At 40.8% G+C, this 71,070-nt stretch overlaps 2 protein-coding genes across 3 annotated transcripts; both read left to right on the forward strand.

Annotated features, from left to right (window-relative positions):
* Positions 1 to 3,614: 3,614 nt before the first annotated feature.
* Positions 3,615 to 8,984, forward strand: anxa1 (annexin A1). Of its 2 annotated transcripts, none has more exons than XM_022754162.1 (12): positions 3,615 to 3,721; positions 4,458 to 4,542; positions 5,252 to 5,342; positions 5,641 to 5,735; positions 5,849 to 5,962; positions 6,242 to 6,332; positions 6,524 to 6,603; positions 7,564 to 7,708; positions 7,807 to 7,902; positions 8,014 to 8,072; positions 8,183 to 8,305; positions 8,461 to 8,984. In XM_022754162.1, exons 2-12 carry the CDS (start codon positions 4,483 to 4,485, stop codon positions 8,518 to 8,520), a joined length of 1,014 nt encoding a protein of 337 aa, XP_022609883.1. In that variant the 5' UTR covers positions 3,615 to 3,721; positions 4,458 to 4,482; the 3' UTR covers positions 8,521 to 8,984. The 2 variants fall into 2 exon arrangements, with proteins under 2 accessions (XP_022609883.1, XP_022609884.1); XM_022754163.1 differs by having other exon boundaries at positions 3,672 to 3,721; positions 4,462 to 4,542.
* A 445-nt stretch (positions 8,985 to 9,429) lies between these two features.
* On the forward strand, positions 9,430 to 33,312 carry mfsd3 (major facilitator superfamily domain containing 3). The gene is made up of 6 exons (XM_022758665.1): positions 9,430 to 9,531; positions 10,044 to 10,871; positions 21,060 to 21,207; positions 25,687 to 25,787; positions 28,660 to 28,769; positions 31,346 to 33,312. The coding sequence occupies exons 2-6, from the start codon at positions 10,172 to 10,174 to the stop codon at positions 31,550 to 31,552; spliced, it is 1,266 nt and encodes a 421-aa protein (XP_022614386.1). The 5' UTR covers positions 9,430 to 9,531; positions 10,044 to 10,171; the 3' UTR covers positions 31,553 to 33,312.
* Positions 33,313 to 71,070: the final 37,758 nt, after the last annotated feature.

The raw sequence follows: 71,070 nt of genomic DNA on the forward strand, positions 1-71,070 counted from the left end.
GTAAATCCTCCAGCACCTGTGCTGCCACCGGGACCCGTGCGGGCCGCGAGGACACCAGAGGGTCCTCAGCGCAGCCAGACCTGTCAGTAGTCTCCCAGGCGCCTGATAAAATAAATAAATACATAAAAACTTTCAGATGATGTACATGATTTAAAAAGGAAATTTGAATGTCCAGACAGAAAAATAAATGAAGAACAGGGTATAATCTTTACTCGTTCAAAATAAACTCACTCAAAATAAAAAGGCAAACTATTGCTGCATGGAGATGGACGGGTGTAGATGGAGGCGAGGTGAGGAGAACAGACAGCTGCAGGTAACAGAAACATCTGGATAACATAATGTAGGCATGAAACCAGTCTTCTCCGTACATATCTCACAAGAACCCACAGACCTCTGGATGCAGGCCCCACAGAACACATCTGCATCTATTTCTGCCACAGCTGGAGTCACCACCAGCTAATTCTACTGTCATTTAGGATACGTGTACATACGCCTGTCTATTAGTATGTGTGTGTCTGCATGTGCGGGTGAATCTAAGTCCGGCCCCGGCTGGCCATCATAGCCAGATCTCACACCAGACCCTGCCAGGAACAGTGTGGTATGTTTGTTCTGATACACTGACCGCTCCACTGCTTCACAACGGGGGCAGCCAAGCAGCTGAAATATTTAAGCCTCGTCTAACTTCACCTGTCCGCCTGCTTCACATTCATCACACAGAGCAGCCTCCTCCTCAGCATATAATCTGGTATCTTATACAGAAATGAACACGAGGACGTCATTACCACCCTAAAGATGAACACAGAATTGAGATGAATCGTGTTAGGTGTTGATGTCTTATACACTCACGTTGCTTGCCTGCAGGAGCCACAGAGTGATGTCTCCCTACTCTCTTTCCCAGGAAGGTCAGTGAATAGGATCCATTCTCGGCTCCAGAAGAGTTCACATACATTGTGTATACAAGTGTGTTTTGGCTGTCACTGCTTTTCTTGCGTTGGCTCTGTTGATCCGTCCAAAGTCTGCAGAGAAAAGATAGTTAATATTGTTTTAAAGCCACCGAGATCAGAGACAGATGAAAATTTGTAATTTATATGCAATTGAAAATCCCAAAATATTTCAACCTGCATCATGAACTCTTATTCAACCCTCAAACTATTTGCAGATGTCAAAAAGCTCACACAGCTGATTCACTCAGGGAGTGCAATCCTTTTGTCAGCCTCTCCAAGCTACTATAAGCTATGAGCTTCGCCACAGGAAAAACTGAAAATCCCAAAGTTTAATTTGTGGGTTTATTTTCAGTTTCCTTGATTTCACAGCGCTATATAAGAACAAATCTTACATCTCACTCGGCAGGAACTGGCACAACGCCAGTTCTTTTGATAAACAAAGTGATTTGAATGAACTGAAAAATGAGCCACACTGCCGAACTACACATTGAATGAATTAATCATAAAACACATTCACTTTCAAATAAGCAGAAAACATGATAAAACTGAATAAAAAAAAAAAAAAAAGCTTGAACTACCTGGTCTCGGAGCAGATCAGATCCCTTCAGTGCGTTTCAGGGAGGTTTGGGTGCTGCTGTGCTGACCAGGAGCGCGAGGACACGTCGATCCTGATCTCTAAGGGGAACCAAACTCTCAACAGTCTTTAAATATTAAACCTGCAGAGATGGAGTTTCACCAGGTACTGGCTGAAACCCCACAGAGACTGGTGGTAAAAAGATGCCCCAAACAGTCCTCAGGTTTCCCATGTGTAAGATTTAGATTGTAACTAGAAGCTGCCTCACACAGACTAAGACACACGCGTACACATCGTTCATACACACACTCATTTCACTCAGTCTTGTCTTGTTTTTTCTCAATTGTTTTGGGTGGAGGGAATGAGCCTGAAATAGGTTCACCTACATGCAGGGGAACTGCACTGAAGAGTGTGAGGAAATTATCTTAATGCAGGTTTGTTGTGACGGTACTGTGTTCATAAACCTTTCTAAAGAAGTAATTGTGAAAAAAAGAAAGAAATCAATTTCACGGTCATAAAGGTATTACACTCTCATTCCCTGTTATTCATGGCCAGGCCCTTCTATGAGGATTTCCTTTCTTTTTTAGACCAACAGACTCATTTGGAACATTTGGACCACAGCTTGAGCATCTGTTTAACACACCTCGCTTAAAGATAAATCTAGCCGTGATGCCACTTTAATGAAATTGCAGCTTTGCCCCCGCCTTCCTTTTGCACAATCCAAACCCTGCCCTGACCTGATTCCCCTGTGGATGTATAGTGTCACTTTAGTGTGAAATGTACAACAACTTCAACAAATAATAATAATAAAAAAAAACATTAAACACATATGCACACATGACAGAAGTTTTAATTGACTTCACTGAAGGCCTGTGAAGTCTTGATTGTTTAGATAACTTCTTACAGTGAGATGAATGCGTTAAAATAATGTCGTCATCAGATAAATGTGTCATTACCCTGGCTGTTACAATCTCAGGGGTGTGAAAGTATCTTCCCTCTGTTGAGGCATGCAGCCCGCAGGTAGCGTCAGGCCCCGACTGTGCTGTCATGACAACATGCCACACCTTAAAGACACTCATTACCTCATCACACCGAAGGCAGACTCTTTTTGAGGGATGATAAGGTGGTCTTTGTTCAGTTGTATAGATCAGAGGTTCCACACACAGAGATACAATGGGCTGTGGATTCATTTGAGGAGGCTGATGACATTTTCTGCGAGGGGAGAGATAACAGCAGGAATCTCAAAAAGGGAGAGATACACTACTAATGAAACAGCAGGAACATCAAACCATCTCTTATGCTGTGGACAGTGAACACATTACCTGTGGAACAATTATGTGTGCAAACAGAGCCCTGAACACAACACAAATAAACTCTTGGTTTATATAAGAGTTATGTAAGAGTTACATTCACTTGGGCTTCCACCAAACACATAAATAGAAGCATATGGGCCACAGATACTGAGTGAGGGAGCAATATTTTAACAATTATGCTAAACGTTTTCAGTTAGTAAAATGATCAGTAATCACTTGGCCTGTATTCATTAAAAGACACCATGTACTTTTTCTATATAAACTTTTAAATGTGATAATGAAATGTCTAAATGTTGAGAAAACAACAAAATCACACTGTCCATCCATAAAATAAGAAGCTTGGAAACGTAAAAAAAATAATAGAATTGATAATAATAACGACAGAAAATTAAACATTGATATAAACAAATGCAAAATGGATAGGCCTACTGCATTAAAACCACACAAGAAGTACAGAAAAGCACAGTACAGTGAGTCATCTTAACACCGCTCCCTCAGTCACAGACACTCTGTCGGTGTGTATCAGTGATTTTACACATGAACTCCATTTTTATGAAAGATTACGACCTGGCACTGGGTCACCGCGTGTTTTCAAGTCAGCAACATGACTGTTAGGAATCTGCTGTAGGAGGAGGAAGCTGCTGCTGCTGCTGCTGCTGCTGCTGCTGCTGCTGCTGCTGCTGCTGTGAGTTGTTACGCACGGCGTCGCACTTTGGACGGAGTTCCGCGGGGGCAGGCAGCGGTTCAATCCAATGGCAGCTGTGTGGAGGGTGGGATGGGCTGGACCCGTTACTAGGTGGGGTTTATCATGGGTATAAATAAACTCTCTCTATCCCTACAACGCCCCTGGAAACTCAGTCAAACAAACTTCTTCCCACTAAGGCCTCGCGGTAAGTCATTCTCTTTCCTTAAAAATCTAAAACCACTACTCCAGCTTTAAGTTTGAGACTTTGTTGAAGATAGATCCAATGGCTTTAAGTCTTCTCTTCCGCAAGGTATTGATGCAACCTATGTGGGTGTGGTTGGAGAAAATAGTGGCGACAATTTTCTTTTTGTGGATTTAATCATTTGGCGAAAGTGAAGTGTTGAGCTGGTTTCAGTGTGCAGCAGAGTTGTCTCTCAGTACCAGCACTAACACATTAAGTGAGACTGGACCTGTGAGCTACCCTCCAATGATTATATCCGTCTCAGAGTTTAACGTGGGTGTGGCCAGGCAGCCTCCACACGTTTGGCATTATGGAAAACCACCTAATGTAAACCTACAGTAAATATGCAGAGTTTGCTCTCTAGGAGTGGATGTAGGAAAAACAAACAGTTTCTTTCTTTCTCGTGCTAACTCTTTTAGAACTGATGAGAGATGAGAACATTACTGAAGTAAAATCGATAAAAGAGGGAGAATTTCTTCTCTAAATACCATCTACAGTGTGTCCATTGTGCTTGTTTTATCCTTAGGTCCTCTGTCCTTTCTCACAAAAGACTTGCAGGCTACTTTCTTGACAAAACATCTCATGCTACATTAGGTACTCATGTTTGGATCACATCAGTGCTGACATATTCTCTTCTCTTCTCTTCTCTTCTCTTCTCTTCTCTTCTCTTCTCTTCTCTTCTCTTCTCTTCTCTTTTCAGACAGACAGACTCCAGCAGTCCCACCATGTCTTTCATCCAAGCCTTCTTGCAGCAGACCGTCTATCTGGGCATGCCCGATGACTCAGTACGTAACGCTGTTGTTCTGTTCCAGTTGCTAAGGCCAACCACCCTGTTTTTTCCTTTTTTTTCTTCTCATCCTGTGGTATGCTCGAGTGGAAAAAATGTATCAGGCAGAGTTTAGAGCGAGGGAAGGAGAGAAGTGTACAAGATGTTTGAGGGGGAAAGAATGAATGAGTGGGAAGTTTAAAAGGTAGATAGAGGGAAGGAAAAGGGAGTGGAGCAGGGAGATAAGATGAGAAGTTTTATTAAAGTGAAAGGCTGTCAGGATCATGATGATTTTATTCAAACATGACCATACTAAGTCTTGTGAGTGTGTGACTCATGGAGGCAGGAATTTTCACCCCTCCCTTTTATAAACTCTGCAAACAGAACAAAATGCTACTTCTGCTTTCTTAAAGTGAAGTATGGGAAAGTTGCTTAAGATTTTTATGATTTCAGTCTGTGCCTCCTCTCCTCCTTTATTGTTCACTTCGGTCCAACAGGGGTGTGCACAGGCATTTTAAATGGCACTGTAATGGCCACTGGAGGCTTAGAGGTTGGGGGGCAGAGACAGACAGGGCAGTGCCCACAGACATAATAAAACAAGTATCTTTTTTATGTCTTTGGTATGTTTAAAGATGGAGGATTAATGCAGGCGATGTGTGAGGGGACAAAATTGTGATTTTGAAGGCATCTAAAAGATATAAATTATTACAAAGTATTGTGTCACTCAGGTCCTAAAGAATGAGGGAACAGTGACGGCAGCACCCAATTTCAGCCCCAACGGAGATGCAGCAGTCTTGGATAAGGCCATCAAGACAAAAGGTGAACTTAAAACCCTCACAGAGAAGCTTTGGAGCGTGTGTGAACACGTTCTGGCTTTGCAATGTGTCTTTCCTTCAAATATGAAGGGCTAGCCTTTGTGAGAATAACCTTAACACCCTCTGCTGGCCATCATGCATCATAACTACAAACAGTGCCATTGCCTGTGGTAGAAGGTTACCTCACATCTCTGTGTGGGCCCTCACACTGGAGTACAAATACTGTTAGGGTTAAAATCTCAGCAGGATTGAATATTTGTCTCTGTCGTATGAATGCAGAATGATCATGATTCTCTCTGCAGGTGTGGATGAGAACACCATCATTGAAATTCTGGTGAAAAGGAGCAATGAGCAGAGACAGCAGATCAAAGAGGCTTACCACCAGGCCAGTGGCAAGGTAATGAGATGTTCATAGCAAGAAGATTGTACACACATCCATAGTGCAGTTATGCACATGATCATATGCTCTCAAACACTAAATTTACAACATGGGTTGTTGTTCCCTTGTAGCCTCTGGAATCAGCACTGAAGAGCGCTCTGAAGGGAGATCTGGAGGACGTGGTGCTGGCTCTGCTCAAAACACCTTCCCAGTACGATGCCCAGCTGCTGAAACTGGCTATGAAGGTGCACAATCACACAAATGCAAACTTACAATGAACGTTGATATAAATATAAAAACAACTCAAACCATTTAAACCCGAGGATGTGAACACATCTGGGGCGACTGCTTTGACCTCACCATCATCTGTTATTTTTGGTGCATCGAGATATCCACCCACTTCCACATATTCATGTATCATTTCCTGAACAGTCGGGAACAAGGTGTGTTTTGTTTGAATTATACTGGTGCAGAATAAGTGGTCTTTCTCTGCTTCAATCTGTATCCATGCATCCCTGTCTCAGGGTCTGGGCACAGACGAGAACACCCTGATTGAGATTTTGGCGTCCCGGACCAACAGAGAGATCCTGGATATAAAGAAAACCTACAAAGAGGGTGTGTGCAACAAGCTCCAGTTTCATCAAGCTAGTGTTTGGAAATAGAAGTGATACGACATGTGACAGTGGGAAGTTATAGCCTCGGGGATATGAAAGAAAGTTTACACATCAGAAATGGACTTGCTGAAACACAGTTTTCTCATTTTGAACATTAATTTTATGTCTTCCCACTGTGTTTTCTTTGCTAAGAATACAAGAAGGACCTGGAGGACGACATCAAGTCTGACACCAGCGGAGACTTCAGGGCTGCCCTCCTTGCACTCTGCAAGGTATGTGTGTTTTTCCACATCTGCTTTCTGTCTCATTCTGTGTGTTGCATTCTGTACTTAATACAGGAGTTTTAGGAGACATCTAGCAATGACGAGACAAGACAACAACAAAAATGACGACAATTATTCAGTCATGGCACTAGGATGCCCTCAAACTCTGAGGCAACATACCACTCCCTACTGTAGCTGCTGGAGTAACACGGGTTTATTAAAGATAAACAATCTCACACACACGCACGCACGCACGCACGCACGCACGCACGCACGCACACACACAAATGCATGCTAACGCAGTTGGGCCTTGTGGCTTCATATTTGGAAATGCACAGAACAAACTTGTGCTAAACATAAATTACATTTAAATAAAGTCAGAAGCTGCATTTTGATAAAATGAGTGGAAGTGTGAATGTTGTAGAATATCTGCTTTAATCAGTCTGGCAGGTTATTTAATAATTAATAAGTAATTAATGTCATTCAATCTGATTATCTTTGTGCTTCCTCTGCTTTTTAAAGCTTGTCAACTTTCTACACTGTTTGCGGGACAGATCATTATTTATTAGGGAATATCATATCATTCTTGCCTATACTGCTCTTTCAGTTTTCATGCACAAAAAAAATTTAGTAAAATGTGTGACTGAAGTGTTGAGCATTCCAGAAACCAGCATATAGGTATTTTTAATTATTTTATGTCTCTGAAATAGGGACATGACATCACAGGTCCTAATTGACTTGCACAGCATAAATCTCATTTCATTATCTTGCTCCATTCACACTAAGATGCTGCCAATGACAGTTTGAAAAATAAGCTTTAGTGTCACACAGCAAACTAAAGTACAATAAGTATGATGCCTTGGTCATCACAGACCCTCCCTCCCTATACTTCTCCTGTCTTAAAGAGACACTGGACCCAGTTTAGTTGGGTTCAATACAGTGACATTGCTCTGTCTCTGTGTGTCACAGGCCAGCAGGACTGAAGGAGTCTCTGAGCAGCTGATTGACAGTGATGCCAGGGCTCTGTACGAGGCCGGTGAGGGGAGGAAGGGCAAAGACTGCTCTGCCTTCATTGAAATCCTCACCACCAGGAGTGCCCCTCATCTTCGTAAAGGTTAGATGGCTGACCGCCTCGATAAGTAACATCTGACTTCTTCCTGTTTGTTTGTTCCAGTCAGATTTAACACTCTTCCCCGACGTCTTCACCTTCAGTCTTTGACAGGTACGCAAAATACAGCAAAGTGGACGTGGCCCAAGCTATCGACCTGGAGATGAAAGGAGATATTGAGAGTTGTCTCACTGCAGTAGGTAAAGGCACAACGCTCTACTCTAACTTTATTACCTGACCATTTGTTCAACTAGTCATTTATTCACTGACTTGATTTGAACATGAGCCATTCTTTTTTTAAATAACCACAGTGAAGTGTGCTGGAAGTAGGCCCGCGTTCTTTGCTGAGAAGCTCTACTTGGCCATGAAGGTACAGTGTGTATAGGTCACTACTCACAAAATGAATAAATAAAAAATGCATGCAGGATGCTATGCCTGCTACCCAAGGCCTTTCACGGCTGACTCTTTTCTGTCCATCAGGGTAAAGGTACCCGCAAGAATATCCTGACCCGCATTATGGTGAGCCGCTCTGAAATCGACATGAAACGGATCAAGGATGAGTACAAGAAAAACTACGGCAAAGCGCTCTACCAGGATATTCTGGTGAGCAAACATCTTGCCACAGATAATGACAACAAAGCCATTCTCACTGTTAGAATTGCTCTGCTTTTTTGTTTTGGTGTACATATTATGATTCACAAAACAAGAGAAAAATGGAAACAGTTTATTGATTTACTGACTGTCTTTTTTCCCTTCAGGATGACACTAAAGGAGACTACGAGAAGATTCTGCTGGCTCTGTGTGGGGGTGAAAACTAAGAGCAAATCAATTGCATCAAAGCTCATATGACCAAAGATCCAATACCATGTAGAGCTGTGGAAAATGACCTGTAATGTCTTGACACATATTGTGCCCTATGTTCTTGTGAAGACCTGACAAGACAAGTCTTTTCTCTTTGAGACTGTCATGACATATAGGAGATATTAACAGCAATGAGCTTAACATGGAACGAGCACTGCTTCAGCAGATATTTTCTATCCTTTTCTTGCAGCACTCTTATCCCTGCAGTTTTCTAGTGGACATGTGATCTTTATCCTTACTCTCATTAGATTCTCATATCTGTTGCTTGAAAGGAAGCTATAGTCAGTAATCACCTTGTAGCTCCAAACAGACACTATGCAGTTCATGAAGGACACATACTGCCATGTGCCAATAATGTTAGTTGCAGAAGTAACGCTGAAGGAGCTCGGATATTCTGCAAATAAAAGCTTTTTGTATGAAGGCCTATTTGTGCTGTTTCAGTTTTTCACACCTCACATAACTAAAGTTTTTTTGAAAAATGTTTAGTAAATCTATGAACTTTAGTATTCTCTAATTTTTATGCACAATTAAAATTATTTCGCATAATAAAACACTTCATGGTGACAATCACAGACAATCGCATTTTTTGGTACAATGCACTGTATATCTACACATCCCAGAAGTTATAAATGGACACAATTATATACCCTAAATAACACATCAGCCAGAATGAGTACATGAACATATCCATTTTATACCGTGTGGTAAGGGTGGAGGCTAGTCAAGTTGGGTAATAAATATATTTCCCGGGTGTGTAATGGCATGTAAATTATTGAGAAAGTCTAAGAAATGAAACATGTCGCAATGGGACAGTGAACGGAAATCTGGCGCTCTCTCTGCCTACTTGGTTTGCCATCCGCAGAAGAGGGATTTCTGTCAGTATCTGGCAACCTCATAGCTCAGACCACAACTATAAACAAGCGGAGCCATCAGTTAGCCATCGCTAGGCTAACCAACTTTCTTTCTCAGTATGTGTTATAATTTCTGTCATAACAGATACGGAACATTTTTTTCTCATTGCAATAATTCCTCAGATCATCCTGTGGTTCTGTACAAATGTGTTTTAAAGCTGCTCGCATACTACGTTTAGCATGACAGCTAGCTAGCTAGCTAACGGTAGCTAGTCAGTCAGTTTTGCAACAAACTTAACTATTACATCTGTCAGTACAGGGTCAGGGACGTAAAGTCACATTAGTGTTTTGGTATAAGTTAAATGATGAAATCAGATGTGGTCACCACAATACTGTCATGTTTATTTCCATGTGTCATTTGACTTTGAGGGGGCTAACGTTAGCCAGGTTAACGTTACTGGTAACTGAGCTGGGCAGAGAAGCACTAAAACAGATGTAAAGACAAGTCCTTTTAAGGCTGCCCGCAGGAGCTGTGAGAGTTTTTAGCCACCACGTATCTTCTTCAACATTAATATATGTTCAACATCAATAATCCTTAATAACCATCACACTCTGTCTGTTTATTTCAGGTCAGTCAGTTCATCTGGGTCAGCCACTCCAGTTGCAGTGTCCCCTTTAATCAGAATGATGACAGTGACCTGACCAATGGACCACTGCACTGTCTGCTCAGTGAGAGGGTCACGTTCGGAGGTAGATCATGAATGACAAACTAGTGTTTTTGGGCCTGCTGTACTTTGTCCAGGGCATCCCCTATGGTCTCCAGTCTTCACTGCTTCCAGTCTACCTGCGTGGAGCTGGCCACTCTCTCACCCGCATTGGCTTCACCAAGATCCTCTACTTCCCCTGGGTCCTTAAGGTGCTCTGGGCTCCGTTGGTGGACCGGCTCGGAACCAAGCGTCACTGGCTGGTTGGGACAGTGTCTGGGCTGGCTCTGACATGCCTCTCCAGTGCTGCCTTGGCTCCAGAGGCACATATCTGGGGAGTAGCAGGAACCCTGCTGGCCATGAACACCTTGGCCTCTGTCCAGGATATTGCTGTAGATGGGGCTGCAGTGGGGTTGTTGAAAGGTCGTGGGGAGCTGGGGCTGGGCAACACAGCACAAGTTGTGGGCTACAAAGCTGGGTCAGTGTTCGCTGGAGGCGGGCTGCTGGCGGTGATTGACGTGGCTGGATGGAGCTGGATGTTCATGCTGCTGACGTTTGTGTATGCAGGCGTGGCATTGTTTGTGTGGGGGGGGCCCGTGTTGGATGATGAGACTGTGAGGGGCCAGCAGGCAGATGGCAGCAGGAGAGGAGGGCAGGGAATGGATGCTATGAGGCCATGGAGGGTGTGGAGGAAGCTGCTGGCAGTACCTGGCACACCATGGACAGTCCTGTATGTCCTGACATACAAACTGGGTGAGTGTGATCAAAATGCACGAACAGACTCAAATTAAACAATTACTGAAAACTACAATATGATTAATTTATACTTTTATATCTTAACTAATTAGGCCTAATATTAATACTAATATTTTTGTCTGTCCAAATGAAACAACTTTATTTGTTGAACTTTATTTTTTGGGCTAATGATAATTTTTTATTATTAATTAATTTGTCAATTATTTTCTTAATTAATTCTCTGACTTATTAAATGTCACAAAACAAATGTCTTGTCTTGCTGGATGAACAGTCAAAAACTTAAGTATTTATGTTAACAATGATATAAAATGGTGAAAGGTGGAAAATTCTCACATTGGAGAGGCTAGAAGACCAAAGGATGACTGGGGTTTTTGCTTGATAAATGACCAAAAAGATTTATCAATTATCAAAGTAGTGGTAATTTAAAAGTAATTTTCTCTAGATTGAGTAGTTGATTAATCAACTAACTGTAGCAGGTCTTATCATGTTGAGTTTGAATGGTCATCACAGGAGCCCAGTAAAGGAAGAAAAAGAGGTGAAAGAAAATGCACCGAAAAGAATGAATTAGCAGAGCTCCTGTCCCATCTTTGGGGAAATGGGACACCGACTTATCAGTTTATCAGTTTTTATGTATTTCTGGTCACAAACTAGATGGAAAAAAAATCCTTGAAGCAATGAAAAGTTAAATTTCCGGGAAATGCTCCCCTTTTCCTGCCTTCATGTAATGCCCAGAGATGACTACTAGATGTCTCTGTTGATACATCCATGAGGACTGAACTCATGAATCAGTATGTTGAAGAGGATTGGGAGGGAAATTGTTTCAAGGCAGTTTATCGTGTCTGAACAGGTCCTGAATGCACATTGGAAAATACAGCCCTGCTTGGATAAAACAGTTGTTTTTGTGAGTTACACATGTATAAACTCAAGGCATTTTAACAAGAATACAATGTTAGCTTGATTGCAGACTATGTAACTTATGAAAGAATTAAGAACACATTTTTTTCCTCTTGCAAATTAAAACTTGAATTCATAAGCAATAAAACTACCCTTACTCATTTCAATGCACTCAGGGTTTTTGCTGCTACAGCCTTACTTGGTCTGGTATGCCCAGTAGCATATAGTGGCTAATATTAGTTAATGTTTGCAAACTTAAGATTTTGTTGGATACCGAGTCAATTTGCTGACTTTCTGTCTCTTTTCTATTTGTGCTACTGTTTTAATATTTACCACTATGCAGCAGTTGCCACTTGGGGCCACAGTGGCCGCTGCTCAGCAAAAGTTTCATAGTCTGCCTTCAAATTCATGCAGACAGTTTTTTATGTGAATGAGTTAGTGCCAGTAAGAAAGTAAGATATGAAAAGTAGTTTTGAAACAGTCAGGCTTGTGTGTGTGGGAGAGAGAGTTGATATGACCAGAGTTTGGTGTTTGGTAGCAGAAGGGGATTATGTAAGGATTAGAGTGTCTTTGTGTCTGTGGCGTTCAGAAACTGAAATGGAAGACGACGCATCACGCTGATGTGTGTTTATGTGTACGTGGGTGGTGGGGATATAATTGTCTCCTCACATTTGCATAGTCTTTACTTGTGGATGTTCATGAATGTATATGCCTTTGTTTTTAAATTGTGTGTGTGCGTGCATGCATGCGTGTGCGTGCGTGCGTATGTGTTTTTTAAAAGAGTGTTAAGGGTGGCTCAGTAATCGGATGAGCCCCAGCAGACGACACTACTAGACAAAATATGAAGGTTGGCTGGACCCCCTAATCTGTCTAGGGTGCAGCCCCCAACACTCTCCCTGTCACACACACACACACACACACACACACACACACACACACACACACACACACACACACACACACACACACACTATCGGCTGATGTTCATGATTACAACAATAATTACTCTTTGGGTTTTCTGTGCCGTGATTGAGCTCTGTAGATACATTAACAGCATTGTCACTTGTTAGCATTTCCTCTTGTAATAGTCTAAATACTTTCCACCTTTGCAGCAAAGGATTGTGTAATATTTTAGATTAGGCCTGGATGTGCCAGCGTAATTGCCTATGTGAGACAGTATTGTTTTTGTTCAAGGGGTGTGTGGATATGTTTGTGTGAGACTGGTGATCTGCTTGTCTGAACCCCCACCCCCCCTTTCACACACACACACACACACACACACACACACACACACACACACACACACACACACACACACACATGCACAGACCCCTCTCCCTCATCTATCCCTAATGAACTCTGAGTTTGTCCTGCGTCCAGCACTGTGGCCAATCACTGAGAGCCTCATGTCTAAACTGTGACCCCTGCACCATCTGAGGCCACATACAAGATGGGAGAACTGTCTGGGTAGATTCGTAGAGATGGACGGAGGGCGTGAAGGGGAGGCAAGAAGGCACTAGTGAGAGAGAGAATATAAGGGAATAACTCTAGAAAAGAGGCATGAAAGGGGAAGACTTGTGAATATGAGCTCAAATGTTTGATAGAAACATTTTAATGTCCTGTTGTTGTCATATGTGAAGAAACAAGCCCTGTTTACTTCTATGCTCGCATGTGAAGTTGCTAAAACACTGAGCAATTATATCTAAAATGGAAGTCTTTATTATCTTTAGATATTGCACACTCAAGTGTTAATTACTATAATTTGAAAATTTGAGGAACTTAATTATTTTACTGCTCTTTTGTCATCTATCTCAACATCTTGAGTTCTTCAAATTAACATGTTTTTCATTGGCAAATCTCATTTACTTTAATATTGTTATTTCCAATTAACTACACATCACTAGTGTGAGTCATGCTGCAGTGCTGCACACATCAGTGCTTGTGCTTTTTAAAGGCATGGAGTCAGTAGCCGTGTATGTTTGACAAGAGATGTAAATGATGGTGAGAGGAGTTGGTGGCTTTCTATGGGAATTGACCAGGTGGACGACGGGATGGATGGATGAACAGAAAAAGAGAAGCTTTGTTCAAATACTCCCCTTTAACCTTTCCCTCTGAAACGACAGCTGTAAGAATTAATGACAAAAATACACAGCGCTGTCGGCACATTAGGTAAGGGTAGTTAGGTATTAGGTAAATCTCCTTGATATAAATGTGGCAAGCAAGTTATTAGAAACATCTCTCAGTATGAGACAATACAACCCAATCACCACCATCAGCTACAACCTCCATAATAATACCCTTTAATCTTTATGAATGGAAGGTTTCTGTAGGACTGTTTTAGTTATGTAGGCCTAATATGCATATTGACTAGAATGGGTGGAAAATATTCCCGTTTATTAGAAGAGGACAGTGGAATGGAAACTACATTTAAAATCATTAACTGCATATTGAAAATGTTTGCGTTAAACTCAAATAAATATGCACAGACTCACGCACAACAGCTCTCTGTTGACTTGAGACCTGTCGTCCAGTCTGCAGAAACACTCCATAGATGTTACCAGGAGCGGATGATGATGGGATTGGGGAGGTGATGGAGTTCTTAGAGCTGAAGGGAGGTGGAAGAGTGGGAATGAGACAAGAGGGAAACTTGAGGAGGGAGTGGGGGGTATTTTCCAGAGGGAAAAAGAGGGACCGCGAGGAGGGAGGCTGAAGGAGGGGATGAATTAATGAACAACCACCACATGGTGCCCTGAGAGAGACGGGGAGCAAAATGGCAATAGAAAAAAACACATTTGTCCATGCTTTGACGCATAGGTACAAGATCTGCCCTATTAAAAAAAAAAAAAAAAGTATATTCTCACCCTGTTTTTTTTCCACATAAATCTCAGTTAATAAGCTTACTCCAAATGTAAGTTGCTATGTCTGGTTTAATGATCAGAAAATCAGCAGTATTTGTTTTCTCCAATAGATAATAATTGATAACATGGGCCTGTTTGTGTACTCAAATTAAATAACCGATTTAAAAACATTTCTAATAACACACACTAGTAAGTTTTATGTGTGAACACCATCTCTGTCCATTTCAGACTTATAGTAAGTCCCAATCCTATAATTTTTGTAGTCTGGCAACTGTTTTATTCATATTTAGATGGGATTGTGCCTTTTTAAGATCTTTTTGCACACTGTGCTGTGTCATACATTTAATTGTAAATGGATAAAATTGCCATTTCTGCCCATCAGTCTACACTCAAAGACCCATACTGAGAAAGTGGAAATAATATTTGTAGAACTTTTTTCCTCAAATTAAAAAAAACTGCATATTCCTCCATATTGTGGTCTGGTGCATCCTCTTTGCTTCAGTTATCCTTGAGATGTGTCTAAGGTTATTGAGTGTAGATTGGTGGGAAAAAATGGGAATTTTATCATAAGTCACTGTTTGTATTATAGGAAAAGCCTCTGTAGTTCTGAAGTAGCTGCAAATCATTGAAAATGATGGGAACAGTGTATTTGCTCTAAGACCCAGAATTAATATTAATTTTGCCTAATCTCAGAACCTAAAACACAGGCAAAAAACAGTCAACCCAGTAATCTAGCAGGTTTGGGATGGGTGGAGAAATAGGGGTTGATTTGCTTCTACCTTGTTATAGAGTGCATTTTCCCATGTTCATGAGCCCCAAAGGCCACAGAGAGCTTCTTGACATCTGCATTGATCTGCAGGGACCCTTAGTGTGTGTGTGAGTTATTCCATAGACTAATATGCATAGGACATTGTGAAAGTGTGTATGGACAAGGCTCTGTTTACTGTTTTGTCCTCAGGCAGCCTAAAGCACTGAAAGGTGTGTGTTCATGTGTGTGCACATAGGCCTTTATATATGTGTGTGTTGTGCTAAAACATGTAGTATGTATAAACCTGTCTCTGTTTACCAGGCTCTCGGCAGGGAGTGATAATGTCGTTCTGCAGGGTGAGTGGGTGTCCTCAGTGATCTCTCCTGCTTTGCTGGCTCTTTTGTCTAAGCTGCAGCATGGAGGTTAGGATTTGACCCCAGTGTCCTTGTCGACCTCTCACCCTCATCTCACTCTTATCCCACTCTGATTCCTCTCTATACTTCCACCCAACCCCCTTCTATAACACACACACACACACACACACACACACACACGTGTATATATATATATATATATATATATATATGTACAGTGGCATAAAAATGTTTGGGCACTGGTCTAAATTTCTGTGACTGTGAATTAGGTGACTAGAAGATGCACAGATCTCCAAAAGGTGTAAAGTTAAAGGAGCTATTTGTAAGTTCAGCAGTTCATAAACTGCTGTTAACTTACCAGAAGAAAGAAACATTGCAAGGTGTGTGTCAAACAAAGAGCTGTCTCCAGTAATCTACCCTACTTTTTTTTTTTTTTTACCACATAAGAGATGGTGGAAAGAAACCCTCTTGTTTTCCTTCTATTTCTATCACTTTTCTTTTCCATCTTGCCCTGGTTTTGTCGGCCTGTCTTGTCACTTTTCGATACCAAGTCAATGTAGCGTCCAGTCTGCCCTGAAGAAGTAGCATTGCTTAGAGGGCTTATTATAACTTCTTGTCCTGCAAACGCAACAATGGCTGAAGCTCTTGGCAAGAAAATAAACAGCTGTCAGTGCTAATGTTGGCTATATAGCAGTAGCAAAACTAACATATAGCTTGTGTGAGAGAGTGAAAAAAGGAAAGGAGCACCTTGCAAAGGTTTGGGCACCCCAAGACATTTGAGCTCTTAGTTAACTTTTACCAAAACCTCAATTAGCTTGCTAGGGCAATGGTTTGTTGAAAGTCATTGTTAGGAAAGGCAAGGTGATGTAAATTTCAAAGTTTTATATCAAGCCTCAACAATTGGCAGCTATGGGCACCTCTAAGCAGCAGCGTAGCGCTCTGAAAATTGAAATATTTGATGGAGAAAGAGAAGATAGCAAAGCATTTCAAGTAGCCATTTCGTCCGTTTGTAATGTAATTAAGAAATAGCAGTTGATGGGAACAGTGGAGGTGAAGTTGAGGTCTGGAAGACTTTCCAAGAGAACTGCTTACTCCAAAAGACCTTCAGGAAGATTTCACTGACTCTGGAGTGGTGGTGCTCTGTTACTGTGCAGCGACACCAGCACAATTATAACCTTTATGGAAGAGTCATCAGAAGATAATCTTTCCTGCCTCCTCACCACAAAGTTCAGCATCAGACGTTTGCAAAGGAATATCTAAACAAGTCTGATGCATTTTGGAAACAAGGCCTGTGGACTGATGAAGTTAGAATAGATCTTATTGGCCTCAATGAGCAAAAGTATGTTTGGAGAAAAAAAGGGTGCAGGATTTCATTGAAATGAACACCTTTCCAACTGTTACAGTGTGTACAGGGGTGGATCGATCAGGCTTACAGCCAGTGGCACTGGGAACATTTCACTGGAAGAGGGAAGAATGGATTCAATTAAATAACAGTAAATTCTGGAAGCAAACATCACACTGTCTGTAAAACAGCTGAAGATGAAAAGAGGATAGCTTCTACAAGAAAAATTATCCTAAACACCCACAGACGCAAACACAAGACAGTCCAGAATCTTACACAAATGAGGTGTTACTAAGTACCTAACATGCAGGGTTGCCAAATTTTTTGCTTCGTGCCCTTTTCTTTTTTTGTTATTTTGAAACAGTAAAAGATGGAAACAAACGTAGTTTTGCTTAAAGTATTAAAAAAATTTGTCATCTTTAACTTTATGACTTTTGGAAATCATCTTTCCCAGTAACTGAAATTTTGACCAGGGGTGCCCAAACTTTAGCATGTTCCTGAATATATAAAACTAATTGTGGTGACTTGGAATGACTGCCCTTAAACCAGTGAGACCGGCCAAGATGGGAGAAACTCTGTGTCAAACTGTTAGTACTGTTTTATAGAAAATTAGAAACAGTTGTCTCATAAAGATGGTGCTACATTTGCTAAGTGTCTTATGCTTTGCTGAAAATGACAAACATGTTGAAACAGTTTTTTCACTCAGTGTTTTACTCATTGTCCCTTTTTGGGTTTTGAAAAACTGTAGCTTTAGCTCTGTTTGCACTGCTGCCTCAATGACCTCTGACCTCTTTCTGTTTTGTGCCATCAAACCTACCAAACATGCTGCGAAGATAACAGCAGATTTCTAGTGAAATCCATGTTACCAACCCTATACTAATATATTAGTAAGAGTTTAACAGTCAAAACTCAGGTAATCTGACTCACCAGGTGTGCGTAGAGAAAAAGCTGATCAAGAAAAAAGGTTTATGGGGCCTTTAATACTAAATTGGTTTATTTCTCTCCTCTCTATATCTTTGTGTCAGTGGGCTTGGACCCTGCCATACTTGCTTGCAAGTCTAGTCAATCTGGTCTGATTGATGTTGTCATGAAGCACCTTTAAATAACTGGGATAAATAAAATAACTTTGCCTCCCCTCTGTCTGTCACTTTCTCTCCTCATGTTGGATTGTTTTGTCTTTCTGAGCCAAATGTAAACATAAACAGAGAGTTTTCTTTGAGCCTGCCATCTCTCCTCTGTTTCCTCTTCACTAACCTCCTAACAATGTCTCTGTTCATCTGCCCCCCTCCTCTTCCTCTGTCTTTAGCTGTCTCCATCCCTGGCTGCTCTCCTATCTCTCCAGTCATGTTTAACTCGCATCTTCTTATTTTTTTAAATAAATGCATTATGATTGTCATTTCCTGCATTACATCTCATTGTGTACTTCTCTTTTTTCCTCCTTTTTACCTTCTGCCCTTTCTCTCTGCCTTTTCTTTATTCATTTTTTTCTCGCTATCACTTACTTTCTCTTAGTCCTCCACTTTTCCATCTTTCTCCTTGCTCTATCACATTTACCCCCCCCCCCCCCAACCCCACCCTTTCACTCTTGTTCCCCCCTTTCCGCCTTCCCCTCCACTCTGCTTGTTTAATCTTTGCGGATGTCTAATGAAATCCCTGCTGAAATGGACAATTGTTGCTTTGAGAATATTTATAGAAAGGAATAATCAGCGTGGTTGTGTTTGTCTGCACGCCCTCCCCCAACCCCCCTCTTTAAAGAAATAATTAGTTGAAGGCAGGACTGTGAAAGCTCGGAGCTTTGAGCTAAACAACAGGCAGACAGGCACGGGAGCACAGAACCATGGGTAAACAACCCAGGCATCATGGGTACTGCTGCTGCCAATGTTTACTTTATTATGACTAATATGGTTACTGCACAGTTGATGCAACTCAGAACAGTTCAGTACAGAGGATGACAGATTATAATGTGAATAATGCACAGAGAGTGTGTAAGTGTATCAGTGCAGCTCCCACTGGGTGCGTGGAGTGATGGTAATGTCATGTCTAATATTACGAAGAGCTACTAATAAAAATTTTGTTAATTAATGTTAAATTTACTTGCATTGCTGTCAAAATATTTTTTTTCTATAATTGCATTATGCGTCATATTCACCAGAAGGATCTTATTTAACTGTTTATTTGCGCAACCTTTCATCTGATCAATACAAACAGCTTCCTATTTCCTCTGAGGGCTCAGTTCCAAGGATTAACTATCGCTCGATCTGCACGTAATATTCTAGTCCTTTCCTCAGAGGTGAAGTAAGGTTAATCAGTGCCAAATCTAACTATTGGTGCATCGTCAGAATCTTTTCTTATGCCAGTGTTTTCAGTATTTTAGGGCTCAACAGGAAGATCTAATTATTTTCGTCATTGACAAATCTGCTGATTTTTTTTTTCTATGAATGAATGAATGAATTAATTAATCACTTTGACTATAAAATGTCAAAAAAATGCCCATTATAATTCCCCCAAGCCAAACATGACCTGTACAAATTGCTTGTTTAATCTGAGCACCAGTCCAAAACCCAAAGATATTCTGTTCGCTATCATGCATGAGCAAGAAAAGCTTCAGATTCTCACATTTGTGAAGCAGGAACCATGTTTGCAGTGAATTAACGTGGATGAGTAAGAGAGTCATAATATTGGTAAAGTGATAAATGTGGTTTATTGCCCAGCCGAAGCGCAGGCAATATACTGTTCAGTATATTTACTGTGATGTGAGGGAGCTCTGTAGACTGGCAGTGGTGGTGGTTCTTTGTCTCCTCATTTATCTTTCACTCTCTTCTCTCTCGTTTATCACCTTACTTCATCTGAAAGAGAAACGAAACATGTCTGTCTGTCAGGTAGTTATGTTCAGTAAAAGTCGCTCCAAGCCTATGTGATTGGCTAATTTAACTTTCATGCCCAGCTTGAACGCAGTCATCCCTGTCTGTTTTAACTGTTGTAAATTGGCAACGGTGAAACATGCGTGACAGAAGTGAGAGGCAAGTGATTCCTACACAGAGAATCCACAGTTTTGGGTTTTCACACCACTGTTACAGCGGTGACACTCGCTCTCTGTCGCTACACTCCCTATCACTGGGAGCTTCTCAGCTTTCTCTTATTATTATTTTTTTTATTCCAGTCTGTTTCATCTGTCTTTTTTTCCCCTCTTTCTCTATTTTTGTTTGTCTCCTGGCTGACTGAGTGAGTGAGTCGTCAGTTGTGTTGCGTCGTCTTTGACAGCAGTCTGGGAGCCAAGCTGTCACTCACGCAGCTCCTTGGTCCCACTGTCTTTCTGAAGTCAGTCTCCATTAATATAATAATGGCGTATAGTCGGTGCCACTGAATATTTTACTGTAATGTTCAGCAGAACATTACCCCCACACTCAACGCCACACAGAGAAAGTCTTACTGTCTGACAGAAACTTTTTATTTTGACTGAAAGGTCTTTGTGAGGTCTGTTTCATCTGTGGAAGTTTTTCTGTTTTTGTTGTGTTTTCCTTTTTGTGCCTTATGAAAAGTGCTAGGCCCCCGTTTGATAAAGTGACTGAGGGTATTCTTTTTCTTGTCAGGCATCTATTATTGACACTTTCCAGGAATAGGCCTAGGTGCGCTGCGTGTCAGTGTGCTGTATTTGATTCTGCAGTCGTCATCTCAGGAAAACCATGTTGTTCAGTCTTGCAGGCTAAACAGTTTGGTTCAACATCCTCATTGTATTTGAGTGTGATTGGAGTAGGCGTGTGTACTCAGGAGATGTCTCACATATTTACTGTATGTAAAAAATAGTAGTGCTTAGTCAGAAACATACAGTACATATCACATGGTGTACTGATTGTATGTTTTACACCAAATTCTGTCATCTGTGTATTTGGCCGGATAACTCATTCCAGCCTCTGTCTTCTCGTCTTTCTGTCTCTCACCCTCCTTTTCCTCCTGTCGCTGTGTACGCAGGTGAGCAGGGTGCGGTGACCATGTTTCCTCTTTTCCTGTTGGATCACCACATGACCGCCAGGGAGCTCGGCTTCTGGAATGGCGTTATCGCCATGGGCTTCTCCATCTGCGGGTCGTCCCTGGGAGGACTGCTGCTCGCTCAGTTCAGGTTGTCTTCATCAACACCGTCATTCTCACCACCTTTTTGGTTATCACTGACATCACCATGGCTGTTTTTGTATGGCAGCAATATTTTGTTACTCTGGAGGCTTTTCAGTGGTGGTTCAGTGTGAAAGTACACATCAACAAATCCACATCTTCCACAAGTTGTCCAGTATTCACTTGGGTTTGCAACAGTTAATTTAATCATGGATTAATCTGCCTGTTATTTCCTCAATAAATCAGCAAATCTTTTGTTATATGAACAGGTCAAAAAAAAAGGAAAAGAAAACTGAAATATGCCCATAATAGTTTCACAGAATCCAAGGTGATGTCTTTAGATTTTTTTTTCATGCAAATATTAAATTAAATATTGATATTCACACATGAATGTGACAGCTGACTGGGAACAAGGGACCCCCCCAAATCACAGGGGATATGTGATATCTCTAGATCTTTATTCAACTTAATTCAGAGTGTGGAAAACAAAACAGTTTTTATAAGAAACAAGCCAGTTTTAGTCAGTACAAAAATGTTGGCATCATGCTTCCATCAGGAAAATAAAATTTCACTGGTCCTGTCCTTCCAGTATTGGGACAGAAATGGGAGAAGATTGATAAGGCAGGGTCACCTGCTCCACATGAACAGATTATCATCTTATCAGATGTTACCATCATCTTCATCCTCCTCCTCCTCCTCTTCATTCTGCTCCTCTTCAGCTTCCTCTACTGACTCCTACTTTATTGAAGCTTTCTTCCTCCTCCTTTATACCTCCACCTCATCATTCTGTGCCTGTTCTTCCATTTTTTATATTACTCTTCATACGCTCTTGTGTGTGTGTGTGTGTGTGTGGGTGGGTTGTGCTTGTGTGTGTGTGGATTAGTGTGTTGTGGTGTGTGGTGAATAGAATTTGTGATGTGTGTGTGTCTGTCTGTGTCTGTCTGTCTGTTTGTGTCTGTCTGTCTGCGCAGTAATTTAAGTAAACATAGCTTTGTTTGAGAGCTCAGGGACCCCCTGTGTCTGGAGTGTGGTGTGAGAACAGCATGAGCAGCAAATCCATCACACACACTCGTGCGCAGAGACAACGTGCTACTCTGGTTGAATTTAATTCTCAGGTTTACAGACAGATGCTAAGATGTAAGACTTAATAAGACTTTCTGATTAATATATATAAACGCCTGTATTACAGTATATTAGATAACATCTATTATGGTGATTAGATGTAATAACTGGGTTGAAACACTAGTATTCTCTTTAAATGGTATATTTTTACACAGGTGTACAGTGTTAAAAAGCCAGCTGATACAAAATTACATTTAGAGAAATTTCTATAGGAAGTTGGTTTCATCCAGTTTTGGATAAACAAATTCTGTTTTAATAGTATGATTGTATTTAACCTTTACATGTTTTCCCCCTCAGCACATTGACTATGTGCCATTTGTGCCTGACCTTCGTTGCATAAGGTTTTACGTCTGCTTATACTAGGATCACATTATAGCACAGCCCTGCCTATGGCCAGTGTGATGTAATGGGAACTATAAATAACAATGCCTTTATGAAAGATAATGTGTTAGTTTCCACATCATGTATTACTGGACTCTTCCAACATCCAACTGTAATTCCTTCCTTCCATCCACATATAGAAAATCTATTTAGCTAAAACCCTTTGCCCTTATACAGGATTATTAGGGACACAGTGAGTCAATTAATGGAGAGGTGAAGTTGTGTCTTTTGCTTTGGAATGTGTGTTTGTACTGTATGTGTTTGTGTGCTTGCTTGATTTGTTTGACATGTATCAGTTGCTCTGTGCTCTGTCTGATGTCAGTCTTTTTGTCTTTGTGTCGAGTTTTCAGCTGGCTCCCAGGTTTTTTTTTTCTCCTCTTGTAAAGTGACACTAGCAAACACAGAGCATGTCTCCAAAGGCAACATTTTTGTTGAAGAGAGAGCACTTTCAAAAGATGTCATTGTCATATTTTGGCTTTTGATCTTTCACTCTTTCTCTCCATCTCACTTGTAAAGGACTCGTAACTTTTACAGGCAGTAAAATGTTCATAGACTGACAAAGACAGAAGTACGTCGTCTAAACATCTTATTTTATTGAAGAAAGACAGAAATTATGTGGGAATCACAGGTTTAACTTTACCCCTAAGAAGCCATTTGATAGTCCAAACATATTAAAAAATGATAAAAACGTCTTTTGTGATTCACTGATCCAAAGCACTGGATCAGTATCCTTTCCGATAGATCAGTCTTACAAAAATGATCCAGTGAGGTTAAAAAAATTTACACAAAAAAGGAAGCACTGGTTTTGGATTGGTTGTCAACATAGAGGTCGTGTGTCTGTTTCTGTAGTGAGAGAGAATTCCTCATTTTAAAACCAAGGTAATAGTCAACTATTTAAACCCACTATTGTTGTGGTAATCTGGAAAATTATATTTCACCCTCCTTGACCTGAAGCACTTTTGTTACGGTATGTGTATTATTACAGCTGATGAAATTAGAGTGTGGGGATAATCATTTAATAATTTTTTTCAGCCTCTGATAAAATACAGTTTGATTGATGAAAATTTGGTTGTATTCACTGGGAAGGGAAAATGGAAACTGCAACTACTATAAATAAGAAAGTTTGTATCACCCTGTTGATGTTTTTGAGATTACATAGCCTAAATTGTTAGAAAAGTTAGAAAAGAGACACAAATTTATGTGCTGATGGCTACAAAGAGTTTTACATGTAAATTACATGTAAAATTTATGACTCAGTTGTTGATTAAAATTATGTTGAAATTGATATTTTGGTTGTATGTACCTTCCAGTGTAAGATGAATACTTCTCCCTTATTTCTTCCTATCACACACACATTCTCACACACATATATATATATATATATATACATATATATACACACACACACAGTAAGAGCTGTGCGGTAGGCTGTGGTCCCACCTCTAAAAGCTCAGTTGGAAGGTTTATCCTCCCCACCATCAGAAACGGCTGAGTGGTCAGTGAGTGACCCCCTTTACAACCGCCACTGGCAACCTGAGAACATGGCTATTCTTATCCGGGCCTGGCCCATGTGAGGTGGCAGCCAGACAGGTTCTCTCTCTCTCTCTCTCTCTCTCTCTCTCTCTCTCTCTCCCTCTCTCTCTCACCCACACCCACACACACACACACACACACACACCCCTCAGCATCTCTTGAGAGTGCATGATATGAAAGGCTGTCATTGAGAAGGGAGGTAAAGGAGAAGCAGAGAGAAGAATGTCTTTAGCATGTGAATGATGCAGGATTGTTTTTCCAGTAGAGGTAAGGAAAGTCTAGGTGGAGAGGGAGAGATGGTGAGGGGGGTGGGGGTGTCTTGTACACAAAAAAAGTGAAATAAATAGAAATCAGTTGATTTAAGGTCTGTATGACTGAATATTTGTGGGCTGCAATGATTAGTTGATCAATTAGTGTTGACTATTTTAATAATTGATAATAATAATAATAATAATAATTGTCATTTTTTCAAGACACATATTTGATAGTTGCAGCCTCTTGAGGATTTGCTGCTTTTCGTCATTTTAACATTATATGAATATCTTCAGGTTTTGGATTATTAATCGGACTTTACATTGGGCTCTGAGAAATTGGTGGTGGCCACTTTTCATTGATCCATAGATTTCTTTTGATAGGTCAAAAGATTAATCAAGAAAATAATCTGCTGATTATTTGATTAACCAAATAATCACAACGTACCTTTTTTTCGAGTGCGGTCAGGGAGCTTGCTGCAAGTCAGCAGTCCCCCTCCTGGGCAGACATGTTTAAAGACTATGTAGCAAAACAGTGAGCACGGTCACCCAGGGCGCACTGGGTGTCATCACTTGTGTGACTTTAAATCTCGATGATGGAATGAAAACGTTAATGGTTTTTACTTTCTTAGTGCACTCATCCAATTAAATCAGTTATCCTGCTTTGTGTGACTTCTTCCTCACAGCCTTTCTTTTTTACACATAAATAATTACATGCAAAAAAAAAAAAACATAAACACACATTCAGTCCCTTGAGTGGCAGGCATCCTCTGAGTGATTGGCATTATTAATCCCTGATGTCACACAACAGTGCGAGCTCTTTTGTGTGTGTGTTTTGTGTGTGTGTATGTTAACAATGTTTAATTATCTTCCTCATGCTGGGGATCTCCTTAGGTTATTGATTACGTCACGAACCAAACCCACAGGGGGATGATTTTCTTGCACTTACAGGGAATCAATTAGCGTCTGGGGACTTGTTTACTTACGCACGTGCACGCATGTTTCTGTGTGTGTGCGCGTGTGTGTGTGTGTGTGTGTGTAATTGTGTGTGATATGAAGAGAAACACAGAATGTCTCTAAATTTAATGATACTAGCCTGGAGTCACTGTCACCACATGTCATGCCGCTCAACAATAACACACGTACCTGAAAGTTGGTGAATATCTCTCTGATTCTCGGCTTGTTTGCTGCTCTTTCCTCAGCATCGGGGCTCTGATGCGACGAGTGTTTGTATTGCGAACCGTCAGCATGGTCTTCCAGAGCTCTCTACTCACCGTGCTGGAACCATCGCCACTAATGAAAGGTGAGAAACAGACTGAAACAAATACAGTCATTGACAAGGTGGCAGGAACCAATTGAACTGGAACCCAATTTCACCACATATTACTAATTACCGCGATCCTACACTATACAGTCCAGTTTGTCAGTTTGTCTGTGGTGTGGTTTGTCAGTGGTGCTCTGGTGTAAAACTGATGGAATGACAAGAAGAATATAAAACCTCAATACAAGTTTAAACACTGATACAAGGTGTTTGTTAGTCTTTCATTCTGTGTCTGTGAATAGTGTATTAGAGCACCACATGTTGTTTATTGAGTTCTGTAGATTTACATATTTAGACTTTCCAGATCCTGATCCCATACACATATTGTCCTCATTTGAAACTCTAGTTCCTTGAATAAAGACTCACTCATTAACATGCAAGCAAGTGTAAATAAACTGACTGAAGTCATAGATGTATAATGTGAGTTTATGTGGATAAACACATTATCTCAGTAAAACACAAGCACAGTCACACTGACTGCACTCTATTCAATGAAGTTACTTAACTTAATGAAGTTAGATTATCTTGAGGATAAGAACTACTTCAGTTGCTGTTTTGACACCATTATTCAGTTATAAACACTACAGAATTTTGTAATGTAGAGAATAAAAACAGGTTAAAAGATCACGATGCTCTTCACTAACCACAGCAAAACTGATTAGCAAAGAGAAACAATGCAGCAACAACAACAACTAAACGATGCAAAAAAATACAACAAACTGCTCAGAAATCAGCACTGAGTTGAGTCAACACGTGTCACTCAACAATACCAGCGTCGTGACATTCACCGAATTTACTGCAGCTCTATTGTATTTGTGTTGTTCTTTCGTTGTGTTCAGCCCCTGGGTACTTGTAGCATAAGGTGTGTGTTGTGCATTCTTTCTAATGTTAAAGAAGAAATTGTTAGCTGATTTCTGTCAGTGTGGCTGGCAGCTTAGTAATTTGATATAAAGGTTAAGTAACATCCATACAGTAGGACTTTACAATAGACATCCACCTTCTCCGTGAAAGCTGTAAATCCTTTTGTAGAATTATTGACTCATTTCCGTGTCTGATTTGTGTTTGACCTGCAGCCACAAAACCAGTGGTCAAACAAGACCAAGTCTACATACCCCAGCTAAATTTTAAAATTCAGTTTTTGTGAAAAAACAACCAGCCAACTACAAAAAAGAAGTGAAGAAGAAACAGCACACCATTTGCATTTCTGTAGCCGCTTCCTGCTGTTTTGAATGCATTCTTTATTGCAAACAGATTACAACAAGAGAAGACGGCCGAGAGGTCACATTCAGTGACTCAAATTAACTGAGGTGACGCAGAGCAGTCACCAATCAGCTAGTCAACTGTGATGGCACCCACCTGTCACTCAAAGCTGCCATTCCCTCAATTATGCATAACTTAAAGCCTTAATAAGATTTTAATGAGTGAGTTATATATAAATTCACACCCCGTATAGTTTTCATGAATGGGGACATTAGCTCTAGAGACTAAAACTGTTTTTTGTACCAGGCTGTAAACATCATTTCTGCTGTAAAGTATAGTTGCGCATAAGTTAACATGTGAGTCTATGAGGATTGACTCACTTTTAGAGCCAGCCTCAAGTGGTCATTGGAGGAACTGCAGTTTCTGGCACTTTGTTGTTGGCTTTATTTTTCAGCCCCGAAACTTGCCGCTTGTCTAAAACTTGAACTCCATCAGTTCAAGTTGCAAGACAAGTTGTGGGATAGGGAAATGAAAAAAATGACATGTGTCTTAGAATAAAATGATGTATTTTTTTTTCTTTTTTTTTCGCTTGAGTTTGCTTTTGTCTTTTGAAAACTTCTACCTCTTCAGGCCTCTGAAAATGAGGTAAATTTAACAGTCATAGAATCTGAAAGCATTCTTTGGTACAGCTCACAGTACAATAGCTTGTCATCATGAAGAGGGGAAAGACATAATAATTGTTTAGATGGGGATGATGGTACACACTCAAACTTTAAAAGTATTTACTGATGCCTTAAGGCATTCTTATCTAATAAAGGTTGCAAACCACTGGCCTGCAGTACAAGCTTTTGATGTTCAGTATTAATACAGCACAAGAACACATGATGCAGAGGACGTTGATAGACAGATGCTGTCTCTCTCCCGAGAGCCATTTAGTTGTTAATGTCTGAATGACACATCTGATTCTGTTGCACAGCCAGTCCCAAAGCATTTGGGATTCAAATCCGCACCATTCATCTCTGCCAGAGATGTCTGTTCCCCTATCAAACCTCTCAGACTGAAAGTTGGGGCCTCTCCCTCCTCCACTTTCAACCCAGAACAAAGATCTCAGGAAAACTCAACTGAAAAAAAAAAAAAAAAAAGAAAGAGAAAAACATTCAATTTCAGATTTTTCAATATTACATGATAACCCTCCGCTTCCCATTCTTCTAGTCTGATCAGTCAGTGTATCTGTGTGAGTCTTGTGTCGCTGAGTGTAGAGTCTTATTCTGCAAAAACTCTGGCGGCTTGAGTGAATAATTCAGTGTTAGCGGGAGCAGAGACAGATAGGCTCTGTGGTTCCTCTGTGTTTCCCCACTAACACTGCTCTGCCACTTCCCCTCAGAGGATAGACTACATGTGTTTTGGGGACAAGGGGGAGTGGAGGTGGTGGTGGGAGAAAGGAGAGGAGGCACTTCAGCAGCTTACCGTTTACAACTGCTTTGCCTCCCTACTTTGACTTCTACATAGAATAATATAGGAGAAGTGTAGCAGAGCAGACAACAGCGTGAAATTGATAGTTTTCTGCTTTTTTCACTAAAACTTCCTGTAGATTTTCTCAGACGTGTTGTGCCTGTTTTTGATTGATATTTCCGGCGTGTGTTCGTTCCCTCAGGTATGGCTGTCCTGAGCATGAGCGTTCAGCACTTCCTGGGTGGTCTCATCACCACGCTCACCTTCACTACCATGATGCATTGCACTCAGAGGGCAGAGGAAAGCATTCAGGTAAAAATGGACTTAACTCATACCTGCCTCATCTGGAGCCCCAGGCTGCTGTTATGTAATAATTCTGCTCTGTTGTCACTATCTCTTCAGCGTTAATTGTCTCGTTATGTGATGTTAGATCATCTCCTTTGGCCTAACAAACACACAACACAATCTTTCTTTTCTTTTCTCCCTCCTTCCTTCCCTTTTTCCTCTCGTTTGTCTCAGTTTAATTGTGCTACTTTGTAATGTTAGGTCATTTCCTTTGGTTGTCTGTGGGGGCCGGAGATGGAAATCATCAGCATACAGTACCACACCTGTTGTCACCTACCTGTCACTTCTCTTCAGCTGTTTCCACCTGGAGCATCTCTAAAGTCTAAGCAGACCCAGTTTCTATTCATCGCTTCTTTTCTTTTTGCCCCCCTCCCACCTGCCCCTCCACTGGCATTGTCTCTCCTACCACCTCACTCTATTTCTTTGTGATTCTGTAGTCCTTTAAATGCTCTCTTTTCCACTCTGACTTTTTCCTCTCCTCTCTCGTTTTCTCCTCTTTGACATAACTCCTTTTGTCCCCGTCGTAACTGGGCCATCGTTGCCTGGAGGTGATCGTTGTTCACACAGCCGTTCAGACATCACTCAGTCAATCTCTGAAGGTGACAAATTATCATTTAAATTGCTGTCACTCTTAAAGTGGAGAAGGATGATTGAAAAAAAAAAAAAAATCACATCTGCAGCACAGATATCAGGATCCGGTTACACATAAAATAAAAAACAGGAGAGAACCAATCACAACATGTGACGATGAGAACCAGGGATCATTTGAGAGGTTCTCATGACACATATACTGTTTGCTTTTTAGTGTGTCTGTGTGTGAATCTGTGTGTGTACGTGCATGCGGATGGGGAGAGCATTAGCTCACCTGTGCTCGTTGTGTGTGTGTGTGTGTGTGTGTGTGTGTGTGTGTGTGTGTGTGTGTGTGTGTGTGCCTGTGTGTGTGTGTGTGTGTGTGTGTGTCAGTGTGTGTGTGTCATTGAAGGTAGTGCTATCCAGTGACAGAAAACTGATAGTGTGAGTGCTTGTTAACGATCCCCAGGAGACAGAAACCGAATCTGTTAAACAAGTTGCTCAGAATAAAGGCACTCCACTTAGCTGTGGTCACACAGGCTCTCAAAGCTCTCTACCTCGGCCTACAGACCACAGCTACAGCTCAGATATGGTCCGAACTCAGCACCACATCACTTCATTTTCAGTCTTTGTTTTCAAGTGAGAAGTGTCCTTTAAGGATTGTCATCAGTGTAGTCCTAGATGACAGGAGAAATGGTACAAAGTTGGCTGTCGTAGAAACCTGTCATGGATGAAAACATTTCAGCATGATAAAATTTATATGATTGAAGAATGTACTGCTGCAGATCATAATCTGTTGTCATTATTAATTTTTGATGAACTGATTAATTAATTAGACAACAAAATGTCAGAAAATAATGAAAAGACCAAATATCTTGTTCGATCCAACCAACTGTTCAAAACCAAAAGATATTCAGTTAGCAATCAATGAAAGATATAAAAGCAGTAAATCCTCAGATTGGAAAAGCTGGAGCTACTGCAGAGAAGAAAAAAAACTTCCATTCAGTTTTTTTTTTTTTTTTTGGCAATCTATTAATCGATTAATCGACAAATTGTTGCTGCTCAGAATTTTTTATTCTTTGTCCTGTAAGAGCAGCCGAAGGTATTTGTAGTTTGTGGACATAGTGAAGGATTACCTTGTTTACCTGGTGTGTTTAAAACAAATTTTAATCCATATTTATATGATGGAAAGATTAAAAGTATTTGTTAAGCCCGAGAGACGAATGAGCCTAATGAATTAATTTGTTCAGTTAATGGTCTAGGTGTCACTAGAGTCCTTCTGTTTTGTTGGACTCACCTGCTGAATGCGGTGCTCTCGGACCGAGCGAGGAGGCTCAGAGAGATTAGGTAATCTCTGCCCCTCTCCCTCTCTCCCTCTCTCTCTCTCTCTCTCTCTCTCTCTCTCTCTCTCTCTCTCCCTCTCCCTCTCCCTCTCTCTCTCTCTCTCTCTCCCTCCCTCCCTCTCTCTCTGTGTTGAAAGCCTTGAGGCTGGGATCAGATACTCTTCTTCGTTTGGCCTCCTTCCATCGTCTCAGGCCATGATCTCACGCTTTCTCTTTCAGGCATCCAGTCTCTTTTTTTCTTGAATTTATTTTTCTCATGTATTGTTTTCCTTTTGCACTTTGGGGCTTTTACTTTTCAAAATCGCACCTTTCCCTCATTGCTCTGCCTGTTTGTGGCTAACTGTTCTGTATTAAAGGTTTGAGAGCAATCAGCTGATAAGTTGTGGAACAGGTTTGAATGAAGTGTCACCTTCTCCACCCATGTTACCCTCTCTACTTTCCCATTCACTACACTCTCCTTTTACTCACAATGTCTGTCTTTCTTTCCCAAACCCTCTCTTTTCCTCTTGTCCTTTTTCTCCTCTCACTTTCCTCTTCTTTCCCTCCTCCTTTTAATCTCTTTTCTCATCATTCCTCCTCCTCCTGCTCTTTTCCCATCATCCTACTTCTCGGCTGCCGTTCCCCCTTTAGGCGACCCACTACAGTTTCCTGGCGACTCTGGAGGTGCTGGGGAAGCTGACGTTCAGCGCTCTGGCCGGAGGCGTGGTGGATTGGTTTGGTTTCCAAGTTGCCTTCCTCTTCTTCCTCACCCTCTCTGCTGGGACGGCCCTGCATGTGTGGACGGCTACCTTCACTGGTGCTCTCAGGGAACACCAGCTCAAAGAACAGCCCAAATGAGATCACAATCAGGGCGAACGGTCCTGATACGGAGGAGTCTGCAGGTGCTGAAATAGTGTTAAAATATTTTGAGCTTGACTACCAGTATACAGACACCTCAGAAGTCCCTGAATCCCACAAAATGTAACGCTCATGATTTCAGCAAATCATTTCATTATAGAAGGTCTTGAATAAGTTGACTTTCTTGTTCTGCCATTTTTAAGGAGAAATCAGCCATGTGGTTAAGTGCTCTATTTCAGAGTGTATTTTTTTTATTTTAATTACATTTTTTTCAAATATCACTTGCAAAACCGGCCTTATGTTTTATTTATGTTGCATTTAGACTGTCTTGAGAAGTCTTAATATTTACGGTAGCTTGATGAAACAGATACTGATGTAGGTAAGGATTAGTAGTTTTTTGGACAGGATGAGACTGGTTCATCCAGTGAGTGTGATGAACTGATGGGGTTTAGTGATGTACAGTTATACTGTACTGAGAGCTGAAAAGTACTTTGGGGGAATATAATCCAAGCTGTTTTTCTCATCTGAGCCATTTTAATGTTTTAAAAAGCCAGCAATAAGAGCTGTAGCCAAAAGCAATATCGCTACTTTGTAATGCTTGTTCTATTACACTGTACTGTATATGAATATGTTAGTCATTCTCCTGAGTTGTATGGTTTACTGTTCTAAATAAATGCATCTCTACTACCTCGTATCAGCATTGTATGGTACGATGCACCAGTAATGCACCAAGTAGAGTATCCACTCATTCACAATGAATAGTTTCAGCACATACACTCTGTTACCTAAGCTACAACAGTTAGCCAATGTAGGTTTTCAGTTACTGGGGCTGTTTCACTTTCGAACGGGAAGTTCAGCTGTTGAATGAGGAGCATTTATTCTGTTTGATTAACCACTGATTTTTAGAGTAAAATCCCAGGAACGCTTTATTTTATGGGCCCCATATTTTCTAGCTAATATCCTTGAAATTTGTTATTTAGCTGTAAATAACAAGGATATTTCCAAGAAAAGGCCAACACAATTTGGTACGAACTGTAAGGGAAATGGAGAAAGTGTTTGTGGTATAGTATTCAGCTCAGGAAAATATGGGACCTGTAAAATAGAGCTTTACTATCATCTTTACTATCCCTTTGCAATTGAATAGGTTTATCCTGACAGTCAGCTTACTTCCATAAGGAAACCTCAGCCTCACAAACTGCATGGTGCCATCTCGTCTGTTTTTCATTGTTCTTTAATGAACTCTGAAAAAAACTCTCCTCTCAATGAAACTTGAAAGACCAATGCCACTGGTAAATTGCAGTTGCTGATAAAATTGTATGACCTTTGTGTTTTATGTAAAAACAAAAATGTCTAAAATATGTACTATATGATATACTGTAACTCTCCATGGTACTGTACACTATAGAAGAAAACTTTCTCAATACTTAAAATATGAATGAAATAGCAGCGCAGAATGTGTTTTTTTTTTTTTTTTTTTTCGTCAGGCTGTGGAAGAATAAAATAAAAACCCTTCATACAGGTGAATGTATCAATAGAAACGAAGTCTTAAAATTGATAATCGTGCGGAGACAGGCAGGTAGGTTTAAATAAAGGCAGCAATCTCAGCAAACAAAATAAAACAGCTGGTCACCTGCTTTCACCCACATATTAAATAAAGGGATGCCATAACACATCATGACTGGTTTATCCACTTGTTGCAAAGCACATCTCTTGTCTCTCAGCTACTGCGCTGCCTGTGATTTGCACAAAAATAAAACTGCTGAGTGAAACCTGGAGTCTGTGATTTTGTGTCTCCTCCTCCTTTGTGTTTGTCAAAAACATTTTATCACATTTTCTACCCCCAGGAGAGAGGTCCTGTGTGGTCTGTGAGGGCGCTTCACCTTTGAAAATCCACCGTGGCTTGCAACTGCTCTGAACACTGTCTCTCTGCAGCGCACTGGCTGAGGGCTACAGGAGTGAATAGGGCCCGTGTCACAGGATCCACAAGCCATACAGCTCTAATGACACAACAAATGCTGTGAAGGAGGATTAGGCCAGCTTACATGGCCCCTCAATACACCTCCACTTTACACTTTCTCACCCGGCCTCATTATGTGGGCGTGCTGTTTGTGTAGTGGGATCGGCGATGCAGGGATAGAGAGGGAGGGTCTGAGGAGAGAGGCTTATGTTTTATCCACTCGCCATTCTCAGAAAAGAGCGCGCGTCGAAAGCGATAGGTCTGTTTAGTTTGGTGTCTTTTGAAAAGTCACATGAAACCACAAGCCCATTTAAAGCTTTGAGTGTCGTATGTAAGAGAGGAGGGTTTATTTTTCTTTACAGCTTTCTCAGCAGTATGAGATCCTGTAAATCATCAAAAAAAAAAAAAAGACCACTAACCATCCAGAATTACATTAGCCTGTGCACAACCAGCAAGGTCATCTGCCTCTCGTCAGGAAGGAGCTTTTATTCATCTGCTTGGAAACCTGTAACTACTGCAAAAAGCTTGCTTACATGAATACTGTGAGACCCTGAGTTTATTATTTGTGATGTGAATATGTGGTACGAGTGAAAAGGGACACCACAAGGTCGCTTAAGTAGTTGTTCTGGAGCTTTTGATTGTATCACACAATCTTCCTCAGTAAGATGGAAGTGGTCATGGAATTGTACATGTTCAAATTTCCTTTTTTTTTTGAGTACTTCTCATCCACAATAACTTAAAACAGATTGAAAGTTTGAATTGAACTTTCAACTGGGCAAACAAAGAAGACCATGTAATACAATAAAAAGCTCCAGAAAAGCTGCTAAAATGAACCTTGTGTTGAGATTATGTTTTGTCCACTACTGTTTCACATCTCTTCATAAACAGTCTCCTGATCACTGTGGACCATCCACATGGCTGACTGTAAACGGTTTCCACTGGGACTGTTTTCTTCCGTAGAAAGTAGTTCCAGTAAAAACATACGATATTAAATGAGAAATGTGTTAACTGCAGGCAGATGATTTTGGAGCCTGCAGTTTTAAAGCCTGTGCAGACAAAAGAGTGAGGAAAGGTAGGTGGTAGGTGGTCTGGATCCTACAGTGCTGATGAGAGTGAGACCTCCTACTGTGGTTGCCAGATTGGCAGAGACCCCCTGTGGAGATATTGCGTGTCTGAGGACCACCATCCATGCCACTGTTACCATTCGAGCAATATAATGCTGGATTTGATGTACATGTTGCCTCACATGTTAGCTGTCAACTTTGTTAGAATAATAGTAGTCATGGGAATTACATATGATTTGTTGCCAAGTGTGAAAGAAGCTGGGTCATTTTTATCAGGCATGTGTTTTGCACATAAAGTGTACCTTAGACTTAAAAGTGTTATCACAGTACCTGGATCAGGCAATTATTTGGTGGATACTTTACTTTGAAATAGCCTGGCACATGGCACTCATGTTTGTCCATGTGTGAATTCCTGAGCTGTTATCATCAGAGTCAGATTCCCCATATGGAAGGATAAGGCCGGGTATTCTTTTATGTCAACAGCTATTCAGTTTCAGTCAATAACAATCAGGCCGGGGCACAAGTCTGGTCACATCACCAACTTTATACCTGTATCACACAAGAGGCACAGCAAAAGGATAGGCCTGCTCATTCAGCCCGTGCCAAGACAGATCTGCTAATCACAGCGTCACAAGATGCACCAACAATGACACCCAAACAATAGGAAACACCGCAATAATAAGGAAGATTTTATGAGCTACTAAGAATGGAGAGAGTTCACTGACAGTTACATCTCTCGCCTGGTAGAGTTACCCCTGGGGAGAGAGGGATAGAGATGTTTTAATCTCAGCAAACAAAGGTGTTGTATCGCTTTTTTTTTTTTCTCTTTTGTCTCTGAGCACCCCGGGGGGAGAGAGGTGTTGGCTTTTTGCGCTGCTTTTGTCCTGTGGCCGGCAGAATGGCCTTCTGGGAAACATGAGTGGGCAGGCGGAGGAGCGATCAGCAGCGTCAAGTGTCACAGTGTTTCCTCCACTGGTGTTTACTTTTTGTTTATTTGCAGAATGAGAGACATGGACACCTCTCTGTCCAGCTCCTCTCTCCCAAGCCCAACTCATCTCCTTCTTCCCACCGCTTTTTGTCCTTTGCCTTTGTTTTCCACCTCTGCTTTCTCAGCTAACTTCCTCATCCACTCACATGAAGGCTCAATAAGTTTGTTTTTTGTTGTTATATGCTCTAGGACACTTTTTGTGTTAGAAAAAACACAAATATTTGAGACTTCATCGTCATTTCTCTATGAGATTGTATCTAAATAAAATTCATGTATCTGATGTGATTAAAAAAGAACAGGGTAATAATATAGTGATTTTTATAGTACAATCAATATGTGAAGATATTAGCCTATAATTGAAATCTTATATCATAATGTAATATTTCTGTGCAATAACACTGGATTTTTTCTGTCACTGGTGTGATCCACAGAAATGATAAGGATGATAATGATAAAGGCCATGATGTAAATGTACATCCTAATGTTTACATCATCACCAAGGCAAGCAATTTTGTTACTCTTATGGATTCATTTTCATTTATAAGATGACTCCATGTGCCATTGTTATGATGCTGAAAATATCTTTGAGCAAATAATTGTAGCTCAAAATTCACTTTGGACTGCATCTCGTTCTTCGGTGGATGGCGGGTGAGTAGCGTGGAGACACAGTGATATAGTTTTCTTGATGATGGTTACTTTTAGATTGGAGGTAAGAGTTGTAATTTTCACAGATATTGGATATCATTCAATTTATTTGCATTTTATTACTGTCATTTGTTCTTTGTGGAAAAGATGATGATACAAAACTGAGCCTGGATTGAAAAAAACATTTTCAAATGCCAGCCGTTACACCTGCTGTTGAGTGGTGGGAAAACTCTAGACTACACCTTTAAAGAAGAAGCTGTTCACATAAAACATTTCTGTTCAAACCATTAAATATAACATGCAGAGGAAATTGCAGGTTTACAGACAGCAGTTACAACATGACCATATACTGTGGCCATATAATGTAACTATATATGGTCCAGCCACAGTAATAATATTCACACTATTCACACAGGTGAGAGGCAAAGGACCAAAAATATAAAGTAGGGCAGAGAGAGAGAGAGAGAGAGAGAGTAATTGAAATCAGATACCCGATGAGAGAATATGTGACAAATCATTTCTGATAATGCTGGAAAGATCTCAGTATCATCTTATCTGAAAACACACATATAGTACAGATTTTTATTAAATGATGAATGATCAGCACTCACTGTTTGATCGTTCTAATGAAAGCTTTTATTTTGCTGTTGCACTCACATTCAGGCCGAAAAGGTGGATATCATCAGTGTTAATTTAAGTGTGTAGTTCAGATGTGCAGCTGCTGCACAGATGGGCCATGTAGACAGTACATGTAAGGAATGATAACAGTCATGTGCGTGAATATCATAATCTGAGCATCATGTGTGTTCATGTTCCCTCCACAGGACGAACTTGAAGAGGAAGAGGAAATGAAACCAGAGCCATGGAGGAAGCATAGGAGAGAGGCGGCTTTAATGCAGGGCGGACAGAGGAGCGCTGAGGGTTCAGTTTGCTCTTGGCTAAGACACAAGGACCAAGCTGTAACTCTAGCCCGCGGAGAGAGCTACGCTGGTGTATTTTCTTTCACTGCAGGCAGGCAGATATCTTTACCTGGTGCCAACACACACCTGAGTGTAGATCACATGACCTGATCACCACAGTGCAGTGGGAACAGGCAGCGGGGTGTAGGACAGCAGAGGAAGAAATCAGGGGGGAAAAAGTTGTCAGACAGCTAACTGAGCTGAATGATTAGTTCATATTTTCAGAGAAAATTACACATTAAGACTATTTCTGTGCATTTATTTTGCTCTATCTGGAGATAGATGTCTTTTATGTCAGACGTGCTACTAAAAATTTACCGTAAAATATTCATTTAAACAGTATTTGCCTGTTTTGTGTTTTAAAATTTGACACACACACACATACACGCATACACGCGCACATGCACACGCGCACACGCGCACACACACACACACACACACACACACACACACACACACACACCAAATCTGCAAAATAAATCCAGCACATGACCATTTATCCTGTTCTGTTATTTCAGGGTGTCTGATAATCGTGTTTTTGAGAATTTTCTTTTTGGGAATTACAAGTACTTGAATACAGTTAATTTAAAAAATCACACACATAATCCCCTGCACTTAATTTAGAAACAGCCATTTTCCATTTTGATGAGAGCCTGGGTAAAAATTTCAATTAGTTTCTGCTGAAAATGCCATGAGTTCACCTTATAACAGCCTCTGAGCAATAGCTACAAGCCTGACCCCACTGAATAACTTAACATAAGAATAAATTGTATGTTCTGTACTCATTTCATTAATAATACACAACTAATTTTCATACAGGATCTCTGCTCCCTGCCAACATAATCATAGTTGTCTATTTTTAGGTACAGGGATTTAATTGGCATGAATATTCCAATGAGAGACAAAGAAGTGCGTGTTGAAGATGGCAGCGTAAACAGTGTGTGATTCTCCCAGAAAAAGACAGAAAGAGTCAGAGAGAGAGAGAGAGAGAGAGAGTATTTTATATACAGTACAGTAAACAAACACGTGTGCGTAGAGATGAGTTCATCTTCATCATCATCACTGTAGTTTGGCTTAGTTTTGGCCATCCTATCAGGTTGATTGGTTGATTGTCTTACTCATGTGTTTTTTCATCATGTCCACTGAGATCAGAGAAATCCCTGCCGTGTTTACAGCCTTGTATTCTATTTCTAAGTACTACTCAGAGGTTGATATGTGTAGCTGCTCCAGTTACATTTGCACATTATCAGAAAATCCAATATGACATCAAACTAGTTAAAATAACTGCAATAATATCTGATACTGCAATCTATGCAACTTTCAGGTGATGGATAATTGAGAGATAAGTCGCAATCAGGTGTTTGCGTTGCAAAAGACATGTTCCTTTTTTTTTCTTTATATGGGTATTTATGTAGATGATGCTATGTCTTTTCATCAATTGTCTCGGGTTAAAATGAAAAAAAAAGAGAATATTTAGAAAACGAGGATATAGTGTTCATTTTGGGCAAGCAACTAAAAGACCAGATCAAATTAAAAAGTGACACAGTAAAATTCATCTGTGCATCTTTGCAAAGAAGGTGCCGCTAGAGGCTTAGTGACCTAGTGACTACTCACAGAGCTAGCTCAAATATGCTAGCGAGTCAGGAACATGCTAGAAATACAACATTTTTCAAAAGATGTACACTATCTACTCACATCTGACACAAATAACCTACAATGGCTTCTTCCATTTTGGACTCTGTCTCTCATTTCCTTCAAAGCACAGCATTGTCAGGATGACTGAGTTTATATAACACACTTCACCAAAGTTTCACTTGACATTAAAAATGTGCACAGACTTATTGAATCTACTGATCGCAGCCATTCCATTGAAATACATTAGATTCAATTTTAAGTTTTTAAATGCTGGTGTGACGGTGCCTTTATGGAAATTTCTATAAAAGAAAATGAAATTATCTAAACCACATGTGTGTGTGCGTTTGAAGTGCAGTTGAAGCTGCTGTGGTGAAACAGGCTCTGCTATCTGGTCCCTCAGTGATGGGCTGGGATGTGACAAGCTGCCAGCTCATATGGTGTTGAGCCTGAGTCACTTAGCTCTGGTCTGCCTCAGTCTCCAGGCCCAGACCCCTTCAGCCCAACCCTCTCACATCCCCACTCTCTCTCTCTCTCCCTCTGTCACCACACACACCCCCATCCTCTCCTCCAGCCTCATTTGGACCATTAGGGCCAAGACAGGAGAAGCCTCATTCTTCTGCACACACCCCACTTCTTCTCTTTCATTTTCTGTCATCTATTTCCCGACGCCTTCCCTCCATTCCTCCATCTCGCTGCCTTCACATGCAGACGACCCGTCGGGACTAGTTGTTGACGGGGGAGTTAACAGCGCATTGTGATGGTGTTTAAAGGGTTCCAGCTCTATATGGCTGTCCGTCTAACTGAGTGACTCCATGCCTCCGGGCTTCCTTTATAGGTTATCTATCTATCTATCTATCTATCTATCTATCTATCTATCTATCTATCTATCTATCTATCTATCTTTGCTCATTCATAACAGCTGAGGGAAGCTCTTTAAACTGTTCATTGAGGAGTTGTTGTTGGCAGACTCGATCATATCGTATTCCAGGCCTATATTATTTTCAGTATCTCTCAGGGAAATCATTCTTTGGCAGAGTTTGGCTGAGAACAAACTCCATTGTTTCTTAGAGTGCAGTCACACAAGAAAGACTCAAGTTTCTCTTAATCCCATATCAGAATGTCTGTGGTATGAAACTGAGGCTATGAAGAAATGGGAAATGTCAAATTTGTCATGCTGATATCATTTACAAGAGTTTTTGATATTGTGCTATGTTGAACTGAAACACAAAGGTGCAGGTCTCCAAACAGTTTCCATTCACACTCATATGCAACAGTAATGTGCAGTTTCCACATTTGTGTGAGTTTGGCACTGACTAAAAGACTCACAAGGTTACATTAGCAATTAATTAAAATTCTTTGATTGGAAGTCTCTTTTTGTTCCTATAATTAGTACCAAACTTCTTTTCATGAAGTTATTAGAAAACTATTGGGAAATTAGAGAACTGTATCAGCTTCAAAAACTTTGGATTAAGGTTTTTATACATGTTATTTGGAGCTTTTTGAGAAAGTATAAAACACAACCAAGAAACAGTTGCTGAGATACACTCTAGTGTCCAAAGCTGCCATAATATAAACGTAAGTGTAAGCATCTTGAATTGTCCTACACACTCTGCTGAGGTTACATGTCCTTATTTTATTTCAGCCATTTCTTCATAGCAGGTTACTTTGTGATATTCGAGAGATCAGGAGCAAAACGTTTCTCATGTATAGAGAAAACTGGTCTGTTGATGTATGGTATAAACAAAAATTTGTAATTTATTGCCTCATTAAGAAAAGCTGCAGTGTAAAAGACAAAGATCTTTATGTGCACAGTTACATTCAGGAACACTACCATTAGAGACCAGTAGGTTTGATGAAACTCCAAATGAGGACAGGCTGTGTTTGTTGTGTGACCTTGGTGAAATTAAGAATGAGGTTCATTTTTACTTTTTATTTTGCTGTCCTGCCTGCAAGGACGTACTGGGTGTAATTTTTAGTAAAATGTCCTCTATTTATATTAATTTCTTCTTGCTGGATTATAATCATTGAAAACTTGTGCTATGGGAGGGGAACTTTTTGTTGTAACGGATTTTATTGGACAAGTTTGGCAAATAAAAAGCAGAATATTTAGTTTAAGAAATATCCTGCCTTTTTGAAATGAAATGATATTTTTCACCATTGCAACTGTACTTTTGGTGTCTTGTAAACCCATGAGGATCGGACACTATGTGTGCATGAAAGACATATACACACATACAATGCCAATGTGTGAACTTTAGAAAAGGGAACTTAAGGATCTCACGTAAAACACAAATCAACATGCTCCACTAAGTTGCAGTTAATTTTGATGTGATCAGTGAGGGGACCCCATGTCTCATAAATTACCAGTAAGAGTAAGATGAGTTGTGCCTATACATCTCTAAATAAGCAGGAAACAGGAAACCATTGAATTATGTCTTAAAACAAAGAGGGGAAGATGATTTCCATTCTCACAAAATGGTTTAGCCATACAACACATTAAAACCAATCCTGAGGAGATTTCTCTGACTGTATGTTCAGCTTTATTGATATTGATAAAATAAGAGCAGAGGTTTGGTTTGTGTGGGAATATCTGAAAATATCACAACGTCCAAATATCTGCCATTTTCCAGAATTGGTGTACGTATGATGGGTGTGTTGATGTGGAGAAAACATGAAGCGACGAGGTGATGGAGCGGAGAGGAAAAGAAAGGGTGGGGATCTGTGGAGGAAGGGAAGTAGAGGATGGAAGGACCAAAGGACAGAGGGGGGAGATACAGGACCATTACTACACTGTTAGACATCATCAGTGATTCAGCCCCAGGCCAGAGCCACTAATGGGGGTCTCTCTGCCTTTCTCTCCTGCTTCCTCTATCACACACACACACACACACACACACACACACACACACACACACACACACACACACACACACACACACAACAATCACATTCAAAATGGACACTACATGTACAGATATGAATTCATGCATGCTTCAGCGCTTAGAGCTATACAAGCAGACATGTGAATACACATGTACACAACTGTGCACACAGACACACACAGCTGAGCCTCCATGTCCAATCCAATAAGGTTTTTCATGCAGAGTTTAAAATAACAAATAGCTGAATCTACACCTCCTTTTTTTGGTACCTCAAACTGTTTCTGTCTTAATTTTGTTGCAAATCTGTACTGTACATATTGTTTTGATGCATTGAAATCGCTTCAGTGATACATACATTCATACAGCACGGTCCTATACATCTATTTTCCTGCTGCTTCACGGGGAAACTAATCTTGTATTATGATTCACGTAAGTGTTGATGTGTCATCCGTGAGACAAAAGAGGAACAGTTTAGCCCCTCTATCTCACCCTGTACCTTGAAAGCCACGCCACTTGTGCATCTCCGTAGTCTTTGAGGGAAAAAGGCTTACAATGCCACGCTGCCGAGAAAAGCCAACTCATCCCCACCAGCATTTGTTGTGCTCTGCTTAATCTAATTCAACTGCTAAAACCCCTGTGACAGCAGCTCCTATGCTTCAAGCACTAAATTATAGTCTTACAGGGAAACGGCAGCAAAAATAAAGATGAGAGGGAGAATGAGCAGAGCGGAGACAGGGAAGGTAATGCATACCGATAAAAAGGAGATGGATGAGGGATAGAGGGAAAGTGAGAGGCAGAGATACAGCAGAGCAGTGGTGTATCTGGTGGGACCATCACAGAGGCAGTGTGTTGACTGATGTAGACAGCTGGACATGGATTTTTTAATCTGTCTAAATAGGATCTGCCCAATGCAAGCTTTTTCTCCCGAACAGCAGGCCCAACACTGGGGTTGTGACAGCCAGACGACAGCATGGGACCACAGCACTGCAGAGATGACACCGCTGCTGTGTGTGTGTGTGTGTGTATGTGTGTGTGTGTGTGTGTGTGTGTGTGTGTGTGTGTGTGTGTGTGTGTGTGTGTGTGAAGGAGAAAAGGGTGAGAGTCCAACAATAAGACAGGCAGTCAAAATGTCTGCAAGTCTCGCTGACACGAGTGTCAGATAAACTTTGCGGATTTCGTTTCAGATTTCCGTCTGATGCCAAACATTTAGCTGTGATGCAGTTTGTTGTGGACAGGCTACGTTCAGGTAGCAGCTGTGATGTAATGCAGACACAATGGTCTGGTTTCTGTCCAAATGTGGCTCAAAGTTCAACCGAATCTACAGAAAAACATCAAAAGAAAATGGGAATTAATGTACTGTTCTTTGTACTGTTAGGACACATTGAGATAAACAGTTTGTGGCATTAATTCTCCAGTTGGATGCTATTAAACCACTGAAAAACATGAGGGGACAATGTGTGATCAAAAGATCACCAGTCAAACCTCAAATGATGGAAAACAATGTAGAAGAACTGATGGAAAGTTTGTTTCATGTATTAATTTGATGAAGGTAATAATCACTCCACACAGATGTTTTCGCCTGCCGCTATTTTTTTGTCTCTTCGGTGCAACCAACATTGAAAATGCATATAAAAGAGGTCGAAGTAAAATGCATTTAATGACAGGTATCATGTGCAAAATCAATGCAGGTAATGAGACTCCATTGGGAACATTAATAGTGAGGTTGTATGGGGTGTGAAATGGTTTTTGTGTGTGTGTGTGATCCCTCCTTCTGGGAAACTGTACTCTTATCTGTAACATATGTATCTGCATTATGTGAAAAAGGAGAAAAAATATCTTTGGATTATTTGCCTGCTCTTCTGTGCAAACTGATGGTGGACTGCATCAGTTGGTGCAGTCCTCAGTAGCTACATGCATCACCTGTTAAACTGTGATTTGAATACGATTTTTTCCAGTTCCACATCATATTCTTAAAGGTTTTTGTACATTGACAATTGGCAAACTTTTAACTAAAGACTGTTTACTGTCCATCTTTCAGATGCTTCCTGGGCTGAATTGTTATTATTAGAGAAAAGAGATGCTGGTTGTGCAGTAGACTGATATGCCAGACAATGAGTTGCATGCCTAAGATCTAGTTCTAATCATTTTATATCTTCCAAATAATTTCTTGTCTTTATTTAATTCATATAAATAATTTCTACTGGTGTCATAAGACTTTAGTATGAAATAAAAGTTTTTGAAAAACATATTAACATGGAGATTTCCTTCACGGTATGTATACTGTATATACATGTGGTTTGTGTGTATGTGTGTGTGTACAGTGTAATGCATGTAGTTGAGTGGGTGTGTCAGCCTGGCCTATTGTCAACTCCTTCAGACAGGCTAACAGGCTCTCGGGTCCCCCGGACCCAGAGATGGTGATGGGAACACTGTTTAATTGGGGTAATCGGTGCGCTTTTAGGGACCTGCTTATTAAGAGAAACCCCTCACACACACACACACACACACACATACACACACACACACACACACACACACACACACACACACACACACACACACACACACACACAGAAACACACACACTCCCGCCTCAACACGGACAGACAGACAAGGCAAAGTGACAGCTCTGCCTCTCGCCACCCAATGCCTTCGCCCGAATCCCTGCGTCCAAGATCCCGAATCAGGAGGAAGGGATGCAGAGTATGATCATGAATGTGTGTGTGTGTGTGTGTGTGTGTGTGTGTGTGTGTGTATAACAATGACATCTCCGTAACACTAACAATGTTTAACAATACTTAAATGTGTCAGTGATGCCATGCCTATGCTGGAGATGGAGATGTGGTGATGAGAAACACTGAGCTCTGGACATTTTTCACCATTTTTTTCCATATTCAAAAATTGATTAATAAAAAAACATGTTATTTTGAAATTGATCTATAGTTAACAGATTTTCAGATATTCTTTCAGACACAGACTAAAAGAATATCTGATTGATCGTTTATAACTAGTTAACCCTGTTTTAAAACATGTTACAGTAAATAAATAAGTATGGCATTGTATATCTGATTTCCAGTGAGTGGTGCGCCGCAGCATAACATTACCACTTAAAAAAAAATAAAAAACTCTGTGAGCATGCTCAGTGAGATCTAACATCGCTTGAAATAACAAACAGCAGTTAATTCATTGTCTGAGGCAACAATGACTGAGATTGTTTTATCTTGTCTCATCCTGCTTTATTGTTGTTGTAAGAGAGAGGGAATTGAGGATTAGACACTGTCTGACTCTGCCTAACCCCCAACTGCACGCACGCACGCACACACACACAAACACACACACACACACACACACACACACACACAAACACACAACCCCACAGAACATAAGCAAACTTTCCCCAACCCCCACACATACCATTTTTCCCTCACGTGTGATTTGCTGCTATGCTGTGATCAAATCATTTTGCTGCTGTTTGACTGGCCAACAGGTAACGAATATGGAATAAAATTACACTAAGATATAAATATGATACTACTTGCTTTTACATCACCTAAAAGCACAGTCTTCTGAGACCTGTGAAAAATTGACAGAGACTGTCCTCTAAACATGTTTTGGTCTACTTCAACTTCCTCTCTGAAATATCTTCAGCTCAGTTTTTCATTAATTTCCCCACAGTCACCTCTTTCAGTCCTTCCGGTTTCATCCCTCCCTCCTCTCCTCCCATTATCCATGCATTCTTAACTTCATGAAACTCCACATTACAGCCCTTTGAGAGGCGAGGAGATGGGAATTCAGCTTTCCTGATTCCTGCTTCCCCTCCTCGCTCACTCATCCTAAGACAAAAGGTCTTTTATGTTTTGTCGTGTTTTCTGCTGGTCTTACATGTGGAGATGTTGCCCCGGTCTGACTGAGGGTCAATACATATTGTTTATGAAAAACAAAAGGATGACGACGTGATGTCATGTCTAGACTCCATGCAAATGAACAAGGTTAATAAAAACCTATCGCAAGCGCGCGTACAGTATTTTCAAAGCCACGTGACGATGCACACACAAACACACGCACATTCAATAAACCACACACACACACACACACAGTGGCAGACAAAGTGGGAATGATTATGGTAATGATAATAATCATGGCTGTCATCACCGTCTCCTCCACCATGTTAAAAATTAATCTGAGTTAACGGTAATCCACGTCTCTTCATTAGATTACTGGTGTGGGGAGGGGAGACTCACAGGCCATCTGTACATCATTAACAGAGTCTCAGTGACAGCCCACTCCTCCACCATCAACTTCCTCCATCCCTCCATCCCTCCATCCCTCTGCCCTGTCATACATCCCTCCATCTTTGTCTGCATCCATGTTTATCCTGTACCACTGTCGCTTGGTCTCCTCTTCCTCTCTGGCTTCGCTCTCATTTATTCAGTGTGTCAGTTTAGATGTGCGTCACATTTACAAACCAAACCCGGTGACAGAGAGGATTTGAAAATCACGCTGATGTGAGATTCTTTCCTTCTCCCAGGAGTGTCATTATCAGCCGGCGTCATTGTCAGTCCATTATTATTATTATCACATCTCATTTCTGTTATGTCATTGGACATTGTTGCCTCTGATGCTCCTTTAGTTCCTCCTACAAAAGAGCACTGTTGAAATACGTCTGACCAAAAGGTTTCATTTCTGCAGGATAATTTGCTTTTTACAGCAAAGGTCAAAGGTCAGGGTCAGAGCTACAGTACAGCAGAACTGCCTGGAGCTGGACAGGGATTCATTGTCTCGCTCAAGGACGGTGGAGCAGTGGCTTGAATCTACAGCAAAGGAGTAATCTTTTTACATAACCGAGAGGCTCCTCAGCTGCCAAGCAAAAATGAAAAAAGAAAAAAAAAACAAACAGACAGAATAAACCTTGACACATTCATCATCGAATCATGTTGCTCATGTCACTGGAACAAGCACAGACAGGCAAAAAACAAGAGAAATAGAGGAAGATGCTGAGGGCTATGTACAAAAACTGACAATGAAAGGCATCGAAGATATAGGCAGGCAAATAAATCAACAGTTTAAGGACTAGTTCAACATTTGTGGAAATACAATTATTTGCTTTCTTGCTGAGTGTTAGATGAGGAGATTGATGCCACTCTCATGAATGTACGAAAAATATGAAGCTAGAGTCAGCAGCTGGTTAGCTTAGTTTAAAGTAAAGACATGGAAACAGGGGGAAGCAGCTAGCCTGTCTCTATCCACAGACAACTAAATCTGCATCAACCAGCATTTGTAAAGGTGCAGATAGGCAGAAAAAGAGAAATACAACTCTGGAGTATCTCTATGATTTCTCCAGGGAGTTGCTGCATCAGGCCAAGAATATAGCCACATATAACCGCCACGCAACCTTTCCTTATTTTACATTTTTTGTGAGGATTAACAAGATAAACCATGTTAATTAGTGAACTTTTGAGGTGCTGATTGGTGGATTTGTTACCTTTAAATAGATGTTTCCCCTTGTTTCTAGTCTGTATGCTAAGCTAAGCTAACAGGCTGCTGACAGTACTTTCATTTTTACCGTACAAATACAAGATTGGTTAATCTTCTCATCCAGCATGGCTGGCTGTGATTTCTCCCTCTGAGTATTAGTAAGCTTTAATAATTTTCTCTGCTAGAGTGATTATTTTTTGTGATTTTTACACTGTTGAATTTCATATAGGCTGTAATAAAGAGTGATATTGATTAATTGTCAGTTACTGTCAGTTAGGCTAGTGTTCTAGTTATCTTTTAAACTAGCTAGTGCCTGGCCGCTTTCAGGTTTAAATTTGCTGATTTAAATCTAAAACATTAAATAACTTCTGCAGAATTAGAGCCAGGGTGAACAGGTGAACCTGTTTGCTGGCGCACAGAGCAGGTTAGGACTTCTTCATTGGGAAACACTAAATGTCACGTCCAGTTATGAATCAGTGTAAATGAAAAATGTCGAACTATTCCTTTAACAGGACAGAGTGACTGCAGCCTAGACAGATTTGTAATTAAGCAAGAGAAGGCGGCGATGAGCATAGACAGTAAATGACTCCAAGGCCTGTGATAATTGATAGCATCTGTGCCTTTATTTCAGTGTGGGGAGAGCCTGCTGTGGGCAAACACCTTCCACAGTCTGCAGCACCTATTTACAATCAGACACACTTACTACAATGTAACAGTGAAGCACACCAGTGAACTGTGTTTTCTATGAGGGCTCAGCGGAAGTCACTACCCAGTCATTTTCCGCCTCGGCTTTTCAACTGTCAAGACTCCCAAATCAAAGTGTTATCTCACACAGCACCACAACGTGAAGTCGACAGTGGAGTCCTCAAGTCTCAGGTGTGGCTTCACATCGCTTTAACCTCAGCCAGCACTCCAGCTATCTCATCTCAACAGACGTGCGGGACGAGAGAAGCTCGTCAACTTTTACTGTGACATCTGCCGGAGAGGAAAGTGAGGAAACAAACAGAAAAGTTCAGCTGCTCCTCCTCCCAGGCCTTTTGTCTGTGTCAGAACTCCATTGATTTTCCTGCTGACTTTATAGACAGCTTTGAATATTGTTAGGTGGTGGAGCTCACAGCCTTTCGGGTGTGCATGCATGAGTGTGTGTGTGTGTGTGTGTGTATTGACAGATGGTTGTCATTGTATGAGAACTCGTTTGCACATTCATGTAATGGAGGCAAAGAAACATAGGAAACATATGTAGTGGACAGCAGGACTCGCTGACTGGAACTAAATGATGCACGTTCACAACACATGCCAAACACACTTTGACTGCATCAATTCCATATATGCTCAGTAGTATATGAACTGTACGTCAGTGTGGTGTGACGCAGGTTGTGTGACACATGTGTTGTGTAATAGAAGCTGAATCTTTAATGTAAAGATTTTGTTTGGCAGGAATTTTGTGACATGTTTCTGAAAATGCATTGTTCAGATGAAATTAATTATCCTCATGTCAGCACAGGAGCTAACAGACTGAGGGGGATTTAGTGTCTGAGACAGCATCAGGAAAAGACTGACACATGACGTAGTGAATGTCTGAAGGCGACAGGAAGAGGCAGATGTGAAAACAGAACTGAGAAAAACTTAAAAACCATGAGAGGAGCTGAACAGACAGTCCAGCTCTCATGATGAGAGTTGGAGACTCGTGCTCACTTATTACTTTGTGTGTGTGTGTGCGTATGTGTGTGTGTGGTGTGTGAAGGCCCCCGCCCCTCTGCTGGCCCCGCCTCTCTATGCGCAGCAGCCTAACTGTTCCTGACAGCCAGTGGCTCATTAGAGCTGCTGTTCTATGTTCCTACCTCCATCCGCCCGCTCCTAGTTTCCTGGACCCAGCCCCCCCCAAAACAATATGTGTGTGTGTGTGTGTGTGTGTGTGTCAGCTGGCTGCACTCAGGCCTGAGCCGGGACAGGCACGGGGGTCAGTGGGGAAGAGAGAGAGGAGGGAGTCAAGGCCTATTCACCGGCACAAAGACATAATTAACCAAATTGGCAAATGGTTTGAGAAACCGCCTCTTGAACATTGTGTGCTAGCCTTTGGTTGCTATAGCAACTCTAAATTTGTGTCTACATTTTTATGTGTGTGTGTGTGTGTTTGTGTGTGTGAGAGATGTGTCCAATGTCCATAATAAAAGTCACAACATCCAAGCCACACACACATACGCATGCATGTCTTTTATACAGATTAATTCTGGCGTTTTCAGTTTTTCTCTTGCTGTGTCATCCTTCACTCCGTCACTCACTTCATCATCCAAACAGGCAAAGACTTTTGCTGATATTTGACAAATGTCAACCTCACTGCATGTTATTTTATATGGTCTTTCAATATAATAAATACAACATGTGCTGTAGGAAAGAAGCGCCTGTGCTCATGTCTGCCTGTCTGTTTCTTTTCTGAGGTAAGAATAATTACAGAGAAGGTGATGACAGTCACACTCATAGAGCATCACACATTTTAATCATCACAGAGGTGTGTGTGTGTGTGTGTGTGTGTGTGTGTGTGTGTGTGTGTGTGTGAGTGAGTGTCTGTGTGGTCTAGGCATTACTCATGTTGTGGGGACCTAAATATCTGTGTACATGGTCACATCATGGGGACTTTGTTATGGGGACAAAATTAATTTTAAGATTTAAGATTGGACTTAGGGAATGCATTAAGTCAACGACAGGTCCCTACGGATATAGTAAAATAAGGGTGTGTGTGTGTGTGTGTGTGACAGCTGACTCTTCCCCCTGTGAGTCAATGAGACATTGATTACAGTGACAATGGGACAGACATCAAGGACAAAGTGCTTGTAGATCAATAGCTGCACAACTGAACTCTGTGTATGTGTGTCTGTGTGTGCGTGAAGCTTGTATTGCTTTCCTGCTATAGAAAAAAATGTTTCATACGAAATCCTCAGCTGCATAAGACATCAACTTATTTATCAAATATAGATTTCACTGCAATCCAAAAGTTGAAGTCGAGTTGATTTGTACTTCTGAGCGGCACTAAGTTTAGTCCATAGAAAGTTGCTCCCTTTCAGAGTTACAGTAAGGTTGCGAGGTTTGTTTGTTTGTTTCTGTAAAGTTGTCTTCCTCCCGCCAACTCCAGCCCCGTTTTGAGGTTAGTTTCTGTAAAGTTGTGCCTTTTGGCACCAAGCAGCATTGTGGTTTGGGAGCTCGAAGCTTGGTTAAAGATAAACTTCAGGTCTGACTGAAGAGTTCACTCTTTCCCGCTCTCTTCCCCTCCCTCTGTCTCTCTCTCTGTTTCTTCCCCTCCCATCCCTCGTTCGGCCCCCAGAGTCACAACAAGAAGCAGCAAACAGCTTGTGCATCCCTCGTACCAGGAGAAAATGCCCCATTTTCATCTGTTTGAATCTGACATTTTTGGCACATTAAATATTGGACATTAATAAATTAAACGTAATGAACTGACATGAAAGAAGAAAAAAGTCCAGTGGTACAATGCAAGAAAGTATAAAAGGCAAGAGTGCGAAAGAAAGAAGCACAACAACAACAAAAAAGAAGGCTCAAACTTTTTTCTTTAATTCCAATTAACTATTGCCTTCTGTAGCCATTGGAGATTATTTTTCATGTTCATTTATTCAAACAAATATTGAATAATTTATAGTAGAGGGAATAACAACACGGGAAATCACAAGCACTTGGTGCCAATGGAGGGAAAGAGGTCTGTCTGTGAGGAGAGTGGTTGAGGAGCACTCTTAATAAGTGTGACTTATTGGTCATTTAATCTAATTAGACCTCCGCTGGGTGTTTTGTAACATTGAAATAATCATAACTGCTTGAAGGGAGCTGATGCAGCTGATCTGTGACCAGTAACAGCACTAATTTACTCGTTGATTAGATAAATTCCAAATTATCAGCTGCTCGGTTTGGTTCGGTCACCGCAGATAATGAAGTTTCCTTAATATATTTGTTGATATAATGGCTATAATGTTCTGTACTGCAAGGCATTATGTGCAGCACCAGCCATGCATTTTTAACACCTGTACCTTCTTTGTGTACATGCTTGAGTCTATCTGTGTCAGTGAGTGTATGTGTGTCAGCGGCCTGTATGCAGTATGTAGGTCGGTGTAAGCAACACCAGAGGTCACACCCTATGATTATGTTGCATAACACATTGACTTCCGCAGATCCCAAAGCACTCTTCCCTCCGCCCTCTTCATCAGTCCACCTACTATGTTTGGGGTTCCTTCAAAACATAAATTCAGGTAAATACATTGATATTGGATCATTCTGCAAAATCTTGAATAACATTCATTGTCAACAATTTATTTTTTTTCTTACATCCAATGACAACATTTTTAAATTCTCACTTTCTATCATATCAGCCAACAAATCCTCCGAATTAAACAACAAAATAAATTGTCCATGCCCATGGAATGAGACATGGAAGTGTTTTTTGATTAGATACCAATATTGGCAGGACAATATTGTTCATTTGTGCCTTCCGGGGTTAGGGTTAGGCCTTCCAAAAGGCCAGTTACAAATCACTGTTGAAAAATGAATATGTTTTAAATGTGGCAACACTATAGTTAATGCTTGGTTATGGGACAGACACTAATCATTTCGGTTCAGGAAAAGTTTGTGGTTTGGGTTAAAATCCTTACTTTGTTAAATGATTGTTGTCAAGCTTTAAAAAAAACAACAACAGTGACTATTGGTTAGAAACATGAAGCTAGCAGCAATCTCCTGTGTTAAAGGATAATGTAAGTTTTCTCTGCGGCTGAATGTGGTTACTTGACAAGAGCTTTGTTTCATTTACAAGACAAGAGGTTATGTTATGCCCTCTGAACAGCGCTACGCCTTCAGGGCAGATTGGAGACTACCGTGAGTCGCTATCGGAAAGTGACGAGACGGGCCAGGGCGGAACTTGTAACCTTTTTTCTAGAATCTTAGTGAACAGCTGTTAATTCTAAAGCTGGCTAAGCAAGAGCAAAACTTACAAATAGCTCCTGCAAAGTCTGATGTTCTGACCAATCCATCCATCTTGCCCCCTTCCATACATGTCTTTTGGGGCTTTATAATAACGCTGCCTGAATTCCTCTTTTGCTCCCCTCATCAATTACTACAGCCACTAAAGACTTTGTCACTTTAATGTTAACATACGTTTCGGAGCATTTGTTGAAACGACTGATGCTTTCATTCTTCTTGTGAGGACACTCTCTGTCTGCCCATGAAAATGACTGCATTGATAAAATTAGCATAATTAGATCGGGTGTGGCATTAGTACCGGCAGATAAGACGTTGGTTAAGGTGTAGTGTGGGTTAGGGTACGGTAAAGATTAGGTAATTAAAACACTTGGTCATAGCCTGGGAAATATCATGAAATGTACAAAGGAATCTTTCACATTGAATCTTGAAGCTGAAGTGACTATAATGAATCTCCGTTGCCACTAAATAAATCTTTTAGTCGTGGTGCTCCCCTCACTGGTGACTGAAAGCAGCCATCACAGTGATAACTTTGTTGCAAATAGGTGACTGCTGAGCTATTAACTTTTTAACAGTGCTTTAGTTTTATACTTACCTGAAACAGGCTGTTGTACTTATTGAAGTGCGTCTGAAAAAAAGTGATCAAACTACATTGTTGGTAGCTGTCAGTCTTTGAACTGAACTGAGTCAAATGATTCAAATCAGTAACACAAGTCATGATTTCTACTTCTCTCTGCTTTGGCACTGAACGCTGGCATCATCTGTAAATCATGTGGTACGAAATCGTCCAGCGTGGAAGTAATTCCTGGGGACACTGGGCTGCTTATTTTCGCGCTCAGGTGCTGTTGTTCATTGTTCATTCTCCGGTGTAAAGGCACCCACTCACAACTTGAGTAAGCTTGGCAGCAGCACTGTAGGTCTAATATGTTTCCAGTTCCAGAAGAGATGAAGAGCACACCATTTGTTACCAGAACACATTGTCATTTATCAATGAATGAAAACAACAAGTCTATGGTATTTTGCATCTGTTTCTATGGCTGCTCTCCCTGTTGAGCACAGACCGCTGTGATTTATAACACCTTGTTAAAGTGAAGGGGTGTGAGATCTCCTGGTAAATTGCAAATTGAGCATAGCAGCGACTGTGTGCCTGTGTAGCACCTCAGGACCAATTATCTGTTCCTCTCATCCTCCTCTCTAAGCAAAGAGCCCCATTAGTGGTCCATAAAGATATCACAGATAGACCAGAGACCAATTAGGTGTCCCTAAACTAATAACAGCAGGTAGACACAGTGACAACACAGGCGTCCAATCTACATCTCCCTCTCACAGCAGCATGTGTCACAGTAGTAAGTTGTGGCTAACAAAGCCCCAAGGCCCAGCCTGCACTGTTGCACTTAACAAAACTGGAGACAACCACATCTCTACAGACAGCCTGACTGATACCAGTTTATGCACACTTATTAGCAATAAAATAACATTTTACAAACATGAAAAAGTTGATAATGTTTTCTGCAAATTTTTGTCTAAAAATATCATGATATCGTTTCCTCTTGATGTTCTTTTGACGCTATACTTTCAAAGTATTACTGCGATGAAATCCATCACATTCCCAGAGCCCGCTGTGAGTGATTTTTAAAAAAAAAATTTTCTTCAGCACTCCTGACTTCACTTCACTGGGAAAGCTTGGCTCCAGCTCATATCCAACTGAGATGCCAAAAAGTGGCACCAGAACCCCAAAACAACCCCCACTCCCACCCCCCACCCAACCATAAGCTCCACCCAAACCTCTCAGTCACCCTCCTCTGGATCGGGCATCTGGAGAGGGTTACACCAGGTCGACTGCGTGGCGATGAAAGAACCAAGAGACGCACGTCCAACGACCAAACCAGAGGGGAGGAGAGAGGAGAGAGATGAATGGCAGCGGTGGAGAGGAGGAGATAGAGGGGGGAAACGGACTTCAAAAACAACAACAACGGCAAGAAAACAAACAACAGGGAAAAAAACAAGCGAGAGAAAAGAGAGAGGAGCAGAAGAAGCTCAGAGGCACCCAAGGTCCTCGAACTAATTAAGATGATTTGCATTTATTTATGAGGTTTAATGAGCAGCTTTTCAATAGTTTGTTTTCCCCTAATATGAATATTTCCTTTTCATTATGTTACATAGATGGAAAAGCTCATTCTTTCCAATAATCACATCCTTTCTTTTCTATTTCTCCAGATACAGTAGCTGTTAATGTGTGTTTGTGTGTGTGTGTGTGTGTTGTGTGTGTGTGTGTGTGTGTGTGTGTGTGTGTGTGTGTGTGTGTGTGTGCGTTTTCCAGTTTGTTTGTTTGCTGCTGATGAACTTCCAAGACTTTACACATGTCCATACAGAGCAACAGTGTATTTGTTTCCTTCTTAACATTTCTCTTCAGATTTACAAAGAAAACAGAGCTAACAGTGTCCCAGCAAAGACCTGCAGTGTGATGGTCTAACATTCGAATTTCATTTCACATCGGTATGAAGCCGTTATCAAGATGTGAGTATCAGCACAATGAGCTTCTCGGACACCTGCAAGATCACAGCAAAGTGCAGGGGAACCGAGAGGTATCATCTCTAAAGAGAGTTCCTTGATAGAGACCAAATGAACTGAGTAAACAGCAGAAATGATTCACTGGGTAGAAGGTGGGTGTAAGGGAGTTCAAGGAATTACTCATGAATTATATTTAAATGCCAGTGCCAGTAATTCTGCATGTTTACCACATTTCCTATACAAATGGATGTTGTGTAACAATGTTACAGTGTTGTGTGTGATTCTCAGCCATTATCAGCATGACTCAAGATAGCAATGTCAGTCTGTTGGTCAGTCCACAACTATGGGATGGATTGCAAGAATATTTTGTACAGACATTCGTGTTTTCCAGAAGATGAATCCCAGTGACTGGCAATAGCACAACTTTTGATCTAGTGCCACCAGCAGCTCAAAGTTTTCACCTGTCCTGATGTGAAATGTATCAACATGGTTGAGATGGACTGTTACAAAGTTTTGTATGGACACACAGAGTCTCCAGAGGGTGTATTGTACTGATTGTGGCGATCCTTTTGATCTGGTGCCAACATGTGGTTATATTTATGGTTTTGAATTAAATGTCTCAGCAACTACTGGATGGATTGCATTGAAATGTGACACATATCCATGTCCCCTCTGATGAACTGTAATCACTCTGTTGATCTTAATTTATCATCTCGTGCCATAACCAGGTCAAAATTGAATTTGCTCACTTCCCATCAGCCCCAGCTGTACTTTGTGTTTAGGGCTAATTAGCGAATGTTAGCATGTCCTTAGATTAAACTAAGATGGTGAACATGGTAAATATTATACCTATGCTGAACATCAGCATGTTAGCATGACGACGCTCTGCTGCGCCTAATTGTAGCCTAATGGAGCTGCTAGCATGGTTGTAGACTTCAAAATCATGTAACTGCTGTCAGGTAATGCAATGAAGGAGTTTCCAAACAATTAAGACATACAGTACATTGCATTACCATGTAACAATATGGAAACCAGTTGCTGCCTGAAAAGTAAGAAAAGTCTGAAAATGTACAAATCTACATGTGGTAGAAAATGGTCATATCATATAAAGTCATATAAAATACATATGATTTGTAGTTAAACTTAGCTAAAGCTTGCAAAAACACATCTCCTCTAAATCCCATGCTTTACAATATTCTGTCTTCACATCTGGGACACAAGGTCCACAAATGTGTCTGACTCTTTACGTCAGCGCAGGACGGATTGATTGTTTCCAGCAACATTATAATCACCACCAAAACAGGAGACAAAATCAATGAGTAATTCCCAGCAGATGTTAATCAGAATCCTGTTTACCTCCTGCTGTTGTATAGAGGCACAATTTTCTGATCATCATTAACGAAAGCCATATTATCCAGCCATACTGGCCTGTACGCCGGATTTCACTGGCAGGCCCTGTGGCTGCACACAGGAATATGAATCAATGAATGAGAGAATGAATCACTATTGAATGTTTATTCTGCAGAGTGTGTGTGTGTGTGTGTGTGTGTGCGTGCGTGCGTGCGTGCGTGCGTGCGTGCGTGTGTGCGTGTGTTCTCCTCAAAGCTGAACCCTGCTGGCCTGGCCAACAGTCCCCATGGCCATATGGCTGAGTGTAATTATACATAATGTACTTCTCTGTCAGGTTGGGGTTCATCTGGAAACTCTATGTTGGTGAGTGTGTGTCTGAAACTGTCAGTGTGTGCAGTATGTTCATATATATATACATATATATATATATGTCTTTTCCTCTTTATATATATGTGTGTGTGTGGGCATGCATGTACGTCCTGCCAGTAGTTAATATATAGCCAGATGGAGATTACAGTGTTTACACAATTACAGAAAAATATATTAAATTAGTTCTGTGGTGGCTTATTTGCTTTGAATGTCATGTTTCAAATCAAATATATTAGAGTTCAATAACTGTCTATACTATCTGCAGGGCTTAATTACAGGGACAGTTTTAGCGTTATCTTAACTGTTGTCAGTAACATCAATACACAGAGTAGCAGAATGATGGTGCTGTATGAGAATTAGAAGTTTTGCATCGCACACGTCAGTACAGTTTAGCATTTGTAGTTACTTGCCCCCCCCCCCACATTTTTTTCCTGCAAAATTCTGTTCACAAAAAAATGTAATGTAATGGAAAAAAAACTAACAAACTGATCTTTTTTTACAAACTGTATTTTATTGTCAGTTGTACTATGAGTGATTATAACAAACATTTCTGGTGAGATCAACTTCAGTTTCACCTCCAATAAATTTTTACCACTTCTTCTGAAAGTCTGGCTGCATGTGTTGGTTGCCTTTACTGGACTCTAAAGCCCTTTACCAATAGCTACTACAGCCAAAATTATGAAAATAAAATTCATTGTATAAAAAAAAAAAAAGCCCACACATCTTACCCTTAAAAACACACACATTGCAGGTGCCTCAGTGGCTCACCTGGTGGAGTGTGTACTGCATGGGCTTAATCCTTACCGCAGCGGCCATGGGGTCGAGTCCGACCCACGGCCCTTTGCTGCATGTCATACAAAAATTATAGTGATCTCATATTAGGATGTTAGTTTGTGTGCGTGTGCTTTGAAGGATAATCCCAGTTCATTGCAAATGACGTCTTTCATTTTCATTTATGTTTCATACTGATAGCATCATGCACACCAAAATAATCAATCAGCGGTCAGAGAATCAGACAGGTTGTAAACATTACCCAGATTATCTAAAGCTGTGACAAAACTATAGGAATAGGATTTGATATGTCATAAATCAGAAATATCCTCCTTGTTGACTGTCATGGGACATGTGGACTGTCACTGCCATTATTTGAAAGGTTTTCCTTGATGCCAGTAATCAGGTCTGTCTCAAACTGTTTTTGTAATCACTGCTGACACTTCATAGGGTCTGTCAGCAGTCCACGTCGTCCAGCATTTACCTGGGCTGGACAGCAGCTACCTGACAGAGGGGCAGGAGGGTGACGAGGGCAGACAAAGAGGACTACTGGGTGGTGGAAATTAATTTGACAACCACTCTGCCTCCCAAAACACACCCCATACCCCACCCCAGACCCCCGCTGTTGGACTCCTACAACACCCCTGTGTGTTTTATCAACATGTTTGCACATAACCATGTAAGGATGTTTCTGAATTAGTGCATATATTTTAAGACTCTGTGTATGTCCATAATGTTTATATGGCTTTGATGTGATTTATTCTGTAGCCTCTTCTCTTTCTCTCAGTGCGTGTGTGTGTGTGTATGTGTGTGTGTGTGTGTGTGTGTGTGAGGGTGATGAGTTGTGACAGGTGTTGTGGCCGCTAGTGCTGTTGGAGAAGGCGGAGGAGGAAGAGGGGGAGGAAGAGGGGGAGGAAGAGGGGAGGGAGTAAACGAGAGCAACACAGATGATTATTTAATTACTGTCTAATACTGTGCCCCCCACCCACCCATCCTCCCTCCCTCTCTCTCTTTCCCTTCTCTTTCTCTCCCACTCTCCTTGCCCCCCTCCCTACACACACACACACACACACACACACACACACACACCCCTCCACCTCACTCCCCCTTTTTCATCCTTTCTTTATTAATGAACAATCCGGGCCTTTCTACAAATCCGCCAGGGCTTACTGTACCCCCCAGACACTGTGTGTGTGTGTGTGTGTGTGTGTGTGTGTGTGTGTGTGTGTGTGTGTGTGTGTGTGTATGTGTGTGTGTGTGTGTGTGTGTGTGCATGTGCGTGTGCGCGCAGTAACACACACAAATATACAACACACATGCACACACACATTTCCAGACTAATCAGTGTACTCATTCTTTCTTACTCTGTCTTGTATTTATGTATGCATGCGTGTGTGTGTGTGTGTGTGTGTGTGTGTGTGTTTGTTTAGGGGATCAACATATGCATACATATCTAGAAAGAAGTAATCTACATGTACAGTATAGTTGTGTGTGTGTACAGTATATACAGTCTGTGCATACGCCTCTGCTTGACACTATATCAAATGGACAAGTTACGCAGCAGTGTGTGTGTGTGTGTGTGTGTGTGTGTGTGTGCGCGTGTGTGCGTGTGCGCGTGTGTTTCTGTACATACTCAGGTAACTGTCGCTGTGTAATGATGTCGCTGACACTGACTGAGTGTGTTGCATCACTCCAACCCAATTATGTCCTTATCGCAACACACAGGGGTAGAGTATTGTCTGGTGAGTGTGTGACGTGGCACCAGGTCCTGCCAGTCTCCCACAGTAACAATAGAGATGTGATCAGTCTGAGACTGTGCAGCGAAGGACAGTGGGTCATTGAAGAGAAGAGTATCACCTTTCAGTGGCATCTATACACTGTGCTACAATATGGAAACAGAATAAACATGGGCAAGCATGTAGACACACTGACTGTAACACATCATGCAAACAATGACTTGAATTTTCTAAATATATTGAAAAATCTAATCTTTAAGCGAACAAATAAAACCCACTTTTAAAATTGTTTTTCTATTGCTAAAGGAGCCCTCCACTGACTTTACACATGGAGGTCTATTTACCCATCATGAGAAGCACTGCTCGGCCTGTTTTTGGTGGAGTCTGAGAAAATAACCCTGATGATGTCATCAGGGTTATTCTTGATATCAAATATTTAACATTAAAAACTGTGTTAACAGAGCTTTTATTAGGATAGTCTGATGAAAGATGCTGTATGATGCCATTATGGGAAATGTCAAATCCAGGGTGTTAAGCATGTGCCTCATAGTGGAGCTAAAAGTCAGAATATATTATCTTCTGCTACTATTAGTTAACTTTCTTCCAAATTTCAACAGGAAATACATGAAGAAGCCAAAGGTCTCACACAAAGCACCTTTGAGTGTGGAAGATCTTCATATTACCATTTTTTAGGCCTTTTACTCTCGTATCTGAGCTCAAATGCTATTGTTTTTAACTCAGTTTCCAAACATCATGAACATTATTTTTATTCTAAAACATAATATATTGCTACAAAGTTTTAGGAACAAACTAATACTGGATCTTTAACAGGCTGATAACCACCCAACTGGTGGTAGCAGCCATTTACAAGCAGTATATTAAAACTGAATAAATGGGTTATAACACATATAAGTAGTAGTACGCAGATTTAAAGACATTTTGAAGTGTTTATTGATTGCTTTGTAACTATATCTCCTCAATTTTAAACCTGCTGTGGATATTTTGAACATAAAAATTAATAAAGGCTTTAGAACAAACTGTAAGGATTTGTTCACGAGTGACTATATGTCGTCAAATATCAAAATAGTGATGTAATACTATTATCAATCATTTATTAACTGAGAAATCACACGTTGATACTTAATAGAGAAATTAGAGAAGTTATAATTGACAAATACATCAATAAACACTTCAATTCTCTTGTATTTGCTTGCAACTTCATTGTAAGCAATTATTCTATCTATGTATTCATAGATTGATTGATTGATTGATTGATTGATTGACTGATTATTGTACAGGGAGTTACAAAACAACATTCTTATGCTAATAAATAGACATGCAAACTAATTTCATTAATTATAAAATGAAGAAAAATGTCTGTTACTGTTCTTTGGTGATGATTTCTACTTTTTGAGGTTTTGAGGATTCACTTCAGCAGTGACTGATTATCACCAACTACAGCTTTTAAGGGTTTGTATTGAGACATGAAGTATTGTGAAACCTTTTCACTGTCCAGTCCTCATCCTCAGCCTCCTCTCACCCTTCCTCCATCTCTCTTCCACCTCTCCACGCTCTTCTCACCTCACCTCTCACCTCTCTGCTACATCTCCACACCTCTCCTCCTCACTGCCGCACTCTGAGCTCCCCTCTCACTTCTTCTCTCCCCCTGTGCCTCCTCCTCCTCTTCATCCTATTCCTCTTACCTCCCTCTCCCCCTCTATCTTTCCATCTCCTCCTTCTTCCCTTATCTCTCTTGTAAATAATTCAACAGCAGTGCACACATGAGTGGTCATCGCAGAGCTTCACATGGGGGATCTGGAGGACAAATGAACCATAAGGATGGAGGAATTAAAAACTTCCCCACGGCTCCACTACAGGGCCAGAGGAATCTGCCGCCCGCCTGCCTGCCTGCCTGGCTAAAGCCCGTCTGTGCGTCCTTTCCCTCTCTTCCCCCCACTGCTAAATGTTAGCACGCCTTTTTCAGGGTGGGGTGGGGGGGTTTTAAATGCTAAGTATGCCCCGAGTGGGGAGGTGGCTGAGCGGGGACCACCTGGTGACATTTTGTCTCTTCACACAGCTTGTTCTCCCATTAGAGAGCTGCAGAGACGCTCTTTGTGTCAGCGAGGACACACTCATTTGTGGATCTCAAAAGACAATGGGATGCAAACACAAAAATGTAAATCATAGATACTAACACATTCCACAACATTTACCCATGTGAATATAACAGCTAATGAATAACTCCCCTATTAAAATGAACTTGATAGACATGATATAACCATTGTGTTTCCATTGTTACATCCACAGACATAAAAGTGAGAAATATTAACCTATTTGGATTTTTTAAAATTATTTTATCATGTGTCTTAATGAGTCATATTGAGGTTGAAACATCAACAGAATTTGTTAAGAGAGTATTTCTGGCTGAGTTTGTCCTCACTTACTTTTCAGCTGGACCGCAACAGTGGGCTCTGTGATCTGTAATGTCACTGACTGACTGACTGACTGATCATATTTCCACCACTGGTCAGACGAATGCCACGTGACTGAGTTGAAGTCTCTGGTGCATACAGTTTCTATTAGATGGGTGTTTACAAGCTGCAGTGTTGCCAACTTAGTTCATTGTCGCTAGAATTAGCGAACTGCAGGGAGCCTCGTCTCCATTACAGCAAATAGACTACTTTCATTACATGTATCATTATTATTAAAGGAGGCAGAGGAATAACTAAACATCCAAGACACCGCACGAGAGAGAGAGCAGGAGAGTGGGAGCAAGAGAGAGAAGTCATCGTTAACTGCTAAAGACACTAGCAGATCTTAATAGCATGTAAACAGCAGAAACACCAGCAACCGGAAATGAGACATTATGTGTAGTGAAGCACAGCAATAGAAGCCCTGTTATGGGCTGTTGTGGGTTTCTGCCCACTGAAACACTAAAGGGTTTTTAATTTGAAATGATTACAGGAAGTATTGAGTTTGTAATTAACACATAATGCAGTAACTTTAACACGGCAAACGGGAGTGACTGAAAATGAGGCTTCATACTAAAATACCTCTATGACCAATTCTACATATCAGAGGGTGTTAGAAATAAACACCTCCCTCTAATAAAAAGTTGATGTAAGTAAACTAAACTATCGTGGATCACAGACACAGGCTGTGTGAGAGACAAAATAAGAAAGATATTCTGTCGCTTCTAAATTTCTCTCTGAGGGATCATTTTATAAGTAAATATAGGTGAAATCACAGCACAGTCTTAGTCTTCAACTTATGTGTTTGGTGATTTTATCAGATGATGTCACAGTTATAAAATCAGGATTTAATCATAGGTGGTCCAGCCATATACAAGGTTTTGACCTAGTCTTGTTTCATTAGTTGTTGCTCACCACTAAGTACAATATTGGGACATGCAAACTATGTTCTGGCTTTCATTCAGTTTCTTATACTTATGTCGAGCAGGAACATTTCTGTAACAGTCAGGCTCTCTCCTAAGCTTTAATATGACAGAGGATTGAAGAAGAAGGAAGATACTTCACAGTGTTAGAGTCTAATGACCAAAGTCTTTCTCTGTTACTAACCTCAATAAGAAGTTACACAGTTAACTGATTTTACTTTTTCACAAACTGCCTCGACCAAACTCATTTTTTACTGCAGGAAGACCTCGAGTGTCTTCAACACCTTGAGTGAAGCTTCGTCACACTAATTCAACAGTTTCCTTTTACTGGTAGAGGAAATAGACTGGACACATGTAGAGACATGTCCATCTTTCCTCATGAAAGCGTGCTCTTATGTCCAAGATTACAGCTCACATCCACATCTGCATTTTTCCCCAGACATATTCCTCTATTATCAACAAAACACATTTCAGCTCAGTCTCGACACTCTTTTCTCCGTTTGTGTCATGAGCAGAAACAAGTTTGTTGTTTTCTTCTACAGGAGGTGTGTTTTGAAATGAAGAAATTGACTCAGTGTGAAATCAATTGTGAACAAGTCTTGGGATGTATGGAGACTGCTCCAGTGTTTTTTGAGTGCAGAGGTCTAACTACTGTTTGGCACACAACAACATCACCTCAGGATCACAGGGGGAAGAAAATCTGCAGGCTGCAGCTGCCAGTGAGGATGTACACACAAATAAACAGACACTTCCTGGTGTTTGAAGACAAGGAAGCCAAGAATAATAAAAAGTGATCAAATTACTACATTTCTACTTGTTTCACTCTTGACCTTTTCTTGGTCAGTAATAAAAAAGATCATTACAACCATTTCACGTAGGAATCTGGCCTGTTTATCTCTCACTAAATCTTGTCGTACATAAACAGAACAAGGGAGGAAGAGATGAGCGACAGGCCGACTGTCACTCAGAGGAAGGAAGAGAAAGAGGTGTGATTTGTTCCAACATCCTTTGGATTTCACCACGGCAACGGTCCTGTCAGTCAGGAGCCAAGAAGCGGGCATATGTCACTGCATAGTCGCTATGGCAATGACAAGCGCACTGATGACTCAGTGTGACACAGGGAAACACAACAAAGACTGCCAGCCCACACACACAGACACACACACACACAACTGAGTCAGTGAGGCACTGTGAGACACGATCACACTGGACAACACAAACAAAAACATTGACTGTGGCATATGCACAGTAACAGAAACACACATACACAGACGGACAACATTTCATACTATGTGCAAGGGTGGGACACATTCTTGAACTGGCAGCACTGGGAGGCATCATGTGACTTCACAGGGTGGAGCAGACGCAGCCAATGACATATCACCAAAGCAACCACATCTTTAAGTCCATCCAATAACTTATAGCTTGGTTTAACAGCCTGAAGATACACACAACTGCACACACATGTGCACCTGCACCTTCACATACACCTACAAGCAGTACACAGTATTGTCAATTTAACAGCTTTGAAACAATAACAGTAATAATTTACACTTTCATTATCTAACACTGTGACCTACACAGGCTGTGGTGAGGCAATGATATATAATATATAATAATAATCAAAATTTTCATACTTTGATGTAGTTGTATACTTGACACTATATCAAGTGTTTGACAAAATACAAGTTTTGTGCTCTTTTTGTGCAATTTTTCAATTTTTTTTTATAAATACTGACATGGTTTTCCAAATGCAGTTAAAAAGAAATGTAACTGCTTTCTAGATTTTGTTCACTGGCCATGTTTATGCTAATCCGGCAGTGTGACATCATGCTTTGAGCTGCCTAAACAAAACCATAAAATTGTTCGAAAACAGTTCAGCTTTTTGGCAAATGTGCTTATTCGCCTTCTTGCCAAGATTTGGATGAGAAGCTGAAAACCACTCTCAGATTTGTCTGTTTAATATGAACTTAGAGATGGTCAGCTAGACATGACAGCAAATAATATCAAACAGATAAAATATTAAACTGTTTCTTTCTTCTATTGGTCAGGAGTGGAAAACAAATGAGGTTCAGTAAACATTTGGCTGAATGTTTAAATATTTCCTCAATAGCTGGATAGAAATAGTAATCTGGGCAGCATTATGTTTCCAAACTATTCTTGCTGTTGCTGATCAGTTGTATACAAACATAATTTTTAGATGACATGGTTGAACAGTGGGATCATGGATGCATCATGATGGTGCATTAAAAAACAAAACCCACTACCTTTTCCTTGTTTTTGTCCCAGTGAATACAGTGTGTGTAACAGCTATGCCAGTGTGTGTGTATGGATACACTTTTTTCTCAATACTTGGCAGCAGCAGCAGGTCTGAGGATAATCTCAGGAGTAATCTAACACAAGACACCTGCCCTATTGTGGCTGAGGTGTAAAGGAGCAAAATCTCTTTTACTTTCCACTACTTCCTGAGTGGAAGTATACAAGAAAAGGCACTTTATTGTCCAAACAACTCCAGAGTAATCTTTTCCCAGAGAGGTGGTTTTACTGTAGATGAGTAAATCAACCACAAGAGCAACTCGGCCAAGAGCTGAAGAGTTTTTAGTGTTGGGTTTGCAGCTGTTTTTAGGGTTTGGTTCAAATTTACATTTCATGCTTGCATCAGGTTTGCATCCAGTAGTTTCTGTGTGCGTGTGTGTGTGTGTGTGTGTGGTCTGTCTGGCAGAGAGGCCCAGCTGTAGTGAGGCTAGACACTCTTTAAGCGGTGCCTTCAGCCCCGCGGCTACAGAGCGCATTCTAAATTGAGCAACCAGATTAAAGCAGGAGGGAAGGAAAGAAAGAAGAAGCGAGAGGAAGGAAAAAATACAATACTTATTAATACTAATACTAAATCTTTTTTTTTTTAACACTTTTCAAATGAACATGTTTAGTTTGCAGGTATGAGGCCACCTAACTGTTATCATCAATGATATTTCACCTTAACTTTCAACATCATGTAGATGTGGTTTGAAGAGGAGCTTCATTTAAATTTTATGACGTCTAAGTACAGTAGAGCTCATACTGTACTGATCACAGAGAGAAAGAGAGAGAAGAAAGGGGAGTGAGTGTACGAAAGAGGTTCACATAAGCGCATAGGAATGAGCTTTACATGTAGGTTTGTCTAGACACTCAGGACACCTCTGTGCACAAATGGAGCACTTTACAAGAAAGACCCATCCATGAGTCTCATCCTCTAAAACTCACCGCCATCCCCACACACACACACACTCACACTTGCACATACATTTCTCTTACCAAAACACACATCTTCACCACCATGATCTGTCTGTTTGAGACTGTCTCCTCAGGCGACGAGGGGGGAGGGGAGGAAGAGGAAGAGCAGCAGCAGTGAACATTCCTTCACTAACGTGCTTCTTCGTCGCTCTTCAGCTTCAGCACTATGTGTTTGTCGTGTCTGACATTTTTTTGGCTTGGGTGCCCTAAATGCAGAGTCTTCTCTGCTCTTAATGTTGTGAAAACGTGTTGGTATAGAAGAGAAATTGACTTTAATCTTAATCTGCAGCCACTGTTTTTCAAGTATAGTTCAAATGTTTATGTTTCTGTGCAATCAAAAAGATGCCAGCAGATCTCCAGCAGATGAAATCCACATTACAGCAAGCAGATTAAATCAAATACTTTAAATTCTAGTGACCACTTCTATTTACCTTAACTGCAGAGAGTTTTGCATGTTTTTTTATTATATAAGTAAACATAATAAAACATCTCCCTATTTTGTGATCTGCTACTCTTTTGATTTTCTGTTTATGGGGTTTGATGTTAATGCAAACTCAACCCTTTCTCCATGTTAACAGTCATGTCATACTCACCCCTGCTCACAGTATCTTTATACACATATGCACACACACACACACACACACACACACACACACACACACACACACACACATACATATATGTCTATACACATATAGACATATATACAGTATACATTAATTTATATCCACAAAAAAAACATGCAAGTGTAATGAATGAATTAAACAGTGAGTGTATCTGCTCGTAACCTAAGCTGCCACAGTTAGCATGTCTAGCTAACAACTTTGTATTCATACTACAATTGGTGTATGTGTGTGCCAACTTGTTCCACAGGTGTGCACTAGAAAACATGATGGTGACGTCCTGACAGCAAGAAGGCAGGGTTCTTCGTTCATAGTATTTGGCTGAACAACATGAAAAAGTCAAAAAAAAAGAAAAGAGTGTGTGCAACCTCATACAAGAGTAGGACTGAGGATGGGAAATAAACAGTACATACATGCGGAGCACGAAACAAGTGTCCAGTTTGGTCTGTTTGTGGGATCGTAGAGCAGACAGCCTGTACAGATTCAAATTTTGGGCTGCATGCGAACGTGGACTCTGTGCAGACTTCGATAGATGACAAAATCAAGCAGACCCTTGTGGACATGAAGACACCATAAAACCATGAATGTTGGGATATTTATGACCAAAACAGTCTGGTCTGACATTTTTATGCTTCTGCACCAGTGACAGCCAGAGGCATTATGTTTTCGGTTTGCCCGTACGTCCATACACCCATACTCCGTACATCCCATTCTCGTGAGCGCGATATCTTAGTAATGCCTTGAGGGATTTCTTTCAAATTTGGCACAAATGTCCACTTGGACTCACGGATTAACTGATTAGATTTTGGCGGTCAAAGGTTAAGGTCACAATGACCTCACATTCTTGTGAATGTAATATATTAGGAACACCCAGAGGAAATTTCATTACCTCTGGCACACTGTGACCTCACAAAACACATTTTTGGCCATAACTCACAAATAAATTCGTACACTAATTATGACACGATTTAACTCAAATATCCATAAGGGTGAAATTAGGAGATAACATTTCATATCCAAATCGTCAAAGTTCAATTTCACTGTGACATCATAATGTTCTGCAAAAACACTTCAGGCCATTATTAAGTGCTGTAGCTCAGGAAGGGAAGATGTGACCATGTTTCCTGCAACTTGGCTGGTTGGTGGAGGCATACAACCATGAGGCGGTAATTCCAGTTTCTTATATCTTTCTTTCTTGTTTTATAATTCTATAGTAATACTAGGATTAGGACTGGCTCCTGGTTGGCTTTTAATGTTGAAATATGTCAATGATTTTCAGTGGAGTTGACAGTAGCTTAACAACAAACAATAGAACTGCAAAGTAGAGGTCTTCACTGGAGTCATTAAGTTCCTATCCAGGACCTGAACTGGGATCTAAAGCGTGTTCTCTCTCTATTTGGCGTTTTTCAGGATCAAGTCTCGTTATCTTTTCGAATCAGACTGTCCTTTGGTTACTTTTGAATCAGCTTTTTTAGTATTTATTCACATTCACTTTGTGTTCAGGCAGGTTTTCCACAGATCCAATTGGGTCTAAAATTTATTGTTATTAGCCTTGTGTAAAGGTTTGTTGAATTCACTCCACCTGTTTCCTACCTGGTCCTTTGTTCATTCATGCTTGACAAGAACAACTCCTGCCATTATTTGAGTCCTGGTCTTTATTTGAGAATTCACAGTACTTCTGCCGGTAGAGCTCAATTAGTATGTTCAAAAAGAATTATCAATTTTTGTAAATATTTTCTTTCTTAGCAACCAAAGAAGGTGAATCATGGTGTGATGATGTGTCTGCGTCGGGAGTACGGCTGATTTAACGGCAGGTTTAAATTACAGATTGTGGCATAATTGTTTGTGCGTGTCGGGGTGTGCTCGTGCGTGTTTGCCTGTGTGCAATTGTGTGCTCCCAGTGCTGTGATTGGAGTTATCCATTATTGATGATGTCCTGATGAGATCAATCAAGCCAGAGTTTTCTCCTCTTTTGGCTGCTGAAGCTGATAATGCCGTTATGACATATTAATCGTCATGTCATGAATATTTAAATCACAGGGAACACACATTCCATATTCATCATATTCATGACCTCTGAGTTTTTGTTTTGCTTTTTTATTTTTTTCCCCCTGTCTGGAGTCACCCCCCCCCCACACACACACACACACACACAAACCCCCCATCATGCATTTCTCCCTTCTCTCCTGCATTTTAGACTGTATTAATAGAAAAATTAGTGTGTCTATCTCATTTTCTGTGAATCTGCTTTTGAATCGTGGAGCTCATTCATACTGATTATAACCGATCAGTATTTTCACGCCTGCGCTCTTCTCTTCAGCCATGACCAGAAGTCCACAGAGAACCAAACCACATTTTCTGTTGCATCTTCATCTCTTCTCTTCTCCTGCTGCATTGCTGTTTTATTTACCTCAGAGACAAACACCATATTTATTCATGATTCCCCTCAAAGTGCTGGTAAAATAAACATTTGTTTCTTCCTAATGAAAAGCATGTTTCTGAAATGAGTTGTTTTGTTTCGCGCTCGACCCCAAACAACTCGCTCTCGATAAAACAAGTATGTGTGAAAATAATAAAGCAATAATGTGATTGGTTACAGTGTAAATACATTTGTTCCACCGACTATCCTTTGGAGGCAGGCACATCAGTAATAATTCATAAACAAAAGAGCTAACTGTGTTCATAATTCATGAGAGGAGAAACATATACACTCCTGTCTTTGCTGTGGCTTGCTGGGCCACTGTGGAGGAGATGAGAAGATGCTCAGATGGTGTCCTAAATGAAGGGTCGAAAAGTATCAGTCAGATCAGTGAGACCTTTTTTTTTTTTAATTCATACATTCACTAAAACCTGGAATCAAAAAGAATTCACTGATATCAATCTGACAAAATTCAGATTCTTATAATGTAGATCCAAAATATGAGCAATCGTTCTACTAGCTGTAGCTGACAGGTGTGTGTGCATGTGTGTGAGTGTGTGTGTGTGTGTGTGTGTGTGTGTGTGTTTCCCCTTCTGTGCTGGTTGGCATGAATGTTTCAGTGCTTAAATGGAGGTAGACATATTGAATCTTCTCTGCTCCTTGGGAGAGGCCTCTGGCACCACACACACACACACACACACACACACACACACACACACATACATACAGCACAGCGAGGAAGTGCTGTGTGGGAATATTCACACAACATAAAAAAATAATGGATTGAGAAAATGCCAAATATGGCGTGTGTGTGTGTGTGTGTGTGTACATATTTCAAAATAAAGCACATAAAATGATTTATTACTTCATTGGGATCAGGGACCTTATAACTATTTCAACCTCTTTCTGCGTCTTTGTGTTGATTTTGTGGATTTTTTAATTGTTGTATTGCATCGCTGGAGTTTAGTATGTGTCATGTTCACTTTTTTACTGACACTCTTTCATAGAGTTGTGAAGTGGAAGGAGCTATTTCAGTATCGGTGTATCCTTGGTTCTGGAAGTAAAAGTCCTTTTCATTTTCTCCACATGACTCACAGTCGGAGCATGAAACTCTCCCAGTTGAATTAGCAGTACTGAAACGATGAACAGCTGCATTAGAAAATCTCTGATTCTTAGGTTAAAAAGTTGAAAGTACAAACCTGTGTACATGAAAATGCAAGGTGAGGTGTGAAATGTGACTCCCAAGGTGCATTTTGTGCAAGAATCATCCAATCACAGAGCTTTAAATTCTGCTATGTGCAGCCCCGAGCTAAAGATGATGAGAAAACTGAAAAAACAATCTGGTGTTTAAAAGAATTCACTTTTGGATTCAGGGGAAATTTTGGGATAAATTCAGCGACTGTGGTGCCGCCTTCTCTTCGCAATTTCATAGACTAAGGGTTTTGAATTCACTACTGCTCTTATTAATTCTTCTGACTGGCATCTTCTCCGTAGCAATGGTGGCCAAGACTCATGGGTATTGTGGTATAATTATTGAAACTTTTGGTCAAAATATGAACCTACATTCTACATTTTCTGTTTCTGCGTTAAGTCACATTGAGGAAATCGTTTTTGTAAATGGGACTGAAGCTCCGTCTGTTTACACTGCAGTCATCCCTGATATGAGTCTTTGCATAAATGTAGCACATCTGGCATATATCCAGCGTCTGGTATATTCTGAGAACAGAGCAGGATTTTCATACATGCTAATGTCACAAATATAAGGCAAATCCAGGGAGAGCATGAAAGGCCTTTGGTATTTTTAAGTTTAACCCGAGCTGTCATTTGGTGTTTTTGGACACACTCAGGTCATTTCAGTCTCGCTAGCTGTCATCTCTCACTGGAATATGAATCCTGTCAGCTGGCAGGTTTATCCATCAAAGGTAGCATTGAAGAAACATGTTTTCTATCCCAATGCTGCACGTGCGTCCTCCACTGTAAATTGGAAACCTGTCTATACTTGTTTGCCGCCTATAGTGACTTCTTACTGTTGTGGTTCAGCCTCAGACTCTGTGGCAAACTGATACCAAAGCAGCTAAAACAATCGCCCACAAGTCCAGAAGTCAGCAGGAGACCTGAGCCATGTTACTGTGTTTTTGTTAAAGTGCTTCAGTGTGCAAGTATAGGTTGATCCTCTGAGGCAGGGGATGGGGTGGGGGTGGTTGGTGGGGGTCTAAAAGTGGTGTTCTCTTAGTGGAGCTGTCTAGACCTCTTGGGATCTCAACAAACATTACAAGTGGCTTTTATTCAGACATACATAGACACATGTTAACACAGGCACACACACAAACACTCACCCCGTGACTTTAATACCCATGCTGTGTTTGTGTAAGCTGTATAGGTTGCCTCGGGTGCTGAGGCTTTATGCTGGAGCCCACAGACACAGAGCTCTCTGGATGGATGGAAGGATGGATGGATGGATGGAAGGATGGATGGATGGATGGATGGGAGACGTTACAT

The sequence above is a fragment of the Seriola dumerili genome, unplaced genomic scaffold (assembly GCF_002260705.1).
Source record: "Seriola dumerili isolate Sdu_G_001 unplaced genomic scaffold, Sdu_1.0 BDQW01000017.1, whole genome shotgun sequence".
In the NCBI taxonomy this organism is placed as follows: Eukaryota; Metazoa; Chordata; class Actinopteri; order Carangiformes; family Carangidae; genus Seriola; species Seriola dumerili.

What these genes read in the sequence shown, in the direction of transcription:
- anxa1 (XM_022754162.1), top strand. Translation starts at nt 4,483, where the DNA reads ATGTCTTTCATCCAAGCCTTCTTGCAGCAGACCGTCTATCTGGGCATG. An exon ending in TGGGCATGCCCGATGACTCA is followed by an intron (nt 4,543 to 5,251) that starts GTACGTAACGCT and finishes TGTGTCACTCAG; the next exon opens with GTCCTAAAGAATGAGGGAAC. An exon ending in CCCTCCTTGCACTCTGCAAG is followed by an intron (nt 6,604 to 7,563) that starts GTATGTGTGTTT and finishes TGTGTGTCACAG; the next exon opens with GCCAGCAGGACTGAAGGAGT.
- mfsd3 (XM_022758665.1), top strand. Translation starts at nt 10,172, where the DNA reads ATGAATGACAAACTAGTGTTTTTGGGCCTGCTGTACTTTGTCCAGGGC. An exon ending in TGTCCTGACATACAAACTGG is followed by an intron (nt 10,872 to 21,059) that starts GTGAGTGTGATC and finishes CTGTGTACGCAG; the next exon opens with GTGAGCAGGGTGCGGTGACC. An exon ending in ACCATCGCCACTAATGAAAG is followed by an intron (nt 25,788 to 28,659) that starts GTGAGAAACAGA and finishes TCGTTCCCTCAG; the next exon opens with GTATGGCTGTCCTGAGCATG.